The 64,176-nt window shown below is 38.3% G+C and overlaps 2 protein-coding genes across 3 annotated transcripts in view; one reads left to right on the top strand and one right to left on the bottom strand.

Moving 5' to 3' along the window:
• TEX49 (testis expressed 49) overlaps nucleotides 1-1,114 on the bottom strand; it is a 7,611-nt gene extending 6,497 nt beyond the window's left edge. Inside the window, exon 1 of the mRNA XM_027844318.1 lies at nucleotides 1,024-1,114. Coding sequence (XP_027700119.1) covers nucleotides 1,024-1,114 — 91 coding nt within the window. The remainder of the gene's footprint in view (nucleotides 1-1,023) is intronic.
• Nucleotides 1,115-13,416: 12,302 nt separating this feature from the next.
• On the top strand, nucleotides 13,417-55,648 carry CCNT1 (cyclin T1). Of its 2 annotated transcripts, XM_027844352.1 has the most exons (9): nucleotides 13,417-13,603; nucleotides 16,791-16,872; nucleotides 39,395-39,523; nucleotides 40,558-40,618; nucleotides 42,737-42,799; nucleotides 44,742-44,787; nucleotides 45,888-46,051; nucleotides 46,847-46,917; nucleotides 49,387-55,648. In XM_027844352.1, exons 1-9 carry the CDS (start codon nucleotides 13,452-13,454, stop codon nucleotides 50,776-50,778), a joined length of 2,160 nt encoding a protein of 719 aa, XP_027700153.1. In that variant the 5' UTR covers nucleotides 13,417-13,451; the 3' UTR covers nucleotides 50,779-55,648. The 2 variants fall into 2 exon arrangements, with proteins under 2 accessions (XP_027700153.1, XP_027700154.1); XM_027844353.1 differs by lacking the exons at nucleotides 46,847-46,917; nucleotides 49,387-55,648 and having other exon boundaries at nucleotides 45,820-45,981.
• Nucleotides 55,649-64,176: the final 8,528 nt, after the last annotated feature.

Genomic DNA, 64,176 nt, shown 5'->3' with positions numbered 1-64,176 from the left:
GTGTGTGTGTGTGTGTGTGTGTGTGTGTGTGTGTGTGTGTGTGTGTGTATAGAGGCATATTAACCCATGATGTCATTGGTTCTACGTAAAGTCTTTACATAGAAAGGACTTCCAAAGCAGGTGTTGTGAGTTAAACCTTGTTACAGATATTTCTTAAACTTGTGCCTCTCTACAATTATGGTCTAAGTTTAAGCTTACTCCTCCCATAGAAGCTGTATTTGTGGGAAGAAGCGAACTAGGTTCTTAGGAGAATATTTTGTATTAACTGTCTTTACCATGTTATCTGAGAGTAGTAGTCACTGCCCTCTGTTTTCTGTTCTGGCCAGAAACTCTAAGAGTCTTTTCTTCCCAGATTGATATCTTTATGGTAGTAAATTGAATGATCTTTTGTCTCAACTCTTACCCATACCTCATTCATTGAATGAGCCTGGCCTCAGACAAACTAAGACCTGAGAAAGACCTTAATTTAGAAAGGCCAAGGTCACCCACTGCATCCTGGGCCATCACCAGTTGTCCTGATGTATATCTGGCCACTGGACTCACATTGCCCCAGAGGAGAAAGTGAGGCTGGTAACTTTGTACAGCTCTCCCTCACTTAAATCCAATTCATTTGAATGTCATGGCATCACCTCCCTGTTGTCATGGTCCTCTTTGAGGAATGAAGGACAAACAACAACATTCCTATTGTGCAGCTGAAGACACTGAGGCTCAGAGAATTCAGGAGGCAGCTAGTAAGTGTTGTAATTTCCACCTGACTCATCTTAAGACCAGTGATTTTTGCTGTTTTATCACATGTTCTTAGCTCAGTAAGGAAAGATCAGAGTCAAATGTCATTTCCAAATAACGTCAGCCATCTTCTGATATGGCTGACCTACCTTGTGTAGGCCTAAGTACCAATAGGCAATTTTTTCCACTGGCTAGGAAAACCATCTGGTGATCATTAGGCCTGACATTCTTTGCTGGTCCATTGGTTCCTTTTTGCCTCTCCCTTGTTTCTTCTCTCCCTATTTGCCTTCCTCTTACCTGTCTCTTCTCCTTCTCCCTTCCCCCAGACTTTCTTTTTGCTCAGAAAGGGATCCTGATAGCCCAACAAAGTTATACCAAAGAATGCCATCTCAACTCTTCCCTGACTAGATGTGGAATAGCAAGTTTGAAACTCTGGGTTCTGTTTTTGGTTACTATGGTGATGGCCTAGGTGATGACCAATCCTGACCAAGGAGGACAGGATTTGAAGGTCACTGAAGATAGAACTTAGTAAACAAGCCTGAAGAAGAGGGGAATTAAAACTCTGTATCTTTTCTCTTTTCTCCCCAACCAGTATTATTCATACTGGAGGCCTTAGAATGCTATAGAACAAAATTTGTTATTTATATTTGTTCCTTTCTCCCTCCTTTAAATTATTAGATTGTAAGGGGCAGCTAGGTGACATAGCGAATAGAGTACCCGCCCTGGAGTCAGAAGGACCTGAGTTCAAAACCAGTCTCAGACCAGATACTTGACACTTACTAGCTGTGTGACCCTGGGCAAGTCACTTAACCTCAATTGCCTCACCAAAAATAAATAAATAAATGAATAAATTATTAGATTGTAGAATACAAAGAGGATATTATAGGTGCATTCAATTTACAGGTGAAAGGGAACTCAAAGGTGATCTTGACATGATAGTTTTTTTAAACCTGGGGTTCCAATCTTGCACCTGATATTTACTAGATGAGTGACTATAAGCAAATCACTTAGTCTCTCTAAGTCTTGGTTTCCTCATTGATAGTTTCTACCCCATAGGTTTTTGAGGACTAATCCAATGAATTAGTGGTTTGTCAAATGCTTCATATACCTTAAGTTGCAAGACCCAGTGAGGGACAACACGTCTGAGTACAGGACAACCAAATAATGTTCATTATCAAAATGGCTACAGAACAGTATTTTTTTAAACATACTAACTTTTGAAGATAATAAGGAATTATGATTAAGAATTGAGGAAGTACACACAACAAAGTCTTTACAGACCCTTAAAGTATTCAAGATATTGAATGCCAGCTATATGCCAGGTATTCTACAAAACTGAAAAAGACACAGGCCTTGCCTTCTGACAGTTTATAATCTCATAGGAGAGATGCTAAATTCACAAATAATTGTAACAAAAGGTAGGCTAGAATAAGTCTGCAAAATGAGTATAGAGTGCTATGAGGCACTCAATAGTGTTCTGATCCTCAAGAAATGAGATAAAGTTCCAAGCCATGGGAAGATTAAGGACAGTTCTGGCCTCATGAATAGGCAGGGGAGACATTCGAACTGCACAGGGTACTAGAAGGGTCATACCTTTCTCCCTAGCTGGCTAAAACTAAAAATTCCATAATAAGAGATTCCTTCCTTTACAGCTTTCTTGGATTGTAAACTTCTTGACTGTCTTTTGCCCTTTTTGTATCTCCAGTGCTTTGCATAGTGCCTAGCACTTAGTAGGTGCTTAAAAAATGTTTACTGATTGATTGGCATGAGGATGTTTCCTCATTAAAAATTAAATACTCTTGGGACAGGTACCACCACAATATCCATTACCAATATCAATGTGCACAAGCCACAGGAGAGTTACTAAGTGTTAAGAAGTTAGTAAAGCTATAAATTACTTCCAAGTAAGGTGATAGGAAAAGGCATCTGGGAGGAGGTGACATTTGAGTTGAGTCTGAATGTGTGAACCATCTAGATTTCAAAGTTGATTAATCTGATATAGAGGTAATAACATAAGGTGAAAAATCCTTTTTTCAAACTGCTATGATCCCTCAAGGGAAAAGAATTCAACCTCTTTTTGAATTAGTTAACAGTTAATGGGTTTGCTACAGGGCATTAAGGAAGAGGAAGGGGTTGCTAAACAGATAGATCAAGCCCTTACCAACAGCTTTCTAGGTGCTAGGCAGAGTGCCAAGTACTAGGAATACAAATATCAGCAAGCAAGATAGTCCCTTCTCTCAAGAAGTTTTACATTGTAATGGAAGAAGTTGTTCATCCGGACTTTCTGTGATCCTATTTGGGGTTTTCTTGACAAAGACACTGGAATGACTTACCATTTCCTTCTCTAGCTCATTTTACAGATGAGGAAACTGAGGCAAACAGGGCAGTAAATTCAGGAATATGAGCCTTCAGTCAATCTACTGTTCTACCTCGCTGCCTTGTAACAGGGGTAGATAACACATAAAAGAGAAAATGGCAAGTTGCAGGAGGAGGTAGAGATTGCCAGGAATGGTGGAAGAGGAAGGGTAAGAAGAAGAGAAGGAGGAGACAGTCCAAGTCCAGGTGTGGGTGAGGTGAAACACGACTTGAGTCCCTGCCACAGAGGGAGCTTTTGTGTTGAAAGGCTGGGGTCACCAAACAACAAAAATAAATTTACTTCATAATTTTGATCCAGATAGTCTAGCAACTGTACTCTTCTTCTAACCTTTCCTGTCCTTTTTCAAGAAAAAATTTTCTTTCCAGAGGTTACCACAGTAAACCCTAGCCTTTAGTCATTATCATCCCTCTTCTGAAGAAATCATTAAGGGATAACTAGACTGATTCCATCTTTAGGAATCTGGTATCTTTCAGTTAAGCACAGTATGAGGGCAAAAGTCTTCAAATCAAAAGACGTTGGATTAGAATCCCAGCTTTGACTCTAAACAAGTGACTTAGGGCAAGTGATCTAACCTTTCTGAACCTCAGTTTCCTCATCTATAAAATGAGGCTAGTAATACTTTTACTACCCCAGTGGGTTGTTATGAGGCTTTATAAATATCAAAGGTGCTACATAAATGTGAGTTATTTTGTTGCCTTTGGGTGCACAATGAAACCCCATTTTAATTTATTTGTTTTTGTATGCTTTTGAAGAAAAACTTAACTCTCCTTCCAGTTAGCTGAAGTCTCCTGAATATGCCAATGTCGGTCATTTAACAAAGATTCTCCCTGTGGCTCTATAATCCCAAAAACTATCTAAATGAATGGCTGACCCCTAGTGCTGGAATCCTGGGTGTGTTAGCAGGAATGTCTGCTCCTAAACCATCCACAGGCTGCCAAAACCTAATGAATCATCATCTTCCTCTAAAACTGACTCAAGTATGCCCTAATAAGAGAGATTAAGATTTGCTTGTAACTCAAGACTGATGGCAAGGTCCAAAAGGACATTCTCTGCTAGCTTTAAGAATGTCGCCTGCATTATAAAGATAGGCAAACATTTCTGTCTGGTATATGACATGAGAGGTCACTATACTATTTATCACATCATAGCTGATGTACAGAGAAAGAAAATCCTTTGAAGGTACAAAAAGTATCCCCCATCCTCAGATTCTCTCAAAAAGGTGAGTGACATAATTTAATCTGACTTGGAGACTAGCAAAATCAAATTTTATCAAGTTCAATACTGATAACCTGTGAATGATGACTGGTGGAACTAATTTGGATTAAACTGGTATGATCACCAAGACGGGGTGTCATTCAGGCTTGTTCAATGTGGTACATGGCAAGGAAGCCAATGGAAATAGCTTTGCCACCAGGCTTTCAAACATTTTTGTTATTGACATAGGTAACAAACCTTGGATTTCTCTACCCAGAGGAAAGGGCAATTTGTTTCAACATTGTTCAGGAAAGAGAAAATAAGTTGCAGCCAAATGTTGGTAGATAAATGACTGAAGATTACACCAGGGTTTCTGTGGTCAAATAAATGCTTATAAAAAGATTCTACATTTATAGTAGCAAAAGTAAAGTTGCTGTTGGTACAATTGAAAAACTGATTCTTAGCGTCTTTTGCCTTCTCCTACAATTACATTGTCATCACTGAGGAAATCGGTGAACAAACTTTATTAGCCAGGTACTGAGCTAAGCACTGGTTATACAAAGAAAGGCAAACAGTCTCTTCCTTTCAGAAACATAAATTCTAATGGCAGAGGCAGCATCTAAATGACTAGTTACAGGGGTAGCTAGGTGGTGAAGTAGATAGAGCACTGGCCCTGGAGTCAGAAGGACCTGAGTTCAAATCCCACCTCAGACACTTGACACTTACTAGCTGTGTGACCCTGGGCAAGTCACCTAACCCCATTGCCTAGCCCAAAAATAAATAAATAAATAAATAAATAAAAGACTAGATACATAGAAGATGTATATATGTAGTGAATTGAAGGTAATCTCAGAAGAGAAAGCACTAATAGCTGGGGAGACTGGGAAAAGATTCCTAAAGAAGGTAGAACTTAAACTTGAGTCTTAAAGGAAGCTAAGAGGCTGAGGTGAGGGAATAGAGTAGTCCAAGCTTGGGAACAGATGAGTACAAAAAAGGCACAGAGATAGGCGCTGGAACATCCCATTGGAGGAACAGCAAGGAGGGCAGTATAAGGAGACTTAGAAAGGTAGGAAGAGACTTGAAGAGATGCTTCAAATGCCAAAAAGTGAAGTTTATATTTGATCCTAGAGGTAAACAGGGAACCACTGGAGCTCACTAAGCAGTGAAGGTGGGGGGAAGAGGTGACAAACTTTAAAAATATCACTTTGGCAGCTGAATGGAGGATGGATTGGAATGGGGACAGATTGGAGGCTGGGAGATCAAGTGGGAGGCTTTTACAATAGTCGAGACAAAAGATGATAGAGGACCTGAACCGGGGTGTGGCTATATGAGTGGACAGGAAGTGTAAGGGAGTCAAAAGGACTGAGAGCCTTTTTGGTATTTTTGTCTGTTTCATGGGTCACTGGCTGGTTGGATGAGGTCTGCCAGGTGTGAACTCAAAGCTTTTCCTACTTGAAAAGCACATTCTTTGAAAAATTTCCATAGCACAATTGTGTGGAATCAATTCTGTACCACCAATGAAGCATTGTTATTAGGAGTTATTATTAATAGTTGTTTGTCCTCAATTCTCATCTCATTCCTGCTTGGTTTAATTTAAAATCATTTCCTCTTAAAAAACTCTTCAGTAAATTCAATTCTTCCCTCCTAATTAGTTAAATGAGAATCCAAGTATCCATTGAATGAAGAACTTTACACTGACACTTTGAGAGAGATATAAAAGAATTAGAAGTTCTATTTTCTGTCTTCTGGAAGTTTATGATCCTAATGTGGCAAATATATATACATAATTTGGGAGCAATTACCAATTAATACGTCAGCAAGTATAGAATGACAAAAAGTCAGTAATGCAGTAATGCAATTGGAATACACTCAATCTAGGAAGACTTCTTATAAAACAATGTTTTGAGTTGGATATTAAAGGAGGCTGTGAACTTCAGTAGTAAAGCAGAGGTGGCAGATATCCACAGAGGAGGAATGTGCAAAGGCAAACAGCAATTAGCAAGCCTGTGCTGGAAAAACAGATTGACTTGGCTAGAATAGAGAGTAAAGAGAGACATCCCAACATGTGTGTAAGGTCAGCTCTGTGGCATGGCTTAGGGCAAAGGTCTTGTCAACATAGGCAGATCCCTATTGTGTTACTTTTGGACACTTTTACCCCATAAAAACTCCAAGGACCCGAAAATTCAGATATCCTCAACTGGGAGAACTGGGCTCAATAAACCTGAAGATGGTTAGACTCTTGTTAGCTGAGTTACCTTGTACAAGTCTCGACTTTCCTGAACCTCAGTTTTTATCACTGGTAAAATGGTGATAATGATACTTTCATTACCTACCTGAAAAGGTTGTTGCAAGAAAAGTACTAATGTAAGAGTTATAAAAATTATAAAAAGTTACTATTATTACTATTCAGTCCCTCAGCTTTCTCATTCAACAAACATTTCTTGTAGATAAACTATTGTACTAGCTGCTATGGGTGGGGCGGGGGGGTGTCCTCAAATAGCTCACAGTTTAGTTCAGGAGAGAATACATACATACACACAAACGTAAGCATGCCAAATAAAAGGGCTTCTTTTAAATCCTCATCCTAGACTTTTCATCAGTACTGACAATGCAGGATAATCTCTACTTTCTGGGTTTCCATGGCATTGTCGTCTGTTGGTTGTCCTCTTGTCTAGTTGCTTCTTTGATGGGTCATTATTTATGTCTGACCCCCAAATGAGTTACCCTAAGGCTCTATTCTGGGCTCTCATTTCTTCTTTCTACTCTCTCTCTCTCTCTCAGTGATCTCATCAGCTTCCATAGATTCAATATTATCTCTCTGCAGATGATTCCCAGATCTATATTTCTCTCTCTTGAGTTTCAGTCTCACATCAGCAATTGCTTTTGGATATTTCTAAATGGCTGCATCTCAAATTCAACATGTCCAAAACAGAACTCATTATCTTTCCCTAAAACCCAGCCCTCTTCCTAATTTCCCTATTTCTGTGAAGGTCACCACCATTCTCTTATTCACCCAGGTTTGCAACCTCCTACCTCTTAGCCTGGCCCAGAATTTGTTGATTGACTGACTGACCTTCAATTCCTCACTTTCTGTCATGCACCCTCCCACATCCATTCAGTTGCCAAGTCCTGTTGATTCTAGCATTACAAATTTCTTGCAGCCATTACCTTCTCCACTTACGTGGCCACTACTCTAGTTCAGGCTCTTACCACCTCTCACCTATTGCAATACCCTACTTACTACTCTCCCAATCTCTCCCTTTCCTCAAATCTCTCCCTTTTCCAATCTATTTTCTACACAATTTCCAAAGTAATATTCCTAAAGCATAAGTCAGGCCATGTCACTCCTCTGCTCAATAAGCTGCAGTGGCTTTCCATTGTCTTTATGATCAAATGCAAAATCCTGTTTGACATTTATAGACCTTCAGACTCGTCTATCTTTCTAAGCTTAATACATGTTCCTTCCTGTCATGTACTTCAGCCATGCTCCCTTCCCTGTCTCCCTTTTTGACTAAAGATTGACCACGAGCTCTATCTCCACCACTGCTGGAGGGAATCCAGAATCTCAGTTCCACTTAATCCCGTCTACTCCCAATGGTAGGTGGTAGGCCAGAACTATTAAGGCCCCCGATCTGCACAGTGACTATGGTTGGTCATAGCAACTGAACTATTAGAATCCTTCCAGTAAGATGGAGGACAACTTCTAGCTCCCCTTCCCCTCCGAGCACTACCTTATGACTTGTCAATGTACCTTAAATATCTCTGGACCTTGCCATCTGTCCCAGCATTTTATCCTTAGGACTTCTGGGCCTTTCCATTTGTCCTAAAGTTGATTCCTCTATTATGTGTCATCTCATACAATTAGAGAATGAGTTCCTTGAGAGTAGAACTTTCCACTTGTATTCTCAGTGCTTACACAGTGCTTGGCACATAGGAAACACTTAATAAATGCTTTTTTATAATTAATTTTTAGTTTTCAACATTCACTTCCATAAGATTTTGAGTTTTGAATTTTCTCCTCCACCCTCCCCAAGATGGCATGCAATCTGATATAGACTCTACTTACACATTCACATTAAACATATTTCCACATTAGTCATGATGTAAAGAATTAGAACTAATCGGAGGAACTACAAGAAAGAAGAAACAAAACAAAAGAGAAGGAAAGCAAACAGTATGCTTTGATTTGCATTCAGACTTCAAAGTTCTTTCTCTGGATGTGGATAGCACCTCCACCATGAGTCCTTTGGACTTGTTTAAGATCCTTGCATTGCTAAGAAGAGCTAAGTCTTTCAAGGTCAGTCATCACACAATGTGGCTGTTAATGTTTCAATGTTCTCCTGGTTCTGCTCACTTCACTCAGCATCAGACCATACAAGTCTTTCCAGGTTTTTCTGAAGTCAGCCTGTTCATCATTTCTTATAGCACAATAGTATTCCATTACATTCATATACCACAACTTGTTCAGCCATTCCCCAATTGGTGGACATGCCTCAATTTCCAGTTCTTTGCCACCACAAAAAGAACTGCTATAAATACTTTTGTACATGTGGGTCCTTTTCCCATTTTTATGGTATCTTTGGGATGCAGACATAGAAGTGGTATTGCTGGGTTAAAGGGTATGTACAATTTTATAGCCCTTTGGGCATAGTTCCAAATTGCTCTCCAAAATGTCTGGATCAGTTCACAACTCCACCAACATTGCATTAGTGTTCCAATTTTCCTACATCTTCTCCAACATTTATAATTTTCCTGTTTTGTCATATTAGCCAACTTGATAGGTGTGATGTGGTACCTCAGAGTCATTTTGATTTGCATTTCTCTCATCAATAGTGATTTAGAGCATTTTTGCATATGACTATAGATAGCTTTGATTTCCTCCTCTGAAAACTACCCATTCATATCCTTTGACCATTTATCAATTGGGGAATGACTTGTATTCCTATCAATTTGACTCAGTTTTCTATATATTTTAGAAATGAGGCCTTTATCAGAGACACTGGTTATAAAATTGTTTCCCAGCTTTCTGCTTCCCTTCTAATCTTGGTTGCATTGGTTTCGTTTGTCCAAAACCTTTTCAATTTAATGTAACCAAAATCATCCATTTCGCATTTCATAATGTTCTCCATCTCTTGCTTGGTCATAAATTCTTCCCTTCTCCATAGATCTGACAGGTAAACTATTCCTTGTTTTCCTAGTTTGCTTATAGTATCAGTCTTTATATCTAAATCATGTACTCATTTTGATTTTATTTTGATACAGGGTATAAGATGTTGGTCTATGTCTAGTTTCTGCCATACTATTTTCCAGTTTTCCCAGCAGTTTTTGTTAAATAGTGATCTCATCCCAGAAGCTGGAGTCTTTGATTTATCAAATAGCAGATTACTATAGTCACTGACTGTTGTGTCTTGCATACCTCACCTATTCCATAAACGCTTTTTTCATTCATTCTGCAAGCCAAACTAGTCTTGCTTTACCTCACATGACATTTAATCTCCATTCCCTGTGTTGTTGTACAGGTTGTTCCCCATGCCTAGGATGTACTCTCCTTCTCTGCCTCTTGGAATCTCTGGCTGTCCCCAGAGCTCAGCTCAAACACCACCTCCCACATAATCTTTCCTGATGCTCCCAGCCACTGGTGTCTCTGTTCGCAAAAAGCCTCCTATTTACTTGGTATATATTTTGTATCTACTTCAGGCTATAAAAAAGATAAATTGGAGATAACCTTATGGTGAAGGCACTAGCATTGAGGGGACCAGGAAAGACTTCATGCAGAATGTTAAGCGCCATAAGAGTTAGGTATGAAATGCAAGGGGAGTTTCAATAAAGTACGAATTACTTCCATTTGTGGGGTGGAGAATAAAGCATTTTAGCTGGGCTGTGAATGGTAGGCAGGATTTTGAAAGACAGATACAGGGAGTTTGGGGGAGGGAACATCCTGGATAGAAGGAAAGAGAAATAAAGATCTTAAGGGAGAGAAGTTTGAGTCAACTGGGGAAAAGACAGCAGATTGAAGTGTGAATTGAACACGAATAGTAGGGGGTAAAGCTCTAAAATACATTGAATGAGAGACAAAAGTATTTGGTTTTATTATGTATGACAATAGTAAGGAAGGAGTAGGAAAATGAATGAGCTGTTATAAATTAATTCAGCTTAAATTACTCTAGTTCTTATCCTTTCCTTCACAGCATCTCTATCCCAACTATTTCTCTCATTTTTACTAATTTCTAATCAAATTAACAAATATTTCTTGATTACTTACTATATTTAAGCTTTTCATATTCCTCTGAAATTTCAGAACATATGCTCTAAAAAGTGGTGTCAAACTCAAACAGAAGCCAGGCCACTAAATTGTACATAAGAATTCCTGCAGTCTGCGTATTGACTTAGAAAACTACATTATCTGTGCTCTGTTGTATTCTTATTTATTTCATTAAATATTTCCCAATTACATTTTAATATAATTCAGGCCCAAGTTAGGAGTCAGGTTTGACACCTCTGCTCTAAAAATCATTTAGTCCCACCTTCTCATTCTGGAGACAGGAAATGGAGGTTCAGAATAGTTATTTGCCCAGTCACATAGGTCTCCACATGTTTTTAAATTCACTTCTAAAGAAGGTGAGGAAGCTGAGGACTTTCTCATCTTAAGCTAAATGTTAAATATTTTGCACAAAACCCATTTCTCTTGATCTCTTTACGAAATTAAGCAGTATTACACAATGAAAAGAGCGAGCACTGGCTCCTGTTTAAACTTCCCTTCTGATACTACCAGGGTGGCCTTGGGCAAATAATTTAACCTCTGTGTCTGTGTCATCTATAAAATGAAGAAGTTGGATTAGATTGCTGCAAGGGGCCACTCAAGCCCTAGTTCTATGGTTCTATGATCTTCCAAAATCTTCACTTCCCAAATCTTCAAGGATAAGGACCAGTCCTATAGGGTGGAAGTGGATGAAGGCTACTTTCTGAATTGTTGGTGTTTGTCCTTCATTCTCAAAGATGACCATGACATTAAGGAGGTAATGCCATGATATGCAAATGAATTGGATTAAAGGGAGGCAGGGCTGTGTAAAGTCATGAGCCTCACTTTCTCCTCTGGAGCCATCTGGTTCCAGTGGCCAGATACAGATCAGGACAACTTGAGATGGCCCTAGATTCAGTGGGAGACGTTGGTCTTTAACAGGTCTCAGTTGGACTGAAGCAAAGCCCATTTGGTGATAAAGGCTAGGTAAGAAATGAAACAGAGAATGACCTGTTATACAAAGTCACAAAACACACACAAAAAACAAGCAATTTAGGAAGGGAGAGACCCTCAGGGTTTCTGGCCCAAACAGAAACTGCTATTTACATTCACTGTAAGCCAATCAGGGCCCAAACAATGACCAAGTGGGCCTTGGCCTGGAACCTATTGTTGGCCAATCAATGAAAGCCAGGCTGCTTGGTGGATAGAATGATGGTCCTGGGGTTGACTCATCTTCCAGAGTTCCAATTTGACCTCAGACACTTGTGAGACCCTGGGCAAGTCACTTAACCCTGTTTGTCTCAGTTTTCTCAACTGTAAAATTAGCTGGAGAAGGAAATGGCAAACCACTCCAGTATCTTTGCCAAGACTAAATGGGTTCACAAAGAGTTTAACAGCAACAACTTTAACTGCCAAGGATAATGTGAGGAAAAGATAAAAGTTTAATCACCAGTCTTTCTGGGGGGGAAAAAAACGAAATGACGCCCTTTCACATTTATTTTGCATTTTTTTGCCATCACCTTTTTATATTTAGACAATCAAGAAAATAATGAGGCCCCATTTATAGTTTTCTGACTTCTTATGGTGTAAATACAATGAAATTTTAACAATCAACTCTGGTTGATTCTAACAATCAACTCTGGCTCCAGCACAACACACCTGATTTTTGTCCTTCTCAAATAAGTCATTTTCTTTGCCTGGGTCTGTGGCTAAAGGTGATCATTTAAGTCCTTACTAGATTTTTGGTTCTATTCTTAAACCTCTTTAAGTGACAGACTGCAAGGCGGCATTTGAGAACCTTGGATCAGGCTTGTGAACTGCACTCCCCTGACCCTTCCAAAAGCACAGTGACACATTCCACTTGACATCAGAAAATAAATACCTCCAGATCAGAAAGAATACATTTCCTCATTATAAACCTGCATTTATAAAAACCAGCATTCAACATTGTCCCCTACTGCACATCACCTTGCCCTCTGCCCCAGCTGAGTTGGGAAGGAATAGGTCTTACCCAAAATCCTGACATCACCCTCTCAGGATTTGTACAGTCATTACTAAAATTCACATTTTAAAACATAACCCCACTGGCTCTGCCACTCTTTCCTCCTCTCATGCGTGGGTGAGACGAGCCGGAGACCTGTCCCAGTCCCAAAAACTGGTTTCTAATCTTGGAACCACTGTGGACGACCTGAGTGACCGCGCGGTCACACTTCACGGAGAAGAGCTGGACCGTATGACTCCTAAAGCTCCTTTCCAGGTCTCAATTCTACGATCCAGGAGGTGATGACCTTGGCCCGGCCCTGCCCGCCCCGCCTCAGCATTGGACCCGCCGCCCTCTTCTAAAGCCCCTTCATGCACCTTAGTGAAAAAACACCCACGAAAGGGCGGGGCCCCCCAACGTGTCGTCCTCCCAGGTTCACAATTTCACGGGCTCGCAGTTAACTAAGCAGTGGAAAAACCACTAAAAATAATTAGCAATCATCAAGCTAATCCTGACGCTGACTTGGGCCCGCCCTTCCACATCCGTCTCAAGAAAATACCCCACCCTCCGCCCAGGCAAGGCACCAGCGCGCCTTAACCGTCGCTCCTCCCCCAATCCTTTTATGCGCGGAGATCGAGACTTGAGGCGGGATCTCCTAAGAACTGACCACTAAACGCCACCTTGCTCGGACCTGCGCCTTGGACCCAGCCAATCCGCGCGAGGTTGTCGCCTTGGTCCGAGGTCAAGGTGAGGCACTCTGCGGAAGTACCCGCCTCTCGCTCCGCCCCTGCTTCCTCGCGGGGGCCCTCCGGGCCACGGAATCGGATGTGCGTCACCGCGCGCTCCGACGCCTCCCAGCGGAGGTACGTCGCTGCGCAGTTGACGCCGGGACGTGCTTGCCGTTGCTGCCGCCGCCACCGCCTGGTTGAAGCACTATGGAGGGAGCTTCGGCCAAGCGCTGGTACTTCACCCGGGAACAGCTGGAAAAGAGTCCGTCCCGTCGCGCTGGCATCGACCCGGACAAAGAACTCTATTGCCGGCAGCAAGCAGCCAATCTGCTTCAGGACATGGGGCAGCGTCTCAACGTGTATCCTTACCGCCGCGCCGCGGCCTAGGCCTCGGGATCGCTCCGCTGAGCCTCTGGTTCTGGGTACGGTCGGGGACTGAGTAACAGGGAAACTGGGAGCGGGGCGTAGCATCTTGTTTTTTTCGGGGTTCAGGGACCGCTGGGTAGGCCCAGGATGCCAGCATGGAAAGGGTTAGGACACTGTTTCCGTGGGGGGTGGTGAAGCGGAGTCATTTCCCGCTCCACGGCCGCCGGCCATCTACTCTTTTTAGCGCAGTGTATGCAGTTCCCGGACCCAGTGTCTCTTCCCAGCTCTATGTTACCTTTTTCCTGACAATTTTTTTTAAACTTTGTACGGCCTTCATGCACTCGGTCTCGGAGAATTGGCCTGCTTCTACCTTATGGGGGCTGGGAGAAAGGGGTTTCCAAATCTTCAGCTGCCTTCTAGCTTTTGTTGAAGACGTGTCGAAGGGTGAGGCAGGGAGAGTGGAGACAGGACGGGTTGTGAAGTAGAATTGTTAAACATGAATTGTCTACAGTGGTTGACTGGAATTTATGCCCCAAGTGCTTTAGGTAGTGACCTGACTGTGAAAACACTAGTATGGCCTGAATTAACCTTCTCTCATTTTGTTATTGTACCTACTCCTTCCACTAGTAGAAATGATCAGAACTCCCGTATAACTGAATTGGTGATAATCCTCATTTGAACCAAAGGCCAGTTCTGTACTTATATTTAGAAAATGTTTGTTAGCTTTAAAATTTTATGTTTACTTTTATTAATGTTATACCTTGTATAAGGGCCCTGGGTGTGAATTAAAACAATATTACCTGTGCTAAATTCCTTTCAGTCTACTGGCCCATACTGATAGTCAGATTTGGACTGGATGGTCTAGGGAAGGGGTTCTTAACCTGGGATAGATTTCTAGGGGTCTGGATGGAAAAAAAAAATTAAATATTTTCCATTAACTTGATCCTGGAGTCAAGGAGACTTGATTTCAAATTCAGCCTCAGACACTTAGTAGCTAGGTGACCCCTGGGCAAGTCATTTAAACATTGCGTCAGTTTCTTCATCTGTAACATGAGAATAATTAGCACCTACCTCCCAGGGCTGTTGTGTTGACAAAATGAGATATTTATTTGTAAATTGCTTTGCAAACCTTAAAGCACTACTTATAATTATTATTAATCAAAATTTAACATTTCTTTTAATTTTTTAAAAGTATTCTGAAAAAAGTGTCCATTGGCTTTACCAGCCTGCCAAAGAAGTCCATAACACACACACACACACACACACACACACACACACACACACTTAAGAATATTTGATCTGGAGTTTGGGTGGTCCTATTGTGTAGATGTTTTGGTGACTAAATCTGCTAATTCTTCAACTGTTTTGATAGAAACAAGTGGTAATGGTGTGAAGTGGTTACTGTGTTAAGGGTCATTCATTCACCAAAATTTTTTTTGAATTCCCATTGAGCAAGTAAATATAGTGCCTACAAAAGCATTGTGACAAGTACTTGGGAAAGACAACAGGGATACAAAGAACGAAGAGCTTGCTCTCCAGGAGTTTGACATCTAGTAGGGGAATTTGTGCTGAGGTTGAGCTACATAACTGTAAGGTCTTTGTGCTCTAAGATGTAATTTTAGTGGAGAAGATAAATACATCAATAACTGCTGCTTGGCTGGATAGAGAAATTTTTTAGTATCTGGATTAACAGTTATTAACAATTAATCGTTGGGAGCATTCCTTTGTTTTGGATCAAGATATCCTTGTTGATGCAAAAAACAGTACGGTTATAAGCTCCTAAAAAGCTTACTGTTTAGGATATTAGACGGTTCAATATGAAAAGTTTTGTCCCATTGTAGGGGTAGTATGTCATAATGGTCAAATGAATGGGACACCCAAAGTAAAGGCTATAGAAAATTAGAGGAGGAAAAGATGTGACTTTGGTAGTACTGTGAATCTGTGTATTTTAGTACATATAAAAGACTGGATTTTACGTGTTTTTAAAGCATGGTGATAAATATTATTCATATTCAGCAATGAAGTTGCTAGTAGCAGTTATCTGTGTTTGTCGGAGAAAATTAACGCGAGATCAACGGTTCTTTCTGTGCATATGAGGTTCTTGATTGTTTGGCTGGAATCTACAGTTCTAGGAAAAAAAAGGCCAAGGTCTCTTACTGTATCCAGGGCCATCTCCAGTTGTCTTGATCTATTTCTTGCCACTGGATCCAGATGGCTCTGAGGGAGAAAGTGAGGTTGGTGACTTTGCATAGCCTTCCCTCACTTCAGTCTAATTCACTTGCAAGTCATGATATCAGCTTCCTGCTGTCTTGGTCCTTTTCAAGAATGAAGGACAAACAACAACAGTTCTAGAAATATATTATTGAATGTGATTTTCTATCATAGATTTAAAGTTACCTAGAAGAGCTATTGTCTTGTTTGCCTTTTTTCTCAAATGTTTTGGCATCCTAGAAGTCTGTAGATATTCCTCACCTGAAGTTGTGCTTTTGTTCATGTTTAGAGCAATTTTTCTTTGATGTTGAATTTTCCCCCATCATCATCGAGTTATAACTTATACGTGGCTTACCTATTGTTACAAAATCTAGACTAAGAATGGAAAACCTTATCTGCTACTTTACATATTCATCTTATTGAACAGATTTTTGAGTGCTTACTATGTACATAGAATTGTCCTAGGCTTTTTGAATGGTGGAAAAAAGTATAATGTGTTTCAGACCTCATACTTGCAATGTAGTATAATTACAATTAACTGGAATAGAAAATTAAAAGAAATGCTTTTAGCTTTCCAGTAGACATAGGAAAATCTCCTTGACCTGAGTCATAGGGTCATAGATTTATAGCTTAGAGGAACCTTAGAGATCACTGAGTTCAAACCTTTCATTTTAGAAAAGAGAAAATAGGGGCCAGAGAGGTAACTCTTAAAATGACATGAGAAGAGTCAGGAGTACTTTAATATCCCAGCATTCCTTAAATATATCTCATTTGATGCTGTTTTTGTGGGTCTTTAGAGCAATTTCATATGTACCCAGGACCTGTGATTGCATTGATAGATTATATTTTCATACAGAAGGAATTATTTTTATACTTTATATGGTCTTTGAGAAAAGCAGAAGATTGTTAACGTTTGTGGAAACTTTGATCTGTGCTTATCTGCATTTTGACTTAACTTAAATCTCTCAGCTCCCAACTGACCATCAACACTGCCATTGTGTACATGCACCGATTCTACATGGTCCAGTCTTTTACACAGTTCCATCGGAATGTAAGTATGGTTTTACAAAGGATAGAGGAATACTTTATAGATGGAGGGTGGAATGGGAGTGGGCATTTATTAAGCACTTACTGTGTGCCAGGCATTTACTAAGTGCTTTACAAATAACTTATTTGATGGAGAAGTGTAAACAATGCAGTGTAAATAATTGGTTGTCTGTACCTAATCTTTTTTTATTTAACCTAATCTTAATTTATTTAATGATTTGGAAGAGGAGTACATAATGATATTTCCAATTCTGTTTCAATTCAACAGGCATTAAGCTTTTACTAGGGCACATTAAAACTTGAAAGAGATAAATTTAAGATGTGCTGCTTTGCACAATGGTTAGTAAATATGGGGAACTTTTAGAGATTAATAGAGATAGTAGACACTAAAAGTGTAGAGAGAGATAAGGACATGGGGACTGATCCTGTGATTTCATTCATACGAAGAACTCCTATGAGGAAACTCCTGCATTGGTCTGACAGGTCAGCACCTTCTCTGCAACTTAAAATATTCTTAGAGAGTTGGCTAGAGCATTGAGAGATTAAGTGACTTCCTCAAGGTCACACAGCTATTGTGTATCAGAGGCAGGACTTGAATTAAGTCTTCTTGACTATAAGGCTGGCTCTGTCCACTACAGAAACTGCTGCTTAAGAATGTGAATAGATTTGAAATGAGTTCAAGTAAATTCAAGGAAGTCTTAATAGGTTATAGAAGACTAGGATGTTTAGAACATAGCACTAACCTTTTTAGTTAATGTCAGAGAAGACAGTGATTAGTTTCTAGTTAATGAAGAAGCTTGAATCCTGCCTTACACTTCATAGCTCTTTAACCCTGGGCAAATCACTTAACCTCTCTCTAAGCCTCAGTTTTCCTATCTGCAAAATGGGGATAATAATAGCCCTTTCCCTAGGCTTCTTAATGTGAATCAAATGAGGTGTTTTTTCACAGTTATATACACACCACCCAATATAAGTATTATTCATATTATTGTAATAACTTAGTACCACTGTCAGTCAGAATACTGGGCTAGGCAAAGTGTTCTTGAAGCTGAACTAATATTTGTACAGTTCTTGTGTTCTTAAATTTTGAGATAACCTGGAGAAAAGGCTATGGGTATGGCAAAATCAGGTTTGGGAATCATTGTATGGATAACTCTGGATTATTTTCCTGGTTTTGAACATTTGAGGTTTCCACTTTGAAAAGGACTTTAGCAGATGTTATATTAGCATCTAATATGGGTTTTCACCTTGATTTAATCAGAATGAAAGTATTAAAATTGGAAAAGCTAAAGCTTTTTAAAGAGGCAACAGCTGCTTTGGTCTTTCACAGTGTTCTTTAAGTCCTATCTCATCTTGGTGTGCAGGCTCTCTTGTATGATTTGAAGCCTGCAATGAAATCTGAAATCATTATGTTCACTATACATACAAAAATATGATTTGACAGTATATATATTGTGGCTAAACTTCAACAAATATACAACTTTATAACATTATTCTTTTGGTTTAATAAGTTGGATTTGTGATATTATAATGGTTTTAACTGAATTAAAATTATAGACAACGCAGAGGACAATAGAAAGTTGCATGCTTTTTCTTTTTGGGGGGGAATCACTATCAATCTTCCTTCTAAAACATCTCCCTCTCCACCAAAAAAAGAAAAAAAAGCCCTTCCTTTTAAACATAGTCCAGCAAAACATATGAACACACATCTATACCTCTAGTAGTTCATTCTGTTGATGAATGATTCATCACTGGTCTTCTGAAGCCTGTATTGTTCATTGAATTGATGGAAGATCTTAGTCTTTCAAAAATGTGGCACAGAAGAAGGGGCATTAGACCTGGAGTAAGAAAGACCTCAGTTCAAATTCAGCCTTACATTCTTACTAGCTGGTGGATGCGGGGCACTTAACTTTTGCTTCAGTTTCCTCAGTTATAAAGTAGAGAAAAATAATGTCTGCCTTCCAGGGTTGTTAAATATAAACATATGTAAATATATATATATATATATATATATAAGTATAAATAAAATTAAATCATATTTGTCTAGTACCTTACAAACATTAGAGTGTCAACATTAGTGATAGCTGTTATTATTCCCTTATTAATATTGTGGTCATTGTATAAATTGTTTTCCTGGTTCTGCTCACTTCACATTGTTTATGCAATTTTCCCAGGTTTCTCTGAATCTATCCCTTTCTTTACTTCCATTTCTTTTGTACTGTCATAATTTTTTTTAGCCACTGCTTAATTCATGGACACCATCTTCATTTCTAATTCTTTGCCAGAGTAAAAAGTTTTGCCATAAATGTATTTGTATATGTGAGTCTTTGTCTTCTTTCTTGGAACTCTTCATGGTATAAAACTAATAGTGGTATTGCTGGGTGAAGGGGATAGGAACAGATTAATAGCTTTTCCAGAAACCAGCCTTAAACATTTCCCCCTGCCACATAGTCCTGGGAATACTCATTGTTTAAGGAAAAGAACCTTTTTCTCATACTTTATGTTGAAAAATACTGAATCATTTGCCCCAGGGTATTTCAAGGTAAAGTGGAGGCAATGTGGCACAGTATGGAGAGTTCTGGGAATCAGAGTACTTGGACATTTTGCTCACTTACCCTCTTTGTGAATTGGTTTGGGCAAGTCACACCCTGAGTCTAAGTTTTCTCCTCTATCAAATGACGGTTTTCGACTAAATGAGGGGTCCTTTTGAGTTCTATATAGGGTGCTATGGTTAACTGCTTTATTTTGGAAAAACTTAAACTTTTGGGACTTTCTCCTTTAAGTAAGTAAATGTTTCTGGAATTTGTTACAGAAATTTTTCCTAGCTAAGCCGTTACAAGTACTGAATAGGCGTCTGTGAAATTCTTTTTTCTTAGGTAAACCTTGAATTTCCTCTTCTTCAGAGTGAAGAATATAGCAGATTTTCCATAATTTTCAGAAAACAAACGAAAACAAAACCTTTCCTTTGCCCTGCTATGCTCCATAGCTACTGTCTTATTTTCCTCTTGCTATTCATTACCAGATTTTTAGGAATGGTCTGTACCTGCTGCCTCCATCGCTCCCAGTCCTTTCTTAAGCCTTTTCATTTTGTCCTTCACCTCCTTCCCCTCATTTTGCTGAAACTGCCCTTGCAGATGAATAAAGCTATCATTTTGGGGGGCAACTAGGTGTCACAGTGGATAGAGCACCTGCCCTGGAGTCAGGAGGACCTGAGTTCAAATCCGACCTCAGACACTTGACACTTACTAGCTGTGAGACCCTGGGCAAGTCACTTAATCCCATTACCTAGGGCCGCACCCCCCCCACGCCCCCCGCAAGATATCATTTTTGCTTAACCTTTGTGGCATGTGACCATCTTCATTAAATTTCTTTCTTCCTTTGGTAATGTTGTTTTTGTTTTCCAAGTGAGCTTTCCCCGAGACCTTTTTTTTTTTTCTCATTACACTCTCCCTTTCAGAGAATTTGTCTTTTAAAGGTTTCAGTTACCACTACTATTCAGATAATTCCAGTTCTTAGCCAAGTCCCTTCTCTGTAATATCAATTCACTATCTTCAGACACCTATGAGACATTTCCATCTGTGTGGAAATTTCTACCTTGCTATTGTTTTAAAATCAAACCTATTCCCTCAAACCCCGACTACCTGAGGAGGGAAAAGGGTAAAAATTTGACTTGCAAATCGTCTTCCTCTCCGTTCCCTACTTCAAGCCTCTACTTAAAAAAAAAAATGCATGGACAGAGGATTCTGGGAAGATGGTGGAATAAGGGAGGAAATCACCTGGCTCGCCCAAATTCATCTACAAACCATTTAAAATAAAGCCTCAAAGTTAAATAATTAAGTCTGTGTGAAGCAGTTATTCCCCAAAGAAAGACCTGACTCCTGGGATGATGGTTTGGCTTAATTAAAGTGCAGACACCGCAGAATCAACACAACAAAACCTGGGGGCAGCTGTGTCTCAGCCTCAGCTTCAGGAACTTTTGCCTCACTAATAGTATGGGGGGGTCAAATGGGAGTTGGATAGTGGTGCTACAGAGCCCAGGACTCTAGGTGTGCTGACTAAACATTGTCCCAGGCTATGGCTGTGGATGAGGAGGAAGGGAACACACACCAGTGAGGGGGGCGGGGGGTCATGCTGCCTGTGGACACTTGCAGAGTCCCTGATTTTGGTTTCAGGGCAGAGGGGTGAACTGAAACTTGAAGCCCCAGGAGGGACCACCGGGAGTAAAAGCTTTTGAGGTGACAACTTTGCTGGGGGCCCTGGTTGTGACTCTGAGAGAGAGGTACCAGAGGTCAAGTCCTCAGATAAAACACAGAAAACAGCACAGAAAAGCCTGAAGCCTGAAACATTATCCCAGACACTTAAGGATTAGAGCCCAACTCTAACATAAAGATAACAGCCAATAAATAAGCCTCGTAAATAATGAGTAAGCAAAAGAGAAAGAACCAAAGCATAGAGAGCTTCTATGGTGATAATAAAGCTCTGGTTTCAAACTTAGAATAAGATAATGAAGTTAAAACAACTACTTCTGCTTGAAAGAAAAGTGTCAGATAGTTATAAGCCCAAAAAGAGTTTTTGGAAGAGTTTAAAAAGGACTTTAAAAATCAAATAAAAGGGGTTGAAGAAAAATTAAAAAAAAATAATGCAAGAAAATAAAATATTATGAAAAGAAAGTCAACCAATTGGAAAAAAAGATCTAACTCCTTAAAAATTAGAATTGGGCAAGGGAAAACTAATGCTGTCACAAGATGCCAAGAAATAGTTAAAAAAAAAATCAAAAGAATGAAAAAATAGAATGTGAAACATCTCATTAAAAAAACAACTGACCTGGAGAACAAATCAAGGAGAGACAAAATGAGAATTGTTGGACTACCTGAAAGTTATCGTTAAAAAAAAAGTCTAGACATCATACTTAAAGAAATTAAGAAAATTGCCCTGAAGTTTTAGAATGAGAAATTTTAAAAATCCACAGTTTACCACCCGAAAGAGATCCCAAGATGAATACTCAAAGGAACATCATAGCTTAAGTTTCTGAAGCTCCCAGGTCAAGGAGAAAATACTACAAGCAACTGGGGGGGAAGATAATTTTAATACTGTGGAATTCCAGTCAGGATAACAATAAGATTTAGTAGTTTCTATGTAACTCAGTGTTAATATTTTAGGTAGTTTGAAAGAGCGTGTATAGATAGCTTGGGGGTTGAGTTGAGTATGATGGGAAGATCCTTAAAAAAAATTGTGTAGGGAGGTAAAATGGAGCTATTATCTCATACAAATGGGGTATGAATGGAAGAACTGTTACAGTGGAGGCAGGAGAGTGTGGAGGGTTGGTGGTGCTTGCTAAAACATTCTCTTCAGAACTGGGGTAAAGAGAATAACGTAAATCTAGAAGGGTACAAGTTTTCTTAACTTGCAAAGAAGTAGGGGGGAAGGGGATATAATAGGGAGAGACTCAGAAGCGTGTGCAGATCAAGAAGGATGGGATTCTTAGAATGGGTTTGGATTAAGGAGGCAGTGGTGAGAAGTAAATTAGATATTTGAGGAAGGCTAGGGTAAAAAGAGGGAGAGAAGGATAAACTGAGGGAAACTAGGATGGAGGGAAATACACAACTAGTACTTATAACTTTGAATATGAATGAGATGTACATACCCATAAAACAGAAGTGGCTAGCAGAATGGATTAAAAATGAAAACCAACGTCTTGTTGACAAGAAACATTTAAAAATGAGAGATACATAGATACATATTTTTACATAGAGTAAAAATAGAGGACTGGAATAGAATTTATGCTTTAGCTGATGCAAAAAAAGCAGGGGTAGCAATCATGATCCTCAGACAAAGTTAATGCTAAAATAGATTTAATTAGAAGAATTTTAACAGGAAAACTACATTATAATAAAAGATACCATAGATAATGAAATAATATCAGTATTAAACCTATATGCCCAAATGGTATAGCATCCAGCTTTTTAAAGGAAAAGCTGGAAGGATTACAAATGTAAATAGATAGAATTGTACTGGTATGGGACTTTAGCCTTTCTCACTCAGTAGTACATAAATCTAACCAAAAAATAAGTCAAGGAGATGAATAGAATTTTAGACAAGCTATATATGATAGATATCTAGAGAACTGAATGGGAATCGAAAGGAATATGCCTTTTCCTTATTAGTACATAGTACCTTTACAAAAATTTGCCATATATTAGGGCATAAAAACCTTATAGGTAAATGAAGAAAAGCAAAAATATTAAATACATTCTTTTCAGATCAAAGTGCAATAAAAATTATCTTTAATAAAGGACTGGAAACATTAAAAATTAATTGGAGACTAAACAAGTTAATCTTACAGAATGAGTAGGTTAAAGAATAATTCATAGAAACAATCATTTTATTAAAGAGAATGACAGTAATGAGACAACATGCCAAAATGTGTAAGATGTAGCAAAAGCAGTAATCAGGAAAATTTATATCTCTAAATGCTCATATCAGTAGAGAAAGAACAGCCCAATGAATTGGATACGCAATTGAAAAAACCTATAAAAAGAACAAATTAAAAATCTCCGATTAAACACCAAATTAGAAATCCTAAAAATTAAAGCTATTACTTTTAAATTGAGTATAAGAAAACCTTTGAAGTAATGAATACAATTAAGTTGGTTTTATGAAAAAATGAAAGGTAAATCATTAGTGATTTAAAAAGAAAAACAAATTACTAGTGTAAAAAATGAAAAGGGTGAATATGCCACTAAAGAAGATGAAATCAAAGCAATTAAGAGTTATTTTGCCCAATTATATGCCAACAAATTTAACAATTTAAGTGAAATGAAAGAATACTTTTTTATTTGTTTTGTTATTTTGGAGTTATTTTAATAGTATTTTATTTTTTCTAATTGCATGTAAAAATAATTTGCAACATTCATTTTTATAAGATCTTGAATTCCAAATTTTTCTCCTTCCTTTCCCCTGCCCTCCCTAAGATAGCAAGCAATCTGATATAGGTTATACACGTGCAGTCCTGTTCAACATATTTCCATATTAGTCTTGTTGTAAAAGAATCAGAACAAAAGGGAAAAATCACAAGAAAGGAAAAACAGAAAAGTGAAAATGATATGCTTTGATCTGCATTCAGACTCCGTAGTTCTTTCTCTGGATGTGGTTAGCATTTTCCATCATGAGTCTTTTGGAATTGTCTTGGATCATTGTGTTGCTGAAAAGAGCTAAGTGAATCATAATTGATCTTCACACAATGTTGCTTTTACTGTGTGCAGTGTTCTGGTACTGCTCACCTCATTCAGCATTAGTTCATGTAAATCTTTCCAGGTTTTTTGAAATTCGCTTGCTCATCATTTCTTATAGCACAATAGTGTTCCATTACATTCATATACCACAACTTGTTCAGCCATTCCCCAATTGATGGGGAGTATTAGCCAATCTGATAGGTGTGAAGTGGTACTTGAGAGTTGTTTGAATTTGCATTTCTCTAATCAATAGTAATTTATTGCATTTTTTTCACTTGACTATAGATAGCTTTAAGCTTTCAGCTTCAACTGAAAACTACCTGTTCATTTCCTTTGACCATTTATCAATTGAGGAATGGCTTGTATTCTTTTAAATTTGGCTCAGTTCTCTACACATCTGAGAAATGAGCCCTTTATCGGAAACGTTGGCTATAAAAATTGTTTCCCAGCTTTCTGCTTTCCTTCTAATCTTGGTTGCATTGTTTTGTTTGTACAAAACCTTTTAAATTTAATATAATCAAAATTATCCATTTTGCATTTCATAATGCTCTCAATCTCTTGTTTGGTCACAGATTCTTCTCTTCTCCATAAATCTGACAGCTAAACTATTCCTTGCTCTCCTAATTTGCTTATGTTTTCATCCTTTATATCTAAATCATGTGCCCATTCTTCAGGTTTAGATTATTTAATTTCCAATTAATTTTTAATCTATTCTTCTATGTCCCTTTATTATACATAATTTTTATTGTATCATGATCTGAAAAGGATGCATTTAATATTTCTGCCTTTCATTATGACATTTTTATGCCCTAATGGTCAGTTTTTGTGTAGGTGCCATGTGTTGCTGAGGAAAAGGTATATTCCTTTCTATCCCTATTCATTTTTCTCCAGAGATTTATCATATCTAACTTTTCTAAAATTCTATTCACCTCCTTAACTTCTTTCTTGTTTATTTTGTGGTTAGATTTATCTAGTTCTGAGAGGGGAGGTTGATTTCTGAACCCTCTAGTATAGTTTTGCTGTCTATTTCTTTTTTGTAATTTACTTAACTTCTCCAAGAATTTGGATTCTATACCACTTGGGGCATATATTTTTAATATTAATATTATTTCATTGTCTTAGGTACCTTTTAGCAAGATGTCGTTTACTGCCTTATCTCTTTTAGATCTATTTTTGCTTTTGCTTTGTGAGATCAGGATTGCTACTCTTTACTTTTTTTACTTCAGCTGAAGCATAATATATTTTGCTCTAGCCTTTTACCTTTACTCTGTGTGTATCTCTGCTTCAAATGTGTTTCTTGTAAACTACATATTGTAGGATTCTGGCTTTTAATCCACTTTGCTATCCACTTCCGTTTTATGGGAGAGTTCACCTCATTCACATTCACAGTTATGATTACTAACTTTATTTCCCTCCATCCTATTTTTCCCTGTTTATGCATTTCTCTTTCCTTTTACTCTGTCCTTCCTTACCAGTCTTTTGCTTCTGACCATTACCTCCCTCAGTTTATCAATTCTATCAGTGTCCCCTTCTTTTTCTTTCCCTTTTTATTTCCATATAGGGTAAGATAGATTTCTATGCCCAACTGAGTGTGTATGTTATTCCCTCTTTAAGCCAAGTCTGATGAGGGTAAAGTTCAAACAGTGCTTCTTTCCTTCTTCCCTCTACTGTAATAGGTCTTTTGCAGCCTCTTCATGTGATATAATTTACCCTGTCTCCCCCTTTCCTCTTTTCCCAATACAGTCCTTTTTTCACCCCTCAATTTTTTTTATAGTCAACTTATACCCACACCCTCTATGTATGTATACTGCTTCTAACTGCTCTAATAGAGATACAGTTCTCAAGAGTTACAAGTATCATCTTTCTGTGTAGGGATGTAAACAGTTTAACTTTAGTGAGTAACTTTTGTTTTGCATTTTCTTTCCTGTTTACTTTTTTTATGCTTCTCTTGAGTCTTATATTTGAAGATTGAATTTTCTGTTCAGCTCTGGTCTTTTCATCAGGAAAGTTTGAAAATCCCATATTTCATTAAATATTCATCTTCTGAAATATTATGCTGAATTTTGCTGGGTAGTTGATTCTTGGTTGTACTCTTTTGCCTTCCAGAATACCATACAGGTTTTATTTTTTTTTTAAATAATATTTTTTCCAATTACATGTAAAGGCAGTTTTAAACTTTTTTTTTTGGCAAGGCAGTTGGGGTTAAGTGACTTGCCTGTATCAAGTGCCAGAGGCCAGATTTGAACTCAAGTCCTCCTAACTCCAGGGCCTGTGCAATATCCATTGTTCCACCTCCTGCCCCAACATTCATTTTCTATAAGATTTTGAGTTTTCAAATTTTTTTTCCTCCCTGCTTCCTATCCCTCCCAAGACAGCAAGCAATTAGATATAGGTTATGCAAGTGCAATTATATAAATATATTTCCACGTTAGTCATGTTGTGAAACAAGAAACAGAACAAAAGGGAAGAGGCACAAAAAACAATGAAAAAAAGAGCCCTGACTGTAGAAAGCTACTATGGTGACGGGAAAAATCAAAACACAAACTTAGAAGAGGACAATAATGTTAAAATACCTACATACAAAGCCTCATAAGGGAATGTGAATCGTTCTCAAGTCCAAAAACCCTTCTTGGAAGAACTCAAAAAGGATTTTAAAAATCAAATAAGAGAGAAGAATGAAAATAGTATGCTTTGATCTGCATTCGGACTCAATAATTATTTCTCTGAAAGGTGACAGTATTTTCCATCGTGAGTCTTTTGGAATTGTCTTGGATCATTGTGTTGCTGAGAAGAGCAAAGTCAGTCATAGTAGATCTTCACATAATATTGCTCTTACTATTATATACAATGTTTTCCTGACTCTGTACCCTTCATTCAGCATCAGTTCATGTAAGTCTTTCCAGGTTTTGGAATATGATACTCCCAAGTCCTCCAGTCCTTTAATGTAGAAGCTGCTTGCCAGAAATTCTCTCCTTGACCTGGTAATTCTGGAATTTGGCTACAATATTCCTTGGAATTTTTAATATGGGATCTCTTTTAGGAGGTGATCAGTAGATTCTTTCCATGACTATTTTACCCTCTAGTTCTAGGATATCAGGGCAGTTTTTCTTGATAATTTCTTGAAAGATGCTGTCCAGGCTCTTTTTCTTTTTCCTTAATAGTGTTGGGTTTTTTTTTTTCCAATTACATGTAAAGATAGTTTTCAAAGGTCATTTTTGTAAAAATTTTGAGTACCAAGTTTTTCTCCCTCCCCAAGACAGCAAGCAATCTGATATAGGTTATACATGTACAGTCATGTTAAACATTTCCACGCTAATCACGTTGTGAAAGAATCAGAATAAAAGAGAAAAACCAGAAGAAAGGGGGAAAAAAGTGAAAATAGTATGCTTTGTTCTGCATTCAGACTCTGTAGTTCTATTTCTGGATGTGGTTAGCATTTTCCATCATGAGTCTTTTGGAATTGTGTTGGATCATTGTATTGATGAAAAGAGCTAAGTCAGTCATAGTTGATCATCACACAATATTGCTGTTGCTGTGTACAGTGTTCTAGTTCTGCTCACTCCACTCAGCATCAGTTCATGTAAGTCTCCAGGTTTTTCTGAAATCCACCTGTCATTTCTTACAGCACAATAGTATTCCATTACATTCATAAACCATCACTTGTTCAGCCATTCCCCATCCCTTCTGATTTTCAGTTCTTTGCTACCACAAAAAGAACCGCTATAAATATTTTTGTACATGTGGGCCTATTTCTCTTTTATATGATCTTTTTGGGATACAGAGCTAGAAATGGTATTGCTGGATCAAAGGGTATACATAGTTTATAGTTTTATAGGGCATAGTTCCAAATTGCTCTCCAGAATGGTTGGATCAGTTCACAACTCTACCACCAATGCATTAGTGTTCCAGATTTCACATATCTCCAACATTTATCATTTTCCTTTTCTGTCATGTTATCAGGCTCTTTTTTTTTTTTTTTTTTTTTTTTTTTTTGCCTAGGCAATGGGATTAAGTGACTTGCTCAGGGTCACACAGCTAATAAGTGTTGTGTGTCTGAGGCTGGATTTGAACTCAGGTCCTCCTGAATCCAGGGCCAGTGCTCTATCTACCGCACCACCTAGCTGCCCCTCAGGCTCTTTTTTTATCATAGCTTTCAGGTAGTCCAATAATTCTTAAATTATCTTTCCTGCATCTATTTTCCAGTTCAGTTGTTTTTACAATGAAGTATTTTACATTTTCTTCTATTTTTTCTTATTCTTTTGATCTTGTTAGACTGATTCTTGATGTCTCATAGTCATTAGTTTCTATTTGCCCAATTTTGATGTTTAAGGATTTTCTGTAGTTAGCTTTTGTACCTCCTTTTGCATTTGGCCAGTTCTATTTTTTAAGGAATTGTTTTCTTCAGGCAATTTTTGTCCTTGCTCTTCCAGGCTGTTGACTCTGTCTTGCGTAACTCATGTTTCTTTTCTCAATTTTTCTTCTCTCTTGAGTTCTTCCAAGAAGGGTTTTTGGACTTGAGAACGATTCACATTCCCTTATGAGGCTTTGTATGTAGGTATTTTAACATTGTTGTCCTCTTCTAAGTTTGTGTTTTGATTTTTCCCGTCACCATAGTAGCTTTCTATAGTCAGGGCTCTTTTTTTATTTTTTACTCATTTTAAAAGTCTATTTCATAACTTTTAAAGTTGAACTCTGCTCCTAGGGCATCAGGGCCACTGTCCCAAGCTTCTTACAGTGGGTGCCAGGGATCTGGCTTTCTGCACCAGGGCCTCAGATGCTGTCAGCATGCCCCCTGTGTTGGGGTGGCCCAGCCTAATTGCACCTGTTGTGCCATGTTTCTGGAGCTGGCAGTTTGCCTTCTGTGTAGGGGCTAGAGGCCTCACAGCTGGCATGCTGTGCCACTGTCCTGCTGAGGCAGGACTGAGGTGCTGTAGCTATGATCCTCCCACTGGCTTGCCCAGACACCATCTGTGCTGGGCTGCACTTCCCTTCTACCCAAGTGAGACAGACCTTTTTTGAAGTCCTTCTAAGTTATCTTAAGCTGGAAAATTGTTTCATTCTGTCTTTTTGTGGGTTCTGTCACTCTGGAATCCATTTAGAGGCTTGATTTAACATTGTTTCCAAGGGAAACTGGGGAGAGCTCAGGCAATTTCCTTGTTTCTCTCTATTATCTTGGCCCTGCCCCTCAAAATGGAAGAATACTTTAAAAAATATAAACTGCCAAGATTAACAGAAGAAGAAACAGCATATCTAAATAACCCTATATTAGTAAAACAAATTGAATATACTATAAATGAGCTTCCTAAGAAAAAAGCATCAGGACCAGATGGATTTACAAGGGAATTCTACCAAACATTTAAAGATCAACTAATTCCAATATTAAATAGATTATTTGAAAGAATAGACAAAGGAATTCTCTCAAACTCCTTTTATGAAACAAATATGGTGCTGATACCTAACCAGGAAGAGCAAAAAAGAGAAAAAGAAAATTATAGACCGTTATCTTACACTGTTTACCATGATATGGTCAAAATGGATACATGACCTAGGTGTAAAGGGAAATATAATAAAATTAGAGGAACATGGAACACATTACCTATGTTATTTATGGCTAGAAGAAGAATTTATCAATAAACAAGAGATAACATTGTGAGAAGCAAAATGGATAATTTTGATTATATTAAATTAAAAAGTTCTATGCAAATAAATCCAGTGTAGCCAAGATTTGAAGTAAAGCAGAAAATTAAGAAAAGATTTTATAGAAAGTTTCTAGATAAAGGTCTCATCTCAAATTTTAAAAGAATGTGAGTCATTCTTCAATTTATCAAATGATAAATTGATAAATTTATCATTTATCAATGGTCAGATATGAAGGGGCAGTTTTTCAATGAAGAAATCAAAACTATATATTGTCATATAAAAATCATTGCTTAGAGAAATGCAAAATGAAACAGCTTTGAGATATCTCATAACTATCAGATATGGCTAAAATGAAGGGTAAAGTGACAGATATTGCAGGAGATATGGAAAAAATGGGCCACTGATACACTGTTGGTGGAACTATGAACTGATCCAACCATTCTGAAGAACGATCTGGAATTGTGCCCCAAAAGTTATAAAACTCTGCATATCCTTAGATCCAGGAATACCACTATTAGGTCAGTTTCCCGATTAAGGAAAAACAAAAAGAACCTATATGTTCTAAAATATTTATAGTTTCTTTCTTTGTGGTGACAAAGAACTGGAAATTGAGAGAATGCCCATCAATTGGGGAATGGCTAAACAAGTTGTGGTACATGATTGTGATGGGATACTACTGTGCTATAAGAAATGATGAGGGGCAGCTAGATGGTGCAGTGGGTAGAGTACCGGCTCTGGAGTCAGGAGGACCTGAGATTTAATCTAGCCTCAGACATATAACACTCATTAGCTGTGTGACTCTGGGCAAGTCACTTAACCCCAATTGCCTCACCAGAAAAAAAAAGAAGAAAGAAAAAAAAAGAAATGATGAGCACAGTTGATCTTAGAAAAACAAGGAAAGACTTGAGAATATTGTGTACAGTCACAGCAATATTGTTTGAAGAACTGTGAGTGACTTGAGTTATTTTGTGTATTATAAATACTCAAGGCAACTACAAAGGACCTATAAAGGAAGGTGCTATTCACTTCCAGAGAAAGAATTGCTAAATAGAATTTTGCATATGTGGTTTTACATGTATAAAAATATCTATGTCAATTGGTGACCTTCTCCAGTGTGGGCTGGGGAGGGACCCTGGAAGAGAGACAGTTTGGAACTTAAAATGTAACAAAAATTTTGAAATATTAAATTTTTAAAAGTGCATGGATTATTTTTTGGTTAATTTCCTGTTGTCCTTTCTAGTCTTCCCCTCTGTTCATCATGTATAATATCACCTATTACATTGCTCTTTAATTTTTCACAAGTCCTAGATCATTATAAGATTTTATCAAGTCATTTTTCCTGCCCTAGTACCTCAGTAGTAGCTTCTTGTTTATGTGATAAAGTTCAGACACAAACCTTTTCTTCCAGCTAGGTTGGTCTTCTTACTTTGCTCTGTCCCTCCTATTTTTCCACTTTTGTTCATACTATAATTATCCCATTTCATTTCTCATTGCTTTATGTGCACATCTTGAAACAAGCTATCTTTAGCTTCCTTTGCTTCCCCCTTCCATTGTGCTTTCTGGAATCTTCTTTCTATCATTAATAAATTTCCACTCATTTTAGACCTTTTCCTAATAACTGCTTTCCATCTCCTTCCACTCATAGAAACCTGGGTTGCTGCAGAAGGCATTGCCTCCTAGCCACCCTCTCCAGAACTGGGTATCCCTTACCCTAACTGCTAATTTCTAAAATAAACCACCCTCTCCTTACTGTTATCATTTAACAATCTTTTCTCCTTTGAGACTATCTCCATTAGTTTGTCATTCTATCAATATACTCTTTGGAGTACCTTGCCAGTCTTCTGGTTACTCAATCAAGTATTTATTAGGTGCCTTCTATGTGTTGGACACTGTACTAGGCACTGGGGGATACAGGTAAGAACAATTAAACAATCTCTATTTACACTATAAGGGGGGGAGACAATAAGGCCATGTAAAAATATACATTAAATATGAAGTTATAAATATATAAAAAGTAATACAACATAGGGAGGATGAATGCCAGCCGATAATAGGGATCAGGAAAGCTTCATGCTTTCGAGCCTAAGCTGCATGTTAAAAGAAGAGAGGGACTTCCAGAGATGGAGCTGCAGAGAGAAGGCTTGTAAGCCTTGAGAACAGAGGCAGAGACACAGAGTTAGTTGGGAGATGGATTGTTGTGAGTGAGAAGCAGAAGGCCAGATTGGGTGGATCATAGGACTAGTGTACAATGAGGATAAGTGCAGGTTGTATAGGGCTAAAACAAATACTTTGTTCTAGAGGCAATAGGAAGCCACTGAAGTTGGTTGATCACATGGTCAGATTTACACTTAAGGAATATTACTTTGGCAGCTGTGTTTAGGGTGAACGAAAGTGGTGAGAGAGGAGGCAGGGAGACCAATTAAGAAATTGTTACTATTCTAGTCAAGAGGTGATGAACCCAAGGACTAAGGTGTGTGAGTGGAGAGGAGGGCCTGAATTCAAGAGATTTTGTGAAGGATGTAGTCTTTTTTTTCCCTAGGCAATGATGTTAAGTGACTTGCCCAGGGTCACACAGCTAGTAAGTGTTATGTGTCTGAGGCCGGATTTGAACTCAGGTCCTCCTGAATCCAGGGCTAGTACTCTATCTACTGCCCCACCTAGCTGCCTCTGAAGAAACAGCAAGATTTGATAAATGATTGGATATGTTGGTGAGGGAAAGTGAGTAGTCCAGGATAATACCAAAATTGGGAACTTGAAACACTGGAAGGATGTTGGAAAAGATAAAGAGTTTAGAGGGAAAGCTAATAAGTTATGTTTTAAGCATGTTGAGTTAAAAATGTTTCCAGGGCATCCGGTTTGAAATGTCCAATAGGGAGTTGGTGATGCAGGACTCTCAAGAAAGAAACTGGGACTTAATATATACAGTGTCCCAAAAGTCTTAGTGGAGTTTTAAGCTAATTACTACACTAAGCCTTTTGGAAAGCCCTCTATAGATCTAGGAGTCATCTGTGTAGAGGTGATGATTAAACCCACTGGAGCCAGTGAAGTTACTAAGAGTGTATATAGGGAGAAGAGAGGATCTATGAACAGAACCTTGGGAAACACTCACAGTTAGGGGGTGTGGTGTGGGTGAAGAGATAGCAAAGGAGATTTCAGAAGAGGCATGTTAGACATGCCTGGCAAACTAGAAGGGAATTACAAAAATCTAGAGAAAGGAAAGTATTCAGGAATAAAGCATAGCCAGCAGTATCACACGTTGAGAATCAGGGTGAGAAAAGACCAGCAATAAAGAAGTCATTAGTTACTTTGGAGAGAACAGTTTCAGTTGAGTGACAGGTTAGAAGATGGATTATAAAACATTAAGGAGTGAAAGTGGAAGCAGTGAGTGTAGATACTTATTTCAAGGAGTTTGAGAAAAGAAAGAGAAATAGATGATGACAGCTTGAGAGGTTGTAGGGTCTAATGAAGGTTTTGTTTTGTTTTTTAAGGGTTAGAGGAGACTTCAGAATGTTTGAAGGCATTAGGGAGGGATCAATTGATAGGGAGAGGTTGAAGATTTATGGGGGGAGGGGAGTAGAGTTGACTAAAAATGCTTTCTGCAATAGAAGATGGGGAGGGGATAGGTAGAATGGTAAGCCAAGGGACAACTCTTTGTCAGAGATTGAAGAAGGGAGTAGTAGATGATCTCATGGGGTTTGAGGTGAAGAGAGAGAGGCTCACATTAAATGGCCACATTTTTCCCCAGTAAAGTAAAAAGCAAAGTCCTCGGATGAAGTGAGGGGGAAGAGGGTGTATGAAGCACTTGAGTGGAAAGGAGGTTTGGAATAGTTTCTCACTCTTCCACTTGCTCACCCTTCTCTTTCTTTGCAATCTCTTGAAATCTGCCTCCCAACTCACTATTTGATTAAAACTATTCCCTTTACTCCCCCCCCCCCCCCCCCCAAAAATTCTTTACTTCTATCTCCTGTTGCCCTTTGTTTTTCTTACCCCTGTTTGATTTCTCTGCATCTTTTGACACTGTTAAAACCTCCTACTGGTTACTCCCTCCTCCCTTGGCTTCTGTGACAGTGCTTTCTTCTTGTTCTCCACTTATTTGATTGCCCCTTAAATCTCTCTTCTTTGCTAGACTGTCAATCATCTGCTATCTACTTAGGTTTCCTTTAATGTAGTGGTATCAGTGAGGATCCTTGTGGCCACACATCTATGTCGTATCCTCTTTTTGTTAAATAATTGGGAAACAATTACATTTTAATCCGATTCAGTACAGGCATTTGACACCTCTGCTCTAAGACTGTCCTGTGTCCTCTTTAATGTCTATAATCTCTTAGTAATCTCATGGGCTTCCCTGAGTTAGTGCAGTTGACTTCCAAAGCTATATATTCATCTCTAATCTCTCTCCTGAATGACAGGCCCACATTGCTGACTGCCTTCATCTGAAAGTCTAAATGAGATACATCTAAATGTATCTCCTTACAAGATCTTAGAAAACTGATTATATCTCCTTCCCTTAACAACCGTCTCCTTCACCTTGCATTCACCTAGATTTGCAACCATGTCATTGTTCTGCTTTAAAAAATCTTTTTTTAATGGTAATTTTTATTTATTTTTTTGTTTTCAACATTTACTTCCACAAGATTTTGAGTTCCAAATTTTCACCCCATCTCGCCCCTCCCCCCACCCCAAGATGGCATGCATTCTGAATACCCCTTCCCCTAGTCTGCCTTCCCTTCTGTCTGTCCCCTCCTTCTCTTATCCCCTTCCCCTTCAATTTTCCTGTAGGGCAGGATGGATTTCTGTACCCCATTTCCTGTATTTCTTATTTCCCAGTTCCATGTGAAAACATTTTTTTAAACGTGTTTTTAAAACTTTGGGTTTCAAATTTTCTCCCTTCCTCCCTCCCCACCCACCCTCATTGATAAGGCAAGCAACTAAATATAGGTTATGTATATGCAGTTATGCAAAATACTTCCATAGTAGACATGCTGTGAAAAACTAACTCTATTTCCCTTAATCCTATCCCACCCCCCCATTTATTCTATTCTTTCTTTTGACCCTGTCCCTCCTCAGAAGTACTTGCTTCTTATTACCCCCTTTCCCAATCTGCCTTCCTCTCTATCATCCCCTGACTCTCTTGTCCCCTTCTCCCCCCATTTTCCTGTAGGATAAGACAGATTTCCATACCCAATTGAGTGTGTGTTATTCCCTCCTTAAGTCAATTTCTATGAAAATAAGATTCATTCATTCCCTCTCACCTTCCCATTTCCCCTCCACTGTAAGAGCCTTTTCTTTTCTGTTTTTTTTGTGAGATAATTTACCCCATTCTACCTCTCCCTTTCTCCTTCTCCTAGTATAATCCTCTCTCACCCCTTAATTTTATTCTGCAGATATGACCCCTTCATTTTCAACTCACCATGTGCCCTCTATCTATATCTATATATATGTACATATAATTTTTTCCCCTCCAGCTACCCTAATACTGACAAAGGTCTCGTGAGTTACAAATATCATCTTTCCATGCAGGAATGTAAACAGTTCAACCATAATATGTCTCTTATGATTTTCTCTTTCCTGTTTACCTCTTCATGTTCCACTTGAGTCTTGTATTTGAAATCATATTTTCTATTCAGCTCTGGTCTTTTCATCAAGAATGCTTGAAAGTCCTCTAGTTCACTGAATGACCATTTTTTCCCCTGTAGGATTATACTCAGTTTTGCTGGGTAGGTGATTTTTGGTTGTAATCCTATCTCCTTTGCCCTCCAGAATATTATATTCCATGCCCTGCGGTCCCTTAATGTAGAAGCAGCTAAATCTTGCGTTATCCTGATTGTGTTTCCACAAGACTTGAATTGTTTCTTTCTGACTGCTTGTAATATTTTCTCCTTGACCTGGGAACTCTGGAATTTGGCTACAATATTCCTAAGAGTTTTCCTTTGGGGATCTCTTTCAGGAGGAGATCGGTGGATTCTTTCAATTTCTATTTTGCCCTCTGGTTCTAAAGTATCAGGGCAGTTTTCCTGGACAATTTCTTGAAAGATGATATGTAGGTTTTTTTTTTGATCATGGCTTTCAGATAGTCTAATAATTTTTAAATTCTCTCTCCTGGATCTATTTTCCAGGTCAGTTGTTTTTCCAGTGAGATACTTCACATTGTTTTCTAATTTTTCATTCTTTTGGATTTGTTTTACAGTGTCTTGATTTCTCATAAAGTCACTACCTTCCAATTGCTCTATTCTAATTTTTAAGTAAGTATTTTCTTCAGTAATCTTTTGGACTTCCTTTTCCATTTGGCCAATTTTGCTTTTTAGGGCCTTCTTCTCCTCATTGGGTTTTTGGACCTCGTTTGCCATTTGGGTTAGGCTGTTTTTTAAGGTGTTATTTTCTTCAGTATTATTTTTGGGTCTCCTTTAGCAAGCTGTTGATTTGTTTTTCATGATTTTCTTGCAAAACTCAGTTTTTCCTCTACTTCTTTCATATTCATATTTTTCTTGGAGGCTTTGGATGTAGGAGCTTTGGCTTTGTTGTCTTCTTCTGGTTGTATGTTTTGATCTTCTTTGTCACCAGAGTAAGATAATATAGTCTGACTCTTTTTGCGCTGCTTACTCATGATCCCAGCCAATTTCTTGAGTTTTAAACTCTTTGTTAAGGTAAAAGTCTGCTTCCAGTGTGGAGAATGTACTGTCCCAAGCTTCGGGGGTTTGTACAGCTGTTTTCAGAGGTACTTCTAGGGACCTGAAAATTTTCAGTTCTTCCAAGGTGCTATGTTAAGGGGCGAGGTGTTTTCTCTCCACCGCCACAACAAGCTGTACCAGGCCAGCGCTCCTCCTCGCCCCACGGCCGCCCCTCAGAACTGTGACCCAGATCCAAGCACCGGTAAAGCAAGAGATTCCTGCCTCAGCACTGGCAGAGAGAACCCTGCAATCCCCTTGTGATCAGCCACTTGATTCCCCCTCTGGCCTTCTATGGGCCAGAAGCTCAGGAACAGCAGCGGCCCCAGGGCTGGCTGAGATCTAGCTCCTTCTCTCACTGCAGTCACAGACTTTTCCCACTCACCTCCCAAGTTGTCTTTGGGGTTTGTGGGTTGAGAAGTCTGGAAACCACCACAGCTGCCCGAAATTCAGCCCTCTGAGGCCTGCTCCAGGTTCGCTGCGGCCTGCATGCCCACACTCAGCTGTGCTCCTCTCCCCGCCCGGTGCGATGTACCTTTCTGATCAGGCATCCAGGTTGTCTTGGGCTGGAAATTTGTTTCACTCTGTCTTTTTGTGTGTTCTGCTGCTTTAGAAGTTGTTTAGAGGCATTTTTTGTAGGTATTTGGAGGGGTTTGGGGGGAGAGCTCAAGCAAGTCACTGCTTTCCCTCTGCCATCTTGGCTCTGCCTCCTTAAAAAAATCTTAAGTGGCTCCTTATTGCCTAGGATAAAATACAAACATTTCAATTTGGTGTTTAAAGTCCTTCACAGTTTGGTTTGAATCTTTCATTCATATTGTTTCATGTTACTCCCTTTCATGCACTTCAAATCCCACCCAAACTAACCTATTAGCTGTATCCTTGTACCAAATACTCCATCTCATTCCTCTCAAGTGCCCCATGACTGGATTTCATTTCCTCTCTGACCCACCTTCCCTTTTTCTATTTTCCTCTTTAGATTGCTTTATATTTATTTAATTAATGTTGTATGCCCCAGTAGTCAAATACTTTGAATGCCTCATGAAGGATAAGGCTGTTTTGTTTCAATCTTTGTATCTGCAAGGCCTGCTTAGCACAATGTCTTGATACAATTGAATTAAATTTTTGTAAATGTAGGCACAAGGGAGTTTAATGAAAGAAGGTTGCTAGAAAAAAATGATTTTGGAAATGATGAGTTATGGATTAGTAAAGAAGAGTGGACACTTAAGGCAGGGGAAATGAAATTACTTTGATAAAGATTCCAGGCTATGGCACGGCAGGACAGGAGTTGGATGGGGATGCAAAGAAATTGGCTTGATGGGATTTCAGGAGCCTTGTTGAATAATAGTGAGATAGAAGTTTGAAAATACAGGCCTTGAATGAAAGTTGTTAATCCTGAGTATAACACATTAAAAAATGATTTTTGTGCAATGGCCTGGGATAGGAAGCTGGTTTGGGTTTTTGTTTGTTTGTTTGTTTTGTTTTTTGTTTTGTTTTTAATTTTTACAAATGCTATCAATTCTTGATGATTTTTGTATTTTATATCCTTTTTGGATTGATCAACCATAACAAATGGATAACCCTAAATTAATTTCCCCTTCTGGTCAGAATACAGTTGAACCACATTCCTGCCATCTCTCAGTATGTACTAATTAATATAAGTCAAAATAAAACAGTATAGTTAGGAGAATTAAATACTTCTCCCCCCCCCAAAAAAAACCCCTCATATCTCTGTACCTAGCTTTAAACAAACCTAACATATCAAGTTCCATATTTATGAAATGGATAAATTAATGAATGGGTTTTAACTTTAAGGAATCCTCTGAATATCCTTGTGAATAGTGAACTTCTTAGTAAATTTAATATTTAATTCATATAGTTTGTCCAGGAGCATATTTTATCATGTAAATCAGGAGTAAAAACGATAGCTAGCTTTATGTTGGAGCATGTGCCAAGGTCAAATATAATCAATATGTAGTTTAACTAGCTTTTTTGATTTATTTTAGTTCAGTGATATTTTTATGGATGATAGAAAATTAATGGTAGTAGAGGACTGTTCATTTGTGCAATGTAAGTCATAAATGTCTTTGTTATTTTTGAAAGGGCTTTTCTTTTTTTCCCCTCCCTCCATTTTTTTCATCAGCTCAAGGTCTTCATGCTGCTCACGTTTGGGATGAGATTAAGCAACACGCAAGGCCACATGTAGTTGGGGCAGAACAAAGAGAACCAAATCAAAAAGTTTTTAAGACTGATAACTGTTTCAATAAATCTAGGCCACATTGAGAGATTTTTCAGCCTGTGAAAATATGTTGTATAGAGAAAGACTACTGAAGTAATTGCCAACTTGTAAAAATAGAAATAAGAACACTATCACCAGTTGTCATACAACTTTCTTATCCAATGCTATAGAATTAATAAAAAATCTAAAAGAATTCCAGATATATAAATATAAACTCAGACTATTGGTATTGATTATTGAAATGGCTAAAGTTACTCTTTACATGAAAAAAGCATCCTTTATTATATTTAAAGGTATAATTTATTTTTCATGTTTACATATATATGGAAAGGTGCTCACTTTCACTCTCACTCTGTGTGTGTGTGTGTGTGTGTGTGTATGTGTGTGTGTGTACATATACAGAGAAAACCTTGTACAACATTGTCTTTAATATATAGTTTAATCAGTGTTATTTTAGCATCAACCTTCCTTGACGTGGATTTTCATAGGCTTTTGTTTTTTTCTGTTTTACCTATACATTTTGTATTTGGCCTGGGTTAATGATACTAAAGCTTTTCACTGCAGGTTGCCTGTAAGTGCTTAACTAAAAGTAGCTTCTCATGCAGCCAGTAGGAACAGTTATTAAAGAAACATAAGATTTTAAAGCACAAAACATCCAGTTTTGTTTGTGGTTTTGTTTTTTGGGGTTTTTTTTTTTTGTAGACTTGGTGTTGGAAATAAATAATAAATTTCTCTCTTTTTTTCCCCTTGAAGAGTGTTGCACCAGCAGCCCTTTTTCTGGCAGCTAAAGTAGAGGAACAACCACGAAAACTAGAACATGTAATCAAGGTAGCTCATGCTTGCCTCCACCCTCTAGATGCACTTCCTGACACTCGAAGTGAGGTAAGGGATTGTTTTTCAGTTGTGACTTGCTTTATGTTTATAACTGTTTATGTGTAAATTGAGTTATCACAAGTGTACAAGGGGCACTGACTCTTAAAAGGAATCTCTGAATGAATCTTAAACATTTAGAATTTCTTGCAATGGGTTTCCTCAAGCAGAGCACGTCTGTACTGGCTTTAGTAGTCAGAGGGAGGCAGGTGTGGGGTAAAGATACTTAATTAGGTTCTGAAATGAGGCCTTTCTTTACCATTTGGAGAAAGGTAGGTTTTTGCATCATCTCCCTAAGTGTTCTGTTTTTGGTTGTTTTTTTTTTTTTTTTCAAGTCATGGACTTTGTCTTGTCTTCCTTAGCCCTCTCCCTTTAGATTCTACATCAGAGCAGCTTTAGTTCTAGATTGCTATTTGCTCCCATAAGCAAGCAGGAGAAAACCCCCTTTTCCCCAAAATATTTTCACATCTTTTATCTCCTTTGAATCTCACAAAGGAAAGGGGGAAAGGGCAGCTGTTTTCATTTTATTGAGAGGGAAATGGCATAGAAAAAATTTGCCCAAGATTATACAGTTATTTGTAAAGTTGAGTCTGCAATCCAGCTCTTGGCTCTCAGTCTAGTGTGCTTTCTCCTAGACCATGCCATTTGCCATCCAAGCAGTCTTCTGAAGAGAATTAAATAACATATTACTCATTCCTCACAACACTTTTCCTCACCCTCTCTAAAAGGGAAAGCTTTATCCAGCAGCAAAATATTTGAGGCAAATTTGTTCACTTTTGGTAATGTCTTATATGCCAAAATATTATTAGACTCCACCCTGGGAAATGAATTTAATCCATGAGGCTTTTGTTACTAGTCATCTTTTAACAAAATACGATATTTTAGCATTTGGCCCTCTCATTTTAGGGGAATCTTTGATAATTCCCTCTGGTGTTATATACTGGATAAAGCTGTTTTTCCTGGTTATCCCAAGAGAGATTGTTATAATTCTTCAGGCTTTATAGAGTGCCTCCTCGTGAGTAACCTGCCTGTCCTCTCAACCCCAGGCTTACCTGCAACAAGTCCAAGACCTGGTCATTCTAGAGAGCATAATACTGCAGACCCTGGGTAAGTTTTAAAAGCGGACGGGCTGCCACCTGTGGGCTTCACCCAGACTATGAAGAGTTTGCAGAGCTGAGGGCCTAACCTAACCTATGTCCTGCTCCACAGATGAAGGATAAATACACCTGGCCCCTGCAAAAGCAAGACCTCAAACAACGGATTCCTTACAGGCTTTGTGGTTCATATTTATGTTTAATATGATTTTCAGGTTTAATATGCATTTTTAGTCTTTTGATAAATGGCAGCATAAAAATGAATCCAGGTCTACAAAACCTGTCTGCTTTTCTCCCATAGGTTTTGTGTTCTGTTTGGCCATTGAGCTCTGGATATTGATGTTTGTCTTTAAATTGTAACAAACCCTTCTATTGGGTCTTGTGACCAGCCTGGACAGCAGAATGGGAGGCCAAGGGACTCCCTTATAGGTGTTCCATTTGGAATAGCCCTGAGATTTGTCCTATCTTCAATGCTATGAACTTTAAAAGCTAATTTAATGTTTCACTAGGCCTTTGAATCTGAAATTTTCTTTCCTTCTTTCTTTTTAAACCAGGATTTCTTTCTTGTGCTATCTCATGAGGCAAATTCGCTATGTGGTGTACTGTACCATATACAGATGTGTTATTGAAAAGTTGATTGTACAGTTCTTTTTCTTGAATCTAACAATTTTTTCAGCCATTGATGTTATAAAATGAGAGGTGTATTAAAGTTTTACCTAAAAACATTTAAAGAGATTGTGTTTCTAATAAAATAACGTCACAAGGCATGGCGAACTGAAATTTAAAAGTATTTTATCAGAAATTGTTCCCATAGAACTAGATATGGGGTTATTAACCTTTTTTTTTGTTTGTTTCATGAAACCCTTTGGCAGTCTTGTGAAAACCCATGGCCTCCATCTTAATGTTTTTAAGTGCATAAAATAAAAATATGGGATATCAAAGGAAACCATTTTTTTTAATAGTGTGTTTTGTGTTTTTTGTTTTTTTTTTTTAAGTTTCATTGTTTAAATAGTTAGCTCTGTCTTTATCCAAAGGTAAATAATGAGCTAAGTGGCACAATGGCTGGAGCTTTGGACTAGGAGTTAGGAATACTTAAGTTGGAATCCTGTCTCAGATACCTAATAGCTTTTCCTGACCCTGTACAAGTCAGAACCTCTTTCACCCTCAGTTTCCTCATCTGTAAAATATAGGGGTTGGACTCTATGGCTTCTTAAGTTCAATCTAGTTTTAACTCTAAATACTTCCTTTTAAGACAGATTTTAGCTGACAAAAAGCTATTTGTTTTGTATAAATATTTATTGTTTAAGGGCCCGGTTAATAGTTAATTGTGACTTTGAGTATTTAGTATACTCTTTGTTCATTCTTCATTGATGTAAAGGCCAACATAAACAATAATTCTATTATTTGATCCCATGGAATATTTTACATAAGAATGGTTTCCATGATGCAACTTTTCCCTTATTAGGGATATACCTGGATCAAGGGAATATGTACATTCCAAAACTTGAAAATTATGTTAAAAAAAAACAAAACAATTTTTAAACCTTGTTCCGCCACAAAATTCTGCATTGAGGGTAGACAAAAATGGTAAGTATAATACCATTTTATAGTGGATAAAAAAAAAGATAAAATTTTACATCAAAACAATAATTATTTTTTGGATTAAAGTTTAACTTTAGAAGATAATTATGCCTTATTTTACATTTTAAATGGAGAAGTGAAAGGAGAATACCCTTGACATTGTTATTTTTTTCCCCCTGAAAAAGAACATACCAGGGATTTGCCCCCTCCCCCTCCTCCCATCTGCTGCCCAGGCTCTTACACTAGGTTTTTATGTTTGTGACTAAAAATTATTTTGTTTTCAGTGGTGTTTCAACAGTGAAGAAGTTCTTAATTACTTGGAGAACTAGAGACAGCAGTGGCCTTTCAATTTTATAACTAGGCGTTAAATCAGCCATGGAGATAATTCAACATAGAGAAGAGTTTCTGTCTGCGGACCTCTTGTTCCCCTGAACAACTATTTTGGGGAGGGGAAGGAGGCATTTTACTTGCTCAGATGCAAGGGGTGCAAAATGTATCGAGTATCTTTTGCTTGTTAACCGATCTTCTTCCTTCTGCATTTTTTTTTCAGGCTTTGAAATAACAATTGACCACCCACACACACATGTGGTAAAGTGCACACAACTTGTTCGAGGTAAGGAATCCAAGATTAATGATTCTAACGTGATCCATGTTGCTGTAAAGGATAGTACTTCTGGATGGCATTTATACACACATTACATAAGCATTTATTTGTCAGGGATTAAAGTCAAAGTCTTGGCTTAACTTTCCTTTTGTGTAATTGTTTTAATAGTCATAATACTGGAAGACGGTTACCAAGTCTATTCTGTCATCAATAAGGCCACACTTAGTCATTCCTAGATAAATAAGAAACCTGATTTTTAAAGATTCTTCCCAAACTTTTTAAAAATTGAAATTGATGCCTTTTTTACATTAATCTTTTACCTCTAAATACCTTTCTCCTTTTACCCCCAAAGTGAATCTTCTCTTATAACAGGGGAAAAACTCATTAGCAAAGCAACCAAAACATATGCATCATTCCATACCTGTCAGTCAGCAAGCCTTAAGCCCTTACTATGTGCCAGGCACCATAAAGAATTATAATTTACGACCTCTCTGCCAGTAGGAAAAAATGTATTTCTTCTTCTCAAGAATCAAGATTATCCATTGCAATTAATATAGGTTCAGCTGTCCTTTAAATATTATTTTCATTTATGTTACTCTAATCACTTTGTATCATCTTTTGGTTTCCTTTGATTTCCGCTTTCTTCATTCTACATCACTTTGTGTCTTCCCGTCTTTCCCTGAATTTCTTGTGTGTTTTTTCTTACTGTGTAATAATTCCATTACATTCATATGTCACTGTTTCTTCACCTATTCCTTCAGTTTATAGACACCTGTTTTGTTTCTGGCATTTTACTACTTTGGAGTGCTGCTATGAATTTGTTGGTCCATATATACTCCACATGGTTTCTTTCAGTAGCCTTCATGACCCTTAGTGAGATCACCTAATTTGAAATGGCTTTCCAAAACAGTTGGAACAATTCAGAGTCCTTCTAGCATTGATTATTTTGTTTTTGTCTTTTGTAATCTTTACCAACTTGATGGTTGTGAGGTATGAAACCTCATAGTTGTTTTAATTTAACTTCTCTTTAGTTATTTGGAGCATTTCCCCCATGTAGTTATTATTTTCATTTCTTCTGAAAACTGGTCATCTCGTTTGGCCTTTTTGTGGGGAACATTCACAGCTTTTTGTGAACTTAATTTGATGTCTAACAATCCTTTGTGCCTATAAAATTTCTTTCTTTATACTCTCCTATATCCAAGTTAAACATATTTCTCTCTGCTTGATCTTTCTGGTCACCATCTTCTGTATGAGAACACAGTAGTCTGGTAGATATTTTCTAAATATTCCTTCTTTCTCTTCTTCCAGGATTAATTATTAACTTACAGTCTTATTGCAGATCATTAGTGGTCTTTCTCTGAAGCTTTTATTAAGTCTGCCATGTTACTCTTTAATTATATTTTTTAAGTTAAAAAATTGGTTAAATTTTAGTGTTGTTAAATGCTACTATTGTTGAAAAAGCAAAATTACTAGGAAATTCCCCAAATTTGGGTTTTAACAAAACCACAACAATTTTTTCCTTTAGGAAGAATTTTTTTGTTGTTGAAATTGCAAATAAATTGTGGGGTTTTTCTTTTAAATCTCCATTAATATGATGATTGTATATTTTGAGAACTGATTTCCCTCATGAAACCACTGAATTTTCTGAATTAACACCATCCCCACTCTAAAATAGTTACATTGTCTGTTTTCTGTAAAAGCTAGTTTTGCAGACTTGAGGCCCTTTTTCATATTTCCTTTTGCTTTTAATTTTTTCTAGATCATAATAATTTTTCCTCTGGATTTTAAAAGATCCATTTCTAATCAGTTATGCTCTTTAGCATAAAGAATATGTAAAATGGGCTAATGGTGAAAATTTGTAAGTGACTTTCTATAAATTGTTCTTATTAGGTCCTAAATAGGGTCACATTTTTAACTAATATACTATTTTCCCAACATTTTTTTTTTCCAGCAAGCAAGGACTTGGCACAAACCTCCTACTTCATGGCAACCAACAGGTTTTTATTTTCATTTATTTTCCTGTGTTGTGGGATGGGTTTTCTTTGGGTTAAGATAGCATCCTTCCAGGGACAGAAATGGATCAAAAGTTCAGGCTCTGAGGCTTGGGAAGCCTGGATTCAAGAATATTTACCTTGGCATAGAATAACTTTTCTCAGAACATGTGTGATATGAAAAACTGACTAATTTGTATTTTCTGACCACTTTCTATGGAGTGCTATGCCTTTCCCTAGTGCTTTATATTTTACAGAACTTAATACTCCTGTTGCCCCACCTCTTTGATAATGGCTCTAAAAACCCAGTAGCATAGTTCTTTGTGAATTCTGGACTCACTGAAAACCATTTCTCTTTATAAACAGCTTGCACTCCTGTTTGTACAGATTTTTGCAGCATTTTTTCCTTTTTTTTAAAACCATCAGAACTTTCATAGATTATATCCTTTGTCTCTTTTTTCCTCCAACCCATTAACTGACCTCAGCAGGCAAAAAGATTATGCTTCCTGTTTACCATTCACATGCCCTGTCATGGAAGGTTTCATAATTTTGAAATAGGCCACAAAACATGGGAATTTAAGGACATTCTGTATCATTTTAAGCAGAGTGAATTATTACATTATTTTTGATTCCATGGGATAATTTGCTGACACTTGTTTTCCTCACTGTTTGATTTGATTTGAGAGACTACCACTTTATTATATACAGGGCAAGCTCAGGTCAGCCAAAAGGAGTGTCTTATTTACTTTTACTTTCCCAAAGGTCTAAACTTGTTTTCAACTTAAGTAAAGCTCATTTTTGACAACTGCTTTTTATTAAATTATGACTTTAGCCTGCTCTGAAACTATAGAAAGGGATTATTTTGTTCATGTTAGTAATGTCAGTCAGTGGACATATTGTCAGAAAGGCAGAATTGAAGTGGTTTGAGCAAAAAAGGGGGAACTTCAAATCTTGCATGTAGGTGAATTGATAGCAAGACCATTATGATTATTGAATCTGAGCATTTTTACCTGTTTTTTTTTCCCAATGTTTATTTAGCAGAAAATTTTGGGGTTCAGGCTTGAGAGCTCATGGCTTTCTGTTTCTCTCCCTCCGATTGGTATCAGCCTGCACTTGACCACATTTAGCCTGCAGTATACACCTCCTGTGGTGGCTTGTGTCTGCATTCACCTGGCCTGTAAGTGGTCCAACTGGGAGATCCCAGTCTCCAGTGATGGGAAACACTGGTGGGAGTATGTGGATGTCACAGTAACCCTGGAGCTCCTCGATGGTGAGTTTTAGAGAAGGACACCTAAAAATTATTTTCACTTGGTTCTGTTAGTGCAATTTATCCAAGAAATTACTATACCTGTGGTTTCTTATACTTTAGCATTTCTTGTCCTTATCAAGCTTTTGAGGCTCAGTGGTCTCATGTTTTACTCTACATTCCTTTCTTCCTGCTGCTGGTGGTGATGATGATAATGAAGTTGGTTTGTAGCTGGCTTGTATATTTATAGTGCCCTTTTATGGCATATATAAATTTTTATTTGATAATTTCAAAAGTCCTATGATATAAGCAGAAATGGGTGTTAATATCATTTTAGAAAGCCTTAGTATGGTACAGTGGACGGAGTTCTTGTTTTGAGAGCAGGTAGACTGACACATACCATCCAGGTGACCATGGCCAAATTATTTTGCTAATTGGTGCCTCAGGGCTTTCCAGACTATGAGTTGTATTTGAATTGATGATCTCCCATTGATGGAGTTTTTGTACCAGATGAAATGAAATTACAAATCTGAGCTGTGGCCCTTTCTTTAGCCCCCCATCCCCCTTCCCCAACCCTCTTAATATACACATATGTAAATTAGGAAACCAAGGCTAAAAGAAGTTATTTGCCTTGCCCAAGGTCACATAACTTGTACATGGTAAAATTAAGATTCTAACATGGATCTTAGAACAAATTTACTATCGTTTTAAACTTAACCATAGCTTTCATATAGATGAAGCTAACCAAAAAATTGAAATCACCTTGTTTCTGTTATCTGTTTTTCTGAGTTTTTAATGTGTTTTTTGTTGAATTTACAGAACTGACTCATGAATTCCTACAGATCCTTGAGAAAACCCCTAACAGGCTCAAGCGCATTCGGAATTGGAGGGTAAGTGTTAATTGTTATGAGCCTGATGGACCAAAGCCAGTTATGTTTTCTAGGCTGCATTAGATCATAGAAATTGAATGAATATACTAAGTTTGGAATTTCCCTTTTTATAATTATGCAATAGTTGTGACTTCAGCTACATAACTTGTGCCTTGGCCCAGAAACCAGGGACAGTGGGTGGTGGTAGGTATTCTTAGGTATTGTATAACTGAACTATTTGTGAGGTAATCATTCAGTAAACATTGATTTGAATGTTCATTGCATGCACAGTCCTTAAGTGCCATGATGTAAAGAAACTGCTATAGGTCGCTGAAGATTATTTTCTGTTAGAAGCCACTTTTTAAAATGAATGTTAGCAAGATTGAGTTGTTTGATTTCAGTTAAATCCCAATTTAGCTTTGTGTGTGAAAGGAAGATTTTAATTCTTATTCAAGTAGAAAGCTTGACTTCAAATTTCCTTATTTCTCATAAACTGACACGTGTGAGTTTAATTTCATTATCTTTGAAAATCAACTTGCCTTTCAGAGGCCTAGATTTAGAAGGGATCTTGAAGTCATCTCGTTGATTTCTCTATCTTAAACAGTTTCATAGCCAGTTCATCCCAAAAATTTGAGGGGAAGTGTGTCAAGCATAACAGGACAGAAATATTTACTTACTAGGCTTCATCTTATTTATACTTTTTATCTTTGAATCTCCCCCTCCTGCCTTCTCACACATCTATTTCTATTGAATTGAGTCGAATTTGTTGGTGTTTTTTTTATTTTCATTGAAATTTTAATTAATATCTCTTATGTTATTACAAAGTCCTTCAGTATATTTCCCAGTATATTCTCTCTCTCTCTCTCTCTCTCAGGGACCCATCCCTTATAACAGAAAGAAAATCTGATTTTGTATCAATCAAATTGACATTATATGCAGAGTTCCACACCACAGTCCCTTTGTCCCTCATCTGTACACCACAAAGGATAGTGTATTCTCTTATTTCCTCTTTGAGGCAGATTTGATCATTATAATTTTCCCAGTGTTCAGTCTCATTTGTTTTGTTGGTTTTGTTGTTGTTTGAAATCCCCGTGTAAATTATTTTCCGCATGCTGCTTATATAACTTTAATCAGTTGATAGGTCTTCTCATATTTCTCTGTACTAAATAATTTTCATTGCAACAATCCATTACTTTCATTTTCCTCAACTTGTTGAGCCATTCACCAATAGCTGAGCTGTTTGTTTCCAATTCCTTGCTGCTACACAAGGTTCTCTAAATAGTTTGATGTATATCAAGCCTTTCTTTTTTATCATTGATCTTCTTGTTTGTGGAGTCCGACTAAAGTTGAAAGGTTTTTCAGACCCTTATATGTGAATAGAAAGATGTTTATTTTTTAATTCAGTATTAAGTAGAAAGTTTGACTTAAGATTTTCATTTCTTCTATCATTGATTCCTAGTAGTAGAATCTCTGGGTTAGAGAATATGGACATTTTAGTCATTTTTGTCAGCTCAATTCCAAATTTCCCAGAGTAGTTGGAACACTTCACATCTCCATTAGTAATGCATCAGTATGCCTCTTCTGTCACCTTTTGTCATCCTGTCAGTTTGCTGTAAGGTGAATTCAGAGTTCTGGTTTGCATTTCTCTTATTGGTAGTAATCTTTCATTTGAGTGCTATACCTTATAGTCACCTAGTATTGTATTGTTTTCAAAAGTACTTTCGCAAATTACATTATTCTTTCCATCTTCCAGATGAGAAAACTGAGGCTTAGGTTAAGTGACTTGTCCAGAGTCAGTCATTTAGAATTCATATCTCTGATTCCTCTTCCCCTTTTTTTATCCCCTACTAGACCATACTAGTGATAGTAGTATAGGGAGTGAACTTACTTGTTGGAGCCTTCTGCATCTGTCCTTGTCACATCTTCTAAGTGTGCAGCAGAGCCCTTAGATCTCAGGCACTTAAGATTATTGATCACTTTGTTTTTGTTTGACCAGAAGTAGGATTTTTGCAGTGGGGAGGAAACTCCCAGTGAGAAATTCCCTCTCCCAATGCAGATTGCACCTGTGAGACATCAGTCACTCAACAGTCATTTATTGTCTTTGATGTGCCAGGCACTGTGTCGCCTGCTAAGGATATAAACTTTAAAAAGGAAACAATCCATACCAGGGAGCTTTCATTCTGTTGAAGGAGAGAGCTTGTATATATATATAAGTACATACAGAACAAATACAGGTTAGTCAATGATGGGAGATGCTCACCTGGCATTGTTAACTGGCAAATTGCCTTATGAAGTTTATGAGTATAAATTTAGTCTTAGAAAATTAGTCTTGTCTTGGGTCCAGGGATTAAGTGACTTTGTCTAGGATCATACGACCAGTGTGTGTCCAACTTGCACCCAAGGACTTGAACCCCAGTCATATAATCATCTCATTCTCATATAATGGACTTGTATGGAGTGGATATTTAACTCTCATCTGCTTAATTTCAGGCTTGCCAGGCTGCCAAGAAATCTAAATCAGGTGACCCAGGAGAAGATGACTCCCTTTCAGAACAGGCAATACTCAGCATGATCTCCAGGAGCTCTTCAGATATGAACATTGCAGGCTTAATGAGTATGTCAACTTCTAACACAACTAGCACCGTGCCTTCTCTCCCAGCCAAGGAGAAGTCCCCCAGTGATTTAAGCAGCATGGAGATGTTGCAGGCTGACCACTGGCTGCCTTCACAGCATTCCCTCAAGCTGGAATCTACTCAGGGTCATCGGACTAATGAGCATCTAGCACTTATGGGAGCTGACCATTCTTTGCAACAGGACGCAGCTGCCTTTGTTTCTCAGAAGCCGAGCAGCAAAAGCACACCGGCTGCAAAGGTGTCTCTGAAGGAGTACCGAGCTAAGCATGCTGAGGAACTGGCTGCTCAGAAGCGACAGCTGGAGAACATGGAGGCCAATGTGAAATCACAGTATGCGTATGCTGCCCAGAATCTCTTGGCTCAGCAAGAGAGCCACTCCTCCTCTGTCATTCTGAAAATTCCCGTGGAAAGCTCTGAAAACCCAGACCGCCTTAGTCTGGAAAAGGCAGACAAAGCAGCCCTCAAAATGCGAATCCCCATGGTGGGCGGAGGGGATAAAGCCCTTTCAGCAAAACCAGAGGAGATAAAAATGCGTATTAAAGTTCACACAGCAACTGATAAACACAGCTCTGTGGATGAGTTTGGGGCAAAGACCCGGGAGCACAAGGAGAAGCACAAGGTCCACACATCTAATCATCACCACCATCACCACAATCACCACTCACACAAACACTCCCACTCCCAACTCCCAGTTGGTGCTGGGAACAAGCGACTGGGTGACTCAAAACATAGCAGCCAGTCAAGCATCCTGGCCCATAAAGCCTACAACTTGTCTGGCTCCTCTTCCTCTTCTAGTTCAGCCCGTAAAAGGCCCCTTCCCGAGGAGTCTGGAGTAATGTATGAGCACCCTGCCAAAATTGGCAAGACCTCTAAATCATCCTCTGTCACTTTCTCCTTCCCTCCTCTCCCTGCGATGACACAGTTGCCTGGGCATAGCTCAGAAACAAGCAGCCTCTCCTTCTCCCGAGCCCCTCATGTGAAATCGGACAAAGGCTCCACCGGAGCAAATGGACACAGCACAGCCCAGACGATAGACTATCAAGACACTGTTAACATGCTCCATTCGCTGCTTAGTGCCCAGGGCATGCAGCCCACGCAGCCCTCTGCTTACGAGTTTGTTCACTCTTACGGGGAATACCTGAATGCACGAGCTAGTGGGGTCCCTTCCAGAGCAGGCAATTTAGACAAGCCCCGACCACCTCCTCTACCGTCAGAACCTCCCCCACCACTCCCACCCCTCCCTAAGTAAATGAAAAAAAAAAGAGGCCCTTTTTTAACTACTGAGTCTGGACTAAGAAAATTACTTTCTGTATATGAGATTTTTGTCACCCTCCTTGGGCCAGGGAAGGGAGGGTATAGAGGGTAGGATACTGTTATATCCACTGCCTCAGAAATAGCTATTTTATTATAGTTTTTCCTGGTCGTAGAGAAGTGAGAATTCCTTAAAGCTGTGAAGGATTGAAAACACTTCCTCTGTTCTTTGCTCCTGTGTCTCCTAGCTGGGCAGTTGGTGTTGGTGGTTCCCCCCTTCCCGGCTCCCATATTTTCCGGTCAGGACTAAAAAGTGCAACTTTTCTTTCAAACAAAAAGCAAGTTGTGGAACTATTGGGGTTTTAATATATCAAAAGAGGAAGTATTTAAACATGTCATAAAATCTTTTAAAAAGTAATTTAAAAATAAGTTATCCGTTAAGTTTTTTTATATATATACATATATATAATTGGGGAAGGGTTGTGAGTCTTGCTGGGTTGATGACAAACAGCATTGACTTGAGGGAGAGAAGTTAGGGGGTGGGTGGACAGGGAGAAGGCTAGCAGCCTAGTCCTAGGCGCAGAGACAGGCCCTGGGCAATTTGAAGTGTGGAGACCTTTTGGTTTGTGTGTGTGCATTTATTTTTCTTTTCTATGTATATTTTTTAAAATCATGTTTCACCTCACCTTAACCTTCCTTTCTCTCAAGCAGTTATTACTGTAGGGAATATAGCATGTCTCAAAGCTTTTAACAGGAAGGGAGGAGAGATGTGTGGATTTTGTTTAGTATTTTCCCTTTTGTGTATGATGTAATAGATGGTAGAATGTGAACAGTTATGTATGGCAGCCGCTCTCTAAATTCTAGTCAAAGCCTTCTCAGCAATCCATTCATTGTCATAACTTTGCAGGTTCTATTTTAAAACTTATTTTTATTCGCCTCCATTTTAAGTCTTTGTGAAGTAAATTATAAAGGTTTGGGGTATGGGGGGGATGGAACAAGTTGATCTTTTGTACAGAATTGTTTTTTCAAGTTAGGTCTTGAAAAGCTTCCATATATGAACATTTTCATCATTTTCTGTGGAAGCTGGAATAAATCAGTAAGTACCATGTTCTAGCCAGCAAAATCCAGTCCTTATATGTTAATCTGGGGTCTGTGAGAGAGAACACTGGAAGATATTAAAAACAATGAAATTGTGATTTGGAATTTAGAAAACTATGTTTTAAACTGTATTATGAATGTGAGATTTGCTTTTCATCTGGTTTGTTAAAAGGAAATAGCTTCTTCCCAGAATGCATGTTGAATGAACTTCTGAAAATGGGGTCAGTGTATTAATTGAGCCAAATGGGTACTATTTGGGTGTGATTACTTAGATAAACCAGCATGTGCCATGGGCACAGTCATGCTCAGCTTATCCATCAATGCAGGTTTTATTCAGGGTCTCTGGCTCCAGGAATTCTGGAAGGAACTTGTCAGAAAACTTAAAAAAATTAAAAGGTGGTTTTAAAAAAAAAAATTCCTACTGACCCTGAAGCTTCATGTTTCAAAAGTGAACATATTTGGTGAAGAGGAAAATCTTATGGTTTGCAAGTAGCTTATTAAGAACCCAAAGCCAAATTCCAGCAAGTATCTTCCTAACCTATACATTTTTGCAGTGATTAGTCACATTAAATTTTCATACCCTGCTGGAGAGCTGTCTAACCAAAAGTGCAATGTAGATTTTCATTGTATCTTGAGAAATAGTCTTGGATTTTTAAATGTAGCATCCTTCACACCAAATATTCTTAAGGAAGAATTTTTGTTTTCACTGAAGCAGGCAAGGGGGACAGGAATTGATATATAACCCTAGTAAGGAGGCTTACAAATCCAAGGAATCTTGTAGGGAATGATTTGTCTGGTCCAAGTTTGGAGTCAGTTGGTGAAGACTTGATATAATGATTAGAAAATATGGAGAGAGAAACACTGACCCAGTAGAAGAAATTTCAGGAATGAGTCCCAACTGAAGAAATTAGACTGAAAAAGACTGCTATGGAATTTCTTGGGCTGTTTCTCTGTGCCTGTTTAAATTTTGCTTGCTCTATATTGTGCAAAATGAGGAACTCTGAGGACCTGTAAACTGGTAAAGCTTCTCAACTTGACTGGCACTTGGTGGCTTTTTGGTTTTGTTGTGTTTTCTGTGTGGTGTTAAGCTGTTGGTAAACCAACAATTCAATGATTAAACTTAGAATTTTACATACAGATACACAACTACACACCATCTCTGGGAATTCAGATTGTGTTGCTTATGAGGTTTTTGCCCATTATTTATTTAAACTTTGTTTATTTAGAAGTTTCTTTCTGTTCTCTATTGGCTTTGTTTTTGAGGGTTTTTTTGGAGGGTCGGAATTGGGGAGAATGCTCCCCTTCTTAACCTTCCCAAAAGGACATTTACCATCTGGTCAGCATCTGCAGCTTTGGTAGGTGGTGTTGATCACTGAATTAATTTTGCAAGTGAATGTTTGTGCTAGGCCCTTTTTTTTTTTTATCAGACTTCCATGCTCAGTGCCACTCTAGAGGTACCTATCCATACCAGCCTGCTAGCACTACACCATGGTAATACTATTGTGACTTCTTTGATAAGGACTAAACTGAGACAAAGTATCTAGGGAAGGCCATAGACATATCCTTCCTTCTGCCTTAAACTGTATTATCTTGGCTGTATACTAATTATACTGCTCATACAGGCCATTCTAGAGCTGTCTCTGGTTTTATAAGTATTAGTGCCTGCTGGGTCCTGACTTCAGTGAGAGCTGCCTGCAGCACTTGCTTGCAGATCTATGCAATAGCCCAAGTTCATCTCATGTGAACCACAACACACCCCCTGCATTCATTGCCTTAACTCCTCCTCTGTCCCTTAACCCACAGAGAATGGACTGAGGAGTTGTAAATCCAAAATTACTTGGATGTTTGAGGTTTTTTTTATTTGCCTGAGATTTTTAAAGATTATGAGTATCAGTGAATAAGATCTGAAGCATGGGTATACCAAATCTTCTGACTCTCAAAGTGATTCAATTCACTCCGTCTTGACAGTGAGAAGAAATTATCCCACCAGATCTCAGTGCTGCTATAATAGCAGCTACGAGGAAAAATATTCATCTTAAAGCTACTTTATGAACTAACATCCTAGGAAAAAGCTTTTTATGGTCTCTGGGTGTAGAAGACACTTTGGAGATTTATTTTACTCTTCCTGCTTAGTCATCAATATGTTTTCTTTAGAGAACTCTTGCCATTCTTCAATTACATATAACTTTCCTTTTTGTGAGGTGAGCTGGCATAGTTTTTGTGACTTCTGAGTTTTAGTTTAGTACATCTTTTTGAGTTTATATTCCTGGTTAACCAGTGCTGAAATCTGATCATTAATGAAAAAGGGTAGAAGCTTAACAATTAGCCTTCTATTAAATGCTGCAGATTAAGATACTGAGATAAAAATCATGATAACATCTCTTATGGTGTCTAAGCTTAACTAGCTTAAATTAGAAATTCTTGACTCCTTTAACAACCCTTACTCCAGGGCATGGAATTAGAGGTGGCATCCCTATCATAGTATATCTAGATTTAAATGCAACAATGTTTTATCTCTCAGAAACTGATTCATCCTTCTTTTTGCTGGCACTTTTGATATTTATAGTAGGAAAGGGAGACTTCTTAGGGTGGGTTACAAATGTTCTTCAGGGCATGGGGGGATTTATGGTCTATGCAATCCATCAGTGGTGAGAAAGACACACTGGTTCCACTGAGCTGTCAGTGACTTTGATACCTCCTGAAATCTCATGTAACTGCTTTTTAACACCAAGTTTTCAAATGTTTGGTCCTGATGTTAAGAAAATATTCATGTTGCACCACACCATTAATTTTTATTTTGTCCTTGTGCCCCTCTCTGGACCTGAATTTCAAACAAGCTTTGTACTGTAATTCTCCATGATATGTAGTAAGGCTTGGGGTGAGAGTGGGGGTAGTTTTTAAGTGAAAGAGTCCCTCCATTTTAATATTTTTCCTAACTATTTAATATAAACTTGGAATTGGGGAGGGTAGGGAAGAGAGGGAAAGAATAAGAGAATAATGTTTACTAAAAAAACCAGTGTCCATTCCCTTCCCCTTTGTGAGTGGGTTAACCACAGTTGACTGAAATGTCAGAAAAGACTGACTCAGGTTTTATATTGCCATGTTGTGCATGGAGAGGGATGCTTGACAGCATGTGAAAGCTATATTGATTAATTGATGCCAGAGCAAATATATGCTTCTCCAGATATTTGGGTACTTTTTTGGTGGAAAACTACAGAACTGACTGGTTAGTGATTGACGTATACTGGAATTGTTTGGGGAGAAGTGATAGTTTGTTTCACGTTCCAGACTAAAGACTGCAACAGCCTGACACTAAGTTTCTGGATTTGAAACTGTTCTTTCCCAGATTCATCCTGACTGAACACCCCCATATCAGACCAAAGAATACCAAAAAACAAAAACAGCACCCTCCACCACCTCTCCTCCCCCCCGCCCCAACACTTTACTGATCTTTGTCACTCAGGTACTACTTTGTGGTAAGACATTTATGTGTTTTCTTTATACAGTTCCCAAGAGCCCTTTCTACAGCATATGCATTTGCCCACCTAGGGGTACATCAGTTGGGATGTTATCCCTTGTATCTCTTCTGCTGGTATGTGGTTGATAGGACAAGAATGACCATTACAGTAAGGGCTGTTTGTACAAAAATTTTTTTTTAATTGTATACGTTTTATAGTCTGGCTATCAGTTGTTTGATAACTTGCTGTCAGGTATGTTTCTCTATATGTATTTATCCACCACATCAATAAATGCTAAAGGTAAAGGAGTAATCGGATTGTGCTGTTCATGTGTGTGTGTCTTTAATTATTGATAAATATCACAATCTTGACATGACTTCCCCTTTATTTTAGTTTCTATAATTTTTATATTTTTATTGTTCGGTTGTTTCAGTTGTATTGACACTTAAGGGCTTCATTTGAGGTTTTCTTGGCAAAGATACTGGAACAGTTTGCCATTTCCTTCTCCAGCTCACTTTACAGATGCGGAAACTGAGGTGGGCAAGGTTAAGTGACTTGCCCAGGGTCACACAACTAGTAAATCTGGTCTGAGGCCAGATTTGAACTCAGGAAGATGAGTCTTCTTGACTCCAGGCCCAGCACTCTATCCACTGGGCCATCTGGCTGTATGCTGTACGTAAGATTCTCCAGTAAATCCTACACTTACACTTTATCATGGTGTGATGTGATTTTGGATTCTCTTTTATATATATATATATATATTAATTTTTAGTTTTCAGCATTCACTTCCATAACATTTTGCGTTCCAAATTTTCTTCCCCTCCTTTCTATCACCCCAAGACACTGTGCAATCTGATGTAGGCTCTACATATACATTCATGTTATACATATTTTCACATTAGTCACATTGTAAAGAACGATTAGAACCAATGGGAGGAACCACAAGAAAGAAGAAACAAAAAAGAGAGCAAATAGTATGTTTACATCTGCATTCTGACTCCATAGTTGGTTTTTTTTTTTTTCTCCTGGATGTGGATAGCATTTTCTGTCATGAGTCTTTTGGAGTTGTATGATCCTTGCATTGCTAAGAAGAGAGAAGTCTATCAAAGTTAAGTCATTGCACAATGTTGCTATGACTATGTACAATGTTCTCCTGGTTCTGCTCACTTCACTCAGCATCACTTCATGTAAATTCAGGTTTTTCTGAAGTCCGCCTGTCCATCATTTCTTATGGAACAATAGTATTCTATTACATTCATCTACCACAACTTGTTCAGCTATTCCCCAGTTGATGGGCATCCCCTCAATCTCCAATTTTTGGCCACCACCAAAAGATCAGCTATAAATATTTTTGTACATGTGGGTCCTTTTCCCATTTTTATGATCTCTTTGAGATACAGAGCTAGAAATGGTATTGTTGAGTCAAAGGGTGTGCAGAGTTTTATAGCCCTTTGGGCATAGTTCCAAATTTCTCCAGAATGGTTGGATCAGCACAACTCCACCAACAATGCATTAGTGCTCCAATTTTCCCACATCTCCAACATGTGTCGTTTTCCTGTTTTGTCATGTTAGCCAATCTGATAGATGTGATGTGGTACCTCAGAATAGTTTTGATTTGCATTTCTCTAATCAATAGTGATTTAGAGCATTGTTTCATATGACTATAGATAGTTTTAATTTCTTTATCTGAGAACTGCCTGTTCATATCCTTTGACCATTTATCATTTGGGGATGACTTTGGATTCTTAAAGACTACCAAGGGAGTACAAAGCTGTTCTAGGTCTTACCAACCAAAGTGGAAAGACCAGAACACAGATCTAGCAAAATAAGCTTATAAGAAAGTTGGTCATTAGGTATTTTTTTTTTGTCCATGGCATCTAGTGAAGCTGATGGGGATGGGCAAAGCCAGATGCTAAGAGGTAAATGAAGGCATGTCCATACTGATAAAGTCATAGATCCTTGAAGTATATAGTATGTTACAGAAAAGATTTTTTGACTAGTACTGATGACTTGTGTAATCTGACTCTGCATTTCCCATTTATCTTTGAATGGTTTGGAAAAACAGACTGAGTATTATTGGATAAATTCCATTTGAAAATCCAAAGCATTAAATATTCATTGCAACAAACATTTATTTACTACCTATCCAGGCAGGTTCTGGGGGTGATAACAGATAAAAAGAAATGGTCAGCCCTTTCTTCTAGATAATTACAATTTGTTATTATTAATCATGGGAAATTTAAACTGTACTGTATAATCTATAAGAGACTAGAGTAGAAAGTTGGGGAGCCTTTGGTCCTGATGAGTAACTGAGTGGTGACCTATGAAGGAGGAAGGGTAAGTGGAAAAATTTGCCATTTTAAATTGTGTGGTTGCTCTAATTGGAAGTAATGTCCTTTTAAATGAAAAACACCTTGGAGACAGGAACATGATATTACTCCAAAGAAGATTAAAAAGTTTGGACCCTTTAATGACACTCCTAACATTGGTCACAATAACCACAATTGCCTGGGACTACACTAAACAATACATTAGGCTTTGGGATTAGACCTTTGATTTCATTAGGAAATTCTTAAGATGAGGAAATTCCTTCTACCAATGCACTTTCTCTGCAATCTTCCAAAACTCCCTTATTCTTTTGAGAGTGCCACCATCTTTCTAGTTTTATCACCTCTCCTTGAATCCTCACCCTGCTTCACACCCTAAAAATCTAAGCAGTTGCCAAATCCTGTCATTTCCACATTCATAACATCTCACGCAACTCTACTCCCACAGCCCACAACCCTAGTCCAGGCTTTTGTTACCTCCTTCCTGCCTTGCGATAGCATCCATTCTCCCTTCTTCTGTCAAAGTGATTTTCTCTAAATCCTGTTGTACACTACTCAATTAACTAATGGCTTCTTGTTACCTATAGAAGCAACTATAAACTCCTGATATTTGACATTTTTCACAACTCATCCCTAACCTACCTATCCAGCACTGTTACACATTATTTCTCTTCACGCACACTATGGTCCAGCCAAACTGGCCTTACTACTTTCCACCCAATACTCTTTATCTCCCATCTCCATATGTTCGTATTGGCTGTCCCCCATTCCTGGAATGCACTCCTTCACCTCTGCTTCTTAGAATCTCTAGTTTCCTTCAAGGCTTAGCTCAAACACCGCCTTCTTCATGATCTCCCCTAAGTTAGGCCTTCCCCACCAAATTATCCATTTCTCTTCTGGCTGGATTGTAAGCTTCTTGAGGGCAGAAATTACTTCAGTTTTGTCTCTCTCTGCCCAGAACCAAGTACAGTGAGTGTCACATAATTGTGTAGTAGTTGTGTCCTTTGTTTCCGACATTAGGGAGATGATGGCATGACTTGCAATTTAATAGGATTCGAGTGAGGGAGGGCTGTGCAAAGTCACCAGCTTCACTTTCACCTCCAAAGCCATCTGGGTCCACTGGCCAGATATCAATCAGGACAACTGGAGATGGCCCAGGATTCAATGGGAGACCTTGGCTAAAGTCTTTTCAAGTTCTCACTTTGAGTGAGGCAATGCCCATTTAGTGAATAGGCCTCTTTAAGAAGTGAGTCAAGGGATGGCCCCTTTAATCAAAATAAATAAATAAAAATCAAAGTGGAAGAGGAAGACCCTTAGGATTGCTCCCCAAAAGAGAAACAGTTACTATTTACATTCACTCTGAGGCTGAAGGGCCCAAAAAATAACCATTAAGTGGTGCTTGGGCAGGGACCTATTGTCTTTCTGGTTTTTTTTTTGTTTTGTTTTGGCTAGGAAATGGGTTAAGTGACTTGCCCAGGGTCACACAGCTAGTAAGTGTCAAGTGTTTGGTTTGAGGTTGGATTTGAACTCAGGTCCTCCTGACTCCAGGGCCAGTGCTGTATCCACTGCTCCACCTACCTGCCCCAGGGATCTATTGTCCATTAGATCCAGAGTGAATTGGATTTAAGGCTTGGTCTTTGAGAAAGAAATCTAGCCAGTAAAGCCCAAGTTAACTAGGTAGGTTTTAGCCAGCAAAATTTACCTTCCTTTGGGCAAAACACCCTCAGGTAAGAGCACAGAATAAGCATTCAATGAATGTCAATTAATAAGCATTTAAGTCCCTTCTATGTGCCAGACTATATTAAGCACTGAGGATAGAAGGGCAAAAAACAGTCCCTGGCCTTAAGGAGATCACAAGAGAGGACATGCAAACAACTATGTGCAAACAAGCTATATAAAATACAAATAGGAAATAATCAACAGAGAGAGGGTACTAAAATTAAGAGGAATTGAGAAATGATTGCCTTAGATGAGATTCTAACTGGAACTTGAAAAAATTCAGGGAAGCTAGGAGGCAGAGATGAGGGAGGAGATAATTCCAAGCATGGGGGACAGCCAGCTCAGACTGAGAGTTGCCATGTCTTGCTCAAGGAATAGCAAGGAGACCTTGCAATGGACATTGGTATGAAATGTAAGAAAACTGGAAAGGTGTGTGTGGGGAGGAGGGGGAGGCTAGGTTATGAAGGGTCTTTGAACACTAATTAGAATTTTATATTTGATTCTGGAAGTAATAGGGAGCTACTGGAGTTTATTGAATGGGGATGGGAAGTGACCATGGTCAGACGTGTGCTTTAAGAAAATCACTAGGGGGCAGCTAGGTGGTGTGGTGGATACAGCACTGGCCCTGGAGTCAGGAGGACCTGAGTTCAAATCCAACCTCAGACCAAACACTTGACACTTACTAGCTGTGTGACCCTGGGCAAGTCACTTAACTCCAATTGCCTAAAAAAAAAAATCACTTTGGTGGCTGAGTGGAGGATAGACTAGAATGAGGAGAGACTTGTGGCAGACAGGCCAACCCAGTAGTCTATTGCAGTAGTCTAGGTGAGAGGAGATGAAGGCCTCAGTAGTGACAGTATCAGAGAAAAGAAGTGGATGTATTCAAGAGGTATTACAAAGGTAAAATTGACAGGCCTTAGAAATAGATTGGATATAGGTGTTGAGAGGTAGCGAGGAGTCAAGGATGATACCTAGGTTTTGAGCCTGAGGAACTAGGAGAATAGTGTTATGGTATTGCTGTCTACAGTAGTAGAAAAGCTAGGAGGTAGAAAGGGTTTAGGGGCAAAGATAATGAGTTCCATTTTGGACTTGTTGAATTTAAAATGTCTAACTGGACATTGAAATGTCTGAAAGGCAGTTGGAGATGTGAGATTTGCGCTCAGAGAATTTAGGACAGGATAGGTAGGTTTGAGAATCAAATCCATGGGAGCAGATTGTCAAGTGAGGTAGTATAGAGGAAGAATAGAGGGCCTAGGACAGAACTGTGTAGGACGCCTATGGTTAGAGGGTTAGATATGGAAGGGGGTCTAGAAAGATAGAGAAGGAACAGTGAGGTAGGAGGAGAACCAGCAGATAAATGTCCCAATAACCCAGAGAAAAGAGTATCAAGGAGAAGAGGGTATCAAAGTAGAAGAATAGTATCAAAGGCTGCAGAGAAGTCAAAAAGTATGATGATTGAGTAAAGGCCATTGGATTTGTCAATTAAGAGATTTTTGGTAACTTTGGAAAGAGCAGTTTCTGTTGAATGAGATTGGAAGTTCGACTGTGGAGAGTTAAGAGTGAGAGGCAGGAAGTGGAGGTACCTATTATAAATAACCTTCTCAAGGTCGATTGATACAGAAAGGTAGCAAGACTTTTTGGTTCCTCAGACCTTTGTTTTCAGGAATAAGTTGATGTGGACTGAAAATACGAGTTACAAATAATAATGACTATCATGTATTTAGTGTTTTAAGAGGTTATTAAACTCCCCCTTTAGTCCACATTTTAGAATCATTGACTCCTGTATTTAGGAGGGGTCCAAACTATTTTGGTGTCAATGGATCACTTTGGCAGTCTGGTGAAGCTTCTGGACTTCTTTTCAGAATAATGTTTTTAAATATATTAAATAAAATAAATAAAATTACAAAGGAAGGCAATTTTGTTGAAATAGTTATCAAAATACTAAAAGAGAGTAAGCTTATGGACCTCAGATTAAGAACCCTTGATCTAGTCCAAACTAGATAACCCAAGGAGAAATTTTTTTTACAATGTCACTCACAAGAGGGTTGATCAACTTCTTTTAAAGACCTGAAATCATATGGGGTGTTTTCTTCACACAGGAAGTACATCCTTACCTTGAGTTTCCTCTACAAGTTTCACTCACTTGACCTTGGTTCTGCTCTCTAGAAACTGTCTACCATTTATCATTTTGGTCCAAAAAACCAAACAGAATCAGTTTCCACTTTAAATGAAGGTTTGTCCAAAAAAGAAATAGAATGGAGTTTCCCCCCTTACCAAAGGTTTGTTCAAGAACAAACAGAATCAGGTTGTACATGTGCCATAACATGCTTATTTATTCTCATTAAGCCAGAGAATCATGCATTGCATGGGAGTCAGAAAATAATTCTGAACTCAGAGGTAAGCACGCTAAAGAAAGACCCTTTATACACTTACAACAATCCTAACTCAAGATGCCTGTGTCAACCCAAAATTATAGTCTCAATATGTGTTAACCATAATATGAGAAAGGAATTTCTTAATAGGATGCATAAATACAATAAGATAGGAGAAGCGTCAAAGTGTCAGTTGAAATTATAGTTCCAGGATGTCTGTGTTTCTTCTATCATTAACATTATATAATATAATATGAGATAACATAGCACTAAAAGACCCATTATTTAAGATAATGTTTGGTTCAAGGCGCCTTGTCCTTGGTAGTCATAAACAGAAGAATGTTCCTGGTCAGCTTCATCTGGCCTTGTAGTTGTTGACACAGGAAGGGGCATTTTGGGTTCACTCAGAGAGCAAAACAAAGCATGTCTGTTATACCAGAGCATACAAAGCATTATGGTAGGTTAAGCTCAGAGTGAGCCAAAAATGTCTTTCTCTTGATTGGCCAATCCAGGTTTTAGGCCTTTCTCAGGTGATGGGGAGTGGGGGGGGGGGCCTCAAAATGGTTAACAAAATAAAACAAAGTCCTTACAGATGTTCTTCCTTTGAGATTGTTTTGAGTTCCCTCATCATTTTGATGTCCTGATCATTCTTCTGTAGTAGCATTCTAGCTTACTAACATCCTCCCTAAAAAGAAAAAATGTGGCACTCAGAGCTAAACAAGTTATAGTCTTAGAGTTACCTAGAGGGCTGAGAGGTGAAAAGTGACTTGTTAAAGACCACATAGCCATTATGTGTCAGAGGCAAGACTTAAATCCTAGGTTTTCTAACTTCAAGGCTATCTTGCATTAAATGGGTCTGAAATAGGTTCAGGTAAACTCATGAATTATGGAAAACTAGGGTGTTCAGGATATTAAGCTTAATGTCCACGAGGATACAATTGGTCACTCATAATCAGACTGCTAGTGGATAGGGTAGAGTTCAAATTGCCCCTTAGATGCTTCATAGTTCTGTGACCCTGGGGAAATCTCTTTCCCCCTCAGTTAAATGGAGATAATAACATCTAATTCACAGTGTTCTTGTGAAGATCAAATGAGATAACATGCATAATATACATATGCTCTGCAAACCTAGAGCACTTTAAGTTTTAAAGAACTATATAAATGTTGGTTGTTATTATTTTTAGTCTTGTCAGAATCTTTGTGACCTCATTTGGGGTTTTCTTGGCAAAGATACTGGAGTGGTTTTGCCATTTCCTTCTCCAGCTCATTTTATAGATGAGGAAATTAAGGCAGACAGGGGTAAGTGACTTGCCCAGGGTCACACAGCTGGTAAGTGTTTGAGGCCAGATTTGAACTCAGGAAGATGAGTCTTCTTGAATCCAGGTCTGGTACTCTATTCACTGTGCCACTTATCTGCCCATGTTAGTTGTCAGTATTATTATAATGTCTCTCAATGCCACCATCAGAGAACAATGCAAGTTTATGTCAGAGGTAGTACCCAAACCTAGGTTTTTCTGGCTCTAAGGAGCTCTTTACTATACCATAGCTGCCCTTGAAAGGATTTTAATGATATAGGGAAGGAGAAAAGGAAGGAATACACATTTATATAGTGCCAAATACTGTCCTAAGCATTTTTACAAATATTATCTCATTTAACCCTCCCTATGAGTTAGGTATTATTATCATCACCATTTTACAGTTGAGGAAACTGAGGTAGAGTGACATTCCCAGAGTCATACAGCTAGTAAGTGTCTGAGCCCAGATTTGAATTGAGGTGTTCCTGATTAGGTGGCACAGAGGATAGAATGCTGGGCCTGAAGTCAGAAAGACTCATCTTCCAGAGTTCAAATGTGGCCTCAGACATTTACTAGCTCTGTAACCCTGGGCAAGTCATTTAACCCTGTTTGCCTCAGTTTCCTCATTTGTAAAATGAACTAGAGAAGGAAATGGCAAACCACTCCTGTATCTTTGCCAAGAAAATCCCAAAATGGGGTCATGAAGAGATGCACACAACTGAAAATGACTCAATAACAACAACAACTTCCTGACTATAGGCCTAGTACTCTATCCATTGCACCACCTAACTCCTCTCATGTGGGAAACTGAGCATGTTTGTAGGTAATTGGGAATGAGCCAGAAGATAAGAAATTATTGAAGATGGGGGGAGGATCCTTGAGGAGAAGGAAGAGGAGTGGGTTCCCAGAGATGAGAGGTGGTTATACATTAAGGATATAAGTAGAAGAGTTAACCTTGACAAGAAAGGCTACGCCATTCTCTGAGACTAAAGCAAAAGAGAAGGAGATGGGCAAAGAAAGGGAAGTTTTGAGCTTCGGAAGGAGCTAAATGGGAGAGCTTGTGATGGTTTCAATCTTTGTAGTACAATCTGGGCTTCTTTGGGCATGCCCAGTCCTAATGTGGAAAC

Source organism: Vombatus ursinus, unplaced genomic scaffold (assembly GCF_900497805.2).
Source record: "Vombatus ursinus unplaced genomic scaffold, bare-nosed wombat genome assembly UNPS02014941.1, whole genome shotgun sequence".
Taxonomy (NCBI): Eukaryota; Metazoa; Chordata; class Mammalia; order Diprotodontia; family Vombatidae; genus Vombatus; species Vombatus ursinus.
The sequence above is the reverse complement of the archived record's forward strand: the minus strand, read 5'-3'. Positions and strand labels throughout refer to the sequence as shown.

What these genes read in the sequence shown, in the direction of transcription:
- CCNT1 (XM_027844352.1), top strand. Translation starts at nt 13,452, where the DNA reads ATGGAGGGAGCTTCGGCCAAGCGCTGGTACTTCACCCGGGAACAGCTG. An exon ending in TTACACAGTTCCATCGGAAT is followed by an intron (nt 16,873 to 39,394) that starts GTAAGTATGGTT and finishes TTCCCCTTGAAG; the next exon opens with AGTGTTGCACCAGCAGCCCT. An exon ending in AGCGCATTCGGAATTGGAGG is followed by an intron (nt 46,918 to 49,386) that starts GTAAGTGTTAAT and finishes GCTTAATTTCAG; the next exon opens with GCTTGCCAGGCTGCCAAGAA.